This window comes from Bidens hawaiensis, unplaced genomic scaffold (genome assembly GCF_021521415.1).
Source record: "Bidens hawaiensis isolate Kalapana, Puna unplaced genomic scaffold, B.hawaiensis_p1.1 tig00001511_1, whole genome shotgun sequence".
NCBI lineage: Eukaryota > Viridiplantae > Streptophyta > Magnoliopsida > Asterales > Asteraceae > Bidens > Bidens hawaiensis.
In genome coordinates this window covers 2,427,637-2,489,709 of record NW_027491085.1, presented here as the reverse complement: position 1 = coordinate 2,489,709, position 62,073 = coordinate 2,427,637, and the positions used below count along the sequence as shown (strand labels likewise).

General features: G+C 35.0%; 6 protein-coding genes and 1 non-coding gene across 7 annotated transcripts; 6 read left to right on the top strand and 1 right to left on the bottom strand.

Annotated features, from left to right (window-relative positions):
- The first annotated feature begins 12,021 nt into the window (after nt 1–12,021).
- LOC143583618 (small nucleolar RNA snoR135) lies at nt 12,022–12,170 on the top strand. The gene has a single exon (XR_013144214.1). It is a non-coding gene; the product is annotated as a small nucleolar RNA snoR135 (small nucleolar RNA).
- A 10,718-nt stretch (nt 12,171–22,888) lies between these two features.
- Nucleotides 22,889–28,503, top strand: LOC143582955 (hexokinase-1-like). Its single transcript, XM_077065405.1, has 9 exons — nt 22,889–23,179; nt 24,257–24,404; nt 25,040–25,222; nt 25,348–25,422; nt 26,550–26,705; nt 26,804–26,902; nt 26,997–27,127; nt 27,454–27,535; nt 28,016–28,503. The coding sequence occupies exons 1-9, from the start codon at nt 22,908–22,910 to the stop codon at nt 28,346–28,348; spliced, it is 1,479 nt and encodes a 492-aa protein (XP_076921520.1). The 5' UTR covers nt 22,889–22,907; the 3' UTR covers nt 28,349–28,503.
- Nucleotides 28,504–35,048: 6,545 nt separating this feature from the next.
- LOC143580986 (putative serine/threonine-protein kinase PBL28) lies at nt 35,049–39,913 on the top strand. The gene is made up of 2 exons (XM_077063879.1): nt 35,049–36,078; nt 39,811–39,913. Exons 1-2 carry the CDS (start codon nt 35,080–35,082, stop codon nt 39,850–39,852), a joined length of 1,041 nt encoding a protein of 346 aa, XP_076919994.1. The 5' UTR covers nt 35,049–35,079; the 3' UTR covers nt 39,853–39,913.
- Nucleotides 39,909–41,375, top strand: LOC143581806 (putative receptor-like protein kinase At2g23200). Its single transcript, XM_077064503.1, has 2 exons — nt 39,909–40,633; nt 41,366–41,375. The coding sequence occupies exons 1-2, from the start codon at nt 39,909–39,911 to the stop codon at nt 41,373–41,375; spliced, it is 735 nt and encodes a 244-aa protein (XP_076920618.1).
- On the top strand, nt 41,181–42,545 carry LOC143580978 (receptor-like protein kinase HERK 1). Its single transcript, XM_077063875.1, has 2 exons — nt 41,181–42,283; nt 42,388–42,545. The coding sequence occupies exons 1-2, from the start codon at nt 41,660–41,662 to the stop codon at nt 42,451–42,453; spliced, it is 690 nt and encodes a 229-aa protein (XP_076919990.1). The 5' UTR covers nt 41,181–41,659; the 3' UTR covers nt 42,454–42,545.
- A 3,313-nt stretch (nt 42,546–45,858) lies between these two features.
- Nucleotides 45,859–46,887, top strand: LOC143580969 (uncharacterized). Its single transcript, XM_077063867.1, has 2 exons — nt 45,859–46,191; nt 46,302–46,887. The coding sequence occupies exons 1-2, from the start codon at nt 46,015–46,017 to the stop codon at nt 46,842–46,844; spliced, it is 720 nt and encodes a 239-aa protein (XP_076919982.1). The 5' UTR covers nt 45,859–46,014; the 3' UTR covers nt 46,845–46,887.
- Nucleotides 46,888–55,770: 8,883 nt separating this feature from the next.
- LOC143581795 (uncharacterized) lies at nt 55,771–57,476 on the bottom strand. Its single transcript, XM_077064494.1, has 2 exons — nt 57,020–57,476; nt 55,771–56,342 (listed from the first exon to the last, which is right to left on the bottom strand). The coding sequence occupies exons 1-2, from the start codon at nt 57,474–57,476 to the stop codon at nt 55,771–55,773; spliced, it is 1,029 nt and encodes a 342-aa protein (XP_076920609.1).
- Nucleotides 57,477–62,073: the final 4,597 nt, after the last annotated feature.

Below are 62,073 nucleotides of genomic sequence, written 5' to 3'. Positions count from 1 at the left end.
ATGGCATCCCATGTGGATGGCATGCCATCTTTACCCGTTAGGGTGCGGATGAGCTCTGGGTCATGCGCGCCCTGGATGAAGGCAGCGCGAACAAGATCTTCGCTGATATTGCCCAAACTTAGCTTCTTTGAGTTGAAGCGAGTGATGAAGTTTGGCAGAGATTCATCTTCTTCTCGTATGCATTTGAGGATTGTCCATTGCTCCTCGGTATACTTCCGTTGCTGGCTGAAGTGTTGGCCAAACTTCTGCTGGAAGTCTGCCCAGTCGTAGATGTGGTTGACCGGTAGACGATCAAACCAAGCTCTAGCAGCCCCAACAAGCGTCATTTGGAACATGTAGCACCACGTGGGTTCCGTCAAATTGCTAACGGTTGCCCCCGCTATGAACCTGTTCAAATGATCGTCTGGATCAGATATACCGTCATATGTGCCTATGTTAGGCATTTGTTTGGCACTCTTTGGGGCGATTGCTTCTGCAATGTCCCTTGCAAATTTGGACGTTCCTGCATTTGCAACGTTTGGTCTGAACGTTTTGGAGAAGTCTCGTGGACTTCCACCTGTGCTTTTTGGTTTGAAGGCTTGTCCAAAATGCCTTTTCGGTTGGGATTCCATTTCCTTACGCTTCCCTTTTGCCCTATGTCGAGGGTTCGCGTCGGAGTCGGATTCCTCCGAGTCATCCTCCCAGTATTCGAATTCGTCGGCCTGTTGTACGGAACGCAAGCGTTCGTTCAACTCGGCCTGGAATTCCTTTTGTCGTGCCTCCGCCCATGCCTTGACTTCATCGAGAGTTTGGCGGGGGAGTCTTCGTTTCTCAACCTGGGTATCCGTGGATCCCAGTAGGCGATCATTTACTGCACTTGCCCCAGCATGAGTAACTGGGGTAGTGTTCGTAAAATTTACTTCACTTGCCCCGGCTTGGGTAACCGGGGTAGTGTTTGTAAAAACTGTGTTACCGGTATTCCCCCCAGTAGCTGGGGTTGTGGTTACCGGAATTTCTCTAACCATCTTTGTAGAAGTTTGAAAAAACCGGAGAAAAATGTAGTTCTAGCTTTATGCACGGATGGCGCCAATGAAGAAACACTAACCGGACCCCGGACAGATTACTGGTAACCTGGGGGTTAGATAGATGTTTCCCACGAGGGGTTAGACCCTTGGAAGATGGTTCTTCTGATAACATGCAAAACAGACACCGTGAGCTCGTCACTGAGAAGGGGGGGTTCCTCCTTGTGACCACCCTCCGGCGTGAGAATCAGACTAGATTGCTCTTTAAATATAAAAGTATATTAAGAGATTGCTAGAGCAGATATCAGGTATAATATGATGATAATGTGATAAGATATGATAAGATGAGATGGTCATACCATTTGTGGTATTTATAGCCGAAGGTAGGTTTTCCAAGGAGGTATGGCCGGCTGCAACAGTGTTCCTGTTCCACCAACAGTAGCCTACGCACGTGCCCTGCTGGTAGTTGGTGGGTAGGTAGCGGCTGATAGCGACCAGGCCTGCTGTATACTATTCCTTTTCCACCAACTGTCAGCTACGCACGTGGTATGACAAGAGTTGGTGAGTAGGCAGCGGCTAATAGTGACATACAGTGTAGGAGCATGCTGCTCGCCATACTGTTGTCTATAAGCTGTCGTATCTTTAGTCAGATCTTTTTCCCATACCTCGTCAGGTACAGTACAGAAGATCTTCCCGTATCGTACGGACTGGCTTATTTGGGCGGGAGTATTCCCCCTCCCGCCCTTGTGCGGGATTGTTCCCGGCTTCGCTCATTCCTTCAGGTGACACTGAACGATTGAGAGCTAAGTGCCTTGTGCGTGTAGCCTTGCTGCGCGGGTGGCCTTCCCTAATGGCTTGTATCCGAGGCTGCGGGGACAGGCGGAGTCCTTCACCATTGGGAGGCATTTCCTGCGGGACCAGCTTGCGTACTGCGCGTAAGGACGTCACGTCTCTGAGCATGGTTGGTCATGCGGATCCAGTTGGTTTCTGCGCAGACGTCCCTGTTTGAGGTGAGTCTTGCGGGTCCAACTGGGCTCTGCTGGGACCTACCTCTTCACGAGTCAATATAGTACGTCTTGGAACATTAATTTGGTCTAGTCGGAGTTGAAGGGGTTGCCGGAATCATGCAATCGAAAATAGAAAAGTGAGAGCAGGGATAAGGATTGAGGGTGATGATTTCTCACTTTGCTCCCTAAAGTATAATAAAGTACACGCCCCTAAAGTATAATAAAGTACACGCTAACTAGCACATTAACTTTTATTACAAAATCATTTTCTTTTAAACAATTCTTTAGAAAAAAAAATTAAGCTTTTCATTTTAAATAGTTATCATATATAAGTTGGATGTGGCTCAATGGTAACGCATTCACTTTACTAGTGAGAGGCAGGGTGTTCAAACCTCACTATCACCAACTTATATGAGAGATATGAGGGATGACCCTGGCTTGCCAGGGTTCGAGTCCTGATCTCACCCGGTTTTACCGGCTCCTCACTGTCGTGCCATTAGGCGGGTGTGGGGGTCGGGTTTTATCCGGTGAATCCTTCAATAGGGTGGACCGCTAGGGGCTTCGTCCGTTCGAAATAGTGGCCGGCTCGGGTTACCTTTGGCCAATGGGGAGCGCGTACAAAGTACCCAGCGTTACTTAGTTGGTCGTTTAAAAAAAATAGTTATCATATAATTTGTTTTTATTTATATTTAAAAATATGATTTATGGTGCTTGAAATGAGTGACCCAACAAAGGTAAGGTTCCACTGTAGTTTGTGGGCTTATTGTTTGATGTTTTGGTTAGTCATTGTAGTTTATATTTAACCAGAATAGTACCCGTGTTACATACGGGTTGACATTAGATAAGTAAGAAAGTGTATATAAACAATCATAAGATATCATAAAATTTACAACCAAAAAAGATATCATATATCTCTCTATATTGGAGATATAGAGAATAACATTGTTTACATAAGCAGTTACTAATTTCACAAAACCTAATTTTATAACAAAAGTCATGAAAAATTAGATATTAACAGTTTTATACCAACATGATTATAGTTATTGATATTAACCGTTTTATACCATCATGATCTTCTACAATGTCGATTCAACAAAACTTTTATCTCAATGTTAATTCAAAAGATGAATTATATCTAAGACATTAATTGCACATCAATAACTATAATGTTTATTACTATAAGATAGTACCCGTGTTTATTTGCACATCAATTTAAAACATTTATTACAAACCATGTTTGAATTAAATATTATCATTTTGAAAAATATTTATCACTAACTTCATTTTCTAAATCCAAATGTGTCCTTTCTTTTATAACATTTGCAAGCTTCAAGTGATCCAAATCTCTTAAAAGAAACAGATATTTGGATTCCAATATTGATTTAGGATAGTACCCGTGTTACATACAGTGGAACATATTTAAAAATATAATATATATGTAACATCATATAAATTTAATGAAATGCAAATGTTGTATTTATAAATAAATGATACTTTTACATGAATTATAAGAGATCATAACCTATTTGAATCAAATACAAAAACATTCAAAGACTAACAAAGATAAATGAAAAGTTAAAATATTTTATAACATATATCATTAGTACAATAATAAGCAAACAAACGGAATTAGTCTCCAAATCAATAAAACAATTCTACAATGTCGATTCAACAAAAGTTTTATCTTAATGTTGAGTCAAAAGATGAACTTTATCTAAGACATTTATTACACATCAATAAATGTAATATTTATTACTCTAAGACAGTACCCGTGTTTATTTGCATATCAATTTAAATATTTATTACAAAACATGTTTGAATTAAATATTACCATCTTGAAAAACATTTATCACTAACTTCATTTTTCAAATCCAAATGTGTCATTTCTTTTATAACATTAGTAAGCCTCAAGTGATCCAAATCTCTTATAAGAAACATATAATTGGATTTCAATATTGATTTAGGATAGTACCCGTGTTACATACGGTTGAACATATTTAAAAACATAATATGTATGCAACATAATATAAATTTAATGAAATGCAAATGTTATCCTAATAAATAAATGATATTTTTACATGAATTATAAGACATTATAACTTATTTGAATCATATACAAAAACATACAAAAACTAACAAAGACTATCTAAGACATTTATTACACATCAATAACTGTAATATTTATTATTCTAAGATAGTACCCGTGTTTATTTGCACATCAATTTAAAACATTTATTACAAACCATGTTTGAATTAAATATTACCATATTGAAAAATTTATAGTTAGTAACCGACCATCTTGAAAAAAAATTAGCAAACCATGTTTGAATTAAAATGTCTAACTTTTAATTTTAAAATGTCATATTTTGACTTCAAAATGTCAACTAATATATATGCATTTTTTTAAAAATCCAAAATGTGTCCACTGTCTTTTCTTTTCCTTGAAGCAAAGTTAACACAATTAATACAAATATCATTTGATTTCGGTCAAAACATAATTAAATTCCAATTTATTATTATTGATAAATACACAATTATATGTATAAACATGCATAAATTATGCTTCACTTAAAGACCATTAAAAATTTACGGTTACTATTTTCAACATTATTAGTAACTCTTAATAACATAATATGGATTGTAAGAGAATATTAACTTGTACCAAAAATATACAAGATTAACTTATTTACTTGATGGTCAAAAAATATTCAAATCAACTTTAATATTAACTTAAATATTTTTGAATTGCTTATCATAATATAAGTCGAAACATTTAGAACTATATTTGAATTTGTTACGTTTGTTGTATTTAAAAATCATACTTGCCTGATATTATTTTTATTAACAAAAAGAATATGGTCAAAATAGTAAATGAGGAAAGTTTTGGGACCGGTTTAAAAATTTAGAAACAAAATTGAAATTGTAAAGTAAATTTTTAATAATTTCTAAATTTAACATAATCTGTGAAAATAAATTAAATATTGATAAATAAAAGGGAAAGTCAAAATAAGCATAAACATTATTTATAAATTCAAATTTAAATTAGTTAAACAATTAGTATGGACATTAATTAGGAAGTCAAATTCATTGATATGGTCAAAATAGTTCTATGTATGTCTAAATGTTATTGGATAATTAACATTTATATGGTCAAAATAGTAAATAAGGAAACAAATGAACTTAATTAGTAAAATCGGTCTATTAATTTAATAATTAAGGAAACAAATTGTGTATGAAATTTGAATGGAATAAGTTGTATTAAGCAACAAAATTAAGAAATAGTTACTTGAGAAAGTCAATGTATATAAAATGGGAATTCCGTTATGACAATAAAGTGTATTTTAATTTGTTACGTTTGTTGTATTTAAAAAATTATATTTGCCTTAACTATTGATATTATTTTTTTAACAAAAATAATATGGTCAAACAATTGATAAATAAAATGGAAAGTCAAAATAAGCTTAAACTTTAATTATAAATTCAAATTTAAATTAATCAAACAATTAGTATGGACATTAATTAGGAAGACAAATTGAAATTTAAATTATAAAGTAGGAAAGTCAATGTATATAATCATGAGAATTCTGTTATGACCATAAAGTAGGAAAGTCAAAGAAAATAATTGGAATTGATGGAATAGTTAATTGTGTAATTTATTAAGGAGCCGGAAAACAAAATATGCATCCAGGTTATAAAGTCTTGATCAATCGGGAAAGAATAATCTATACATGATTATTGACATAGGACATATAATGTACATATTATATTGAAATATTAAAATACACGATTATTCAAAAAAAAATAATCTATACGTGATAAAATAATAATAAAAAATGTTATGAAGTCTTGATCAATCGTGAAAGCCTGCATCTATGAGTCGGATAATAACCTGAAATAATAAAATCGAAAATTAATATTTGATATTAATTTTTTTGAATTATAGTTAATAACCGGAAAAACGATATTGTGACAATGACAATCGGATGTAGGATTTTTGTGTAGAATTGAAGAAATGAAGATCTGTTACTCTTGGCATTGACCTGAAACCAGAAAGTATAATATTATTTTTTATATTATTGAATATTTGATTTTTAATTTGTAACCGGAAAAATTGTTTGTCTTACCCAAAAAAAACAAATATGGTTTTTAACCATGCAATCTCAGATTCTGATACCGTCGATGGATGAATATAATTTTGATATACAACATAACATGTCAAACAAAAAACAAGAAAAATTAAAAAATACAAACAAATATAAAACAATCATTGTTATAAGTATAACATATAACCGGAAAAACCTACCGTCAATACTCACCGGAAAAAACGTAAACACGTCGAAAAATTGTAGACATCTCCTTTCTTTAGTTAAAACCTAAACTGATATTATTAGAAGAAACATAAAAAGATATGAGGAAACAATAACCGGAAGAAAATATATTATTGCCGGAAATACATAGATCAACAATCGGAATTTAATATATAATAGAAACTTACCGGAAAACGATTAATAAAGATATAGATATGGAGTGGCCGGAATATGGGAGAGGATGAAAGATGGTCCGGTTATTATTAGAGAAAGATAGAAAAACATGATTAGGGTGAAAAATTAAGAAATGTTATTGTTTAAATATATGTTAGATAATGACTTGGCATAATTATGAAAGGAATGGGTGACATGACATTGAGGTGACATTGATGTGGAGGCCCTAGAATGTTAACAAGTGGAAATTGTATCTTGCTTTAATAGTATGTATATGTTGTTTCTTAGAATTTGTAAGCAGGTTAACAAATTAACCGAACAATAGTCAATTTAATAGACATAACTGAACTGCACTAGCTAAATCGAACCAAAAGTAAAAGTTTGCAGTTTCCAAATTATTGTAACTTAATATTATAATGCACTTTCTAGGTGGGTTTTAGACATAGTTTTCTATTAGAATATAGATTTTAATTTGTTAGTATTGAGTCCATGGAGCTAGCTAAGTGTTTCAATATCTACATATAATATACTAGCTTTTAGCCCACGTGTTACGCGGGTTTGTTAGGTTTTGTTTTTAATAATTTTGATATTTTAGTTTTGCTAATAATATCGTTTAATTGTTCGCTTACCTTCGAGAACTGTTTTTAGGTTTTAAACGAACAAACATGAACACAAAATTCTGCTAGATTATATGTTCATGTTCGTGTTCTATTACTATTAAATGATCGAACATTCGAACACGAACATGATACAATTCGTGTCCGTTCGGTTCGTTTACATGCCTAATCTATGCCATAATAATTTACAAAAGATCCTATAAATTTAAAATAAACGAACCTTAAGAATTCGCTGCAAAGCTATTGTACCTAGTTGCCCCGTGTTGTACAATTGATGAAAACTTAAATTCAATTTATAAACGAATATAAGATGTAACACAAACCTTAAAGCCATTGCCGAAACCTATTATTATGTAACAACATAAAGAACATATGGGAAAATTCGTTGCAAAATATAATAAGTTTTACGATCTGATAAATCCACCACAAAAGCTTTTGCATGTTTCGGCTAATTATAACCCAAGTTTTATATCGAGTTCCAACTCACAAGCATTCGACTCGATGGCAGTTTCAAGCGCTTGTCTTTCTTTGGTTTTTCATAATGCTTTCTCTTCAACAAAGAATTTGAGTAATTAGTTGACATATGAATGGTCAATGCTTTGGTCTTTGACAATGCGGTTGACTTGAAGGTGGCCCCGCTCTAGCTCTGTGTGTAGGGCAATATAATGCGGTGGCTGATTTTGAGTAGCTCCTTTGAAGTTCTTAATGCATTGTTAAATTCTTTTAAACGTTGTTTAATTTCTGTTTGAAGAACCATTAGGAGTTTGAGCTCGAGAACAGATTTCAATCTGCGGTTTCAAGATACAAAAACACCTTCATAATTGATATTCTTTTCACAAAACCCGAACCCAAAACACAATTTGTAACCAAAATAATCAGACGGTAATAAAAAGCCTAATAAAACACAATGGTGTGACTCGATGTTTTTTGAAACCCGATTTTCCGAATCGGTTTTGCTATCAACAAAAACCAAAAAATTTATCACTGATTAGAACCAAACCAAATAAAAAAAACAAACGAAAACCGAAAAAATAGGCTGAAATGAAATTAAAAGGGCTCTCAAATAGGCCTGTAAACAAAAGAAACGTTCAGTGGACAGTTCACGTTTGACTATTTCTTTGATAAATTAACTCATGAAACCGTTATAGTTCATATTAAATTGATATATGGGCTCAAACACATGAAACCGTTTGTTAGTTTTGTTTTTAATAATTTTGTAATTTATTTTTGCTAATGAAGTTTTTTTTAATTTTTCAATGGATTTTTGTTTAGATTTAATAATTTTGGTTCATTAATTTCCTTTCAATAAAACTGGTCCACTTTTGACTTTTAGTTACTTCCTAAATTCAACATGTAACGCGCATTAACGAATGCAAATGAACGAACACGTTATCGGATATTCACAAACATAAATGTACGAACACAACCTTACCAAATTGAACGAACGAAGCCTTGTCCGTGCTCGTTCGTTAAGCTTTTATCGGACAAATGAACCATTCACGAACACATAATTGAACAAAATTCCGTGTTCGTCGGTTAAGGAAATGAACTTGTTCATGTTTGTTATTAATTTTCTAGACGAAAAAGAAAAAAAGAACTATATGTTAATCTTCTAAATTGTAGTAAGAAAAAAAAAGCTTGTAATTTTTGTGGTAAAGTTAAAAATAGATAAAAGACAATACCTTTGCTGAACTTTGTTCTTTATTTTGTTCTGGTGTACATGTTTCTCTAATATCAACAAAAACTCCATATAGTTTTCTTTTGCTATATAAAATTTATAAAAAAAGGTATGATGGATGATCTGCAACTGTCAGATAAGGATATGGGCAAACACGTCACTCCTTTGAGCACTCCTTTAAGCAGCTCTAAGCAAGTAAACTTCAACCAGCATTTGCAAATTTAGGCATTAGTCATTTATGTAGATGTTGTCATGCAGTCAAAGGTCAAAATGGTCAACTATACGTGCCTCGTCACCCGTTTTGACCTGACAAATATCAGCTATGTCCTGGATAGTAGTACCTTCTTTAAATTACCGTGTGAAGTGTAACTCTAACCAAAGACACCTTCCTACATCGGTTTCCTAGAAAACTATCTTTTTTTAGGTCATAAATATTTATTTACTTGTAAACTTGAAGAACATACTCACTCGTTACATCTTTCTGGCTTAAATATGTTTGCGGTTGCCTCGTAATACAGCCATGAAAGTCCTGTGTTTAGCTCTCCTGTACGTATAAATGTGCGTACCACCTGTTATAATAGTCAAATGTAACGTATCTAATATTTCTATAGTCTATAGATCTTAGCAACATAAATACTAATAATTAAAACACCATAACTCAAACGTTAAGTAAGAATTGACATACTTTTGAAAATTGCTCCATTCCATCTGATCAATTGTTTGGCAGTGAATGTAGTCCAATTTCGCCATCTTAAGATTATATTGCCATCCTACATGCATCCATATAAAATAATTATATAAACTTAAATTATTAAGATGATTTATAATATTTTCTGCATATATAACCTGTACAAGGTTTTCCATATCCATATGTTGTTTGCACCTCCGTGTTATTCTAAGTAATATCTCGCCTCGACTCGAGGTAAACTTGCGTACAATGGCACATCAAGTGCATATCCAATCTGTCACCATATCTTATAGTCGTTAGTTTGTTGCACTTGAACATAAGCTTATTGAAATTTAGTTTGTGTAATAAAGGAACATACATACAACCAGAAAAGGGGTCTACACTTAGAAAGGTATTAGCTTATATTTATGGTATAAAACTATAAATTATATTAAAATCCAAAAAATACTTATAAACCATAACTCAAAAACGAATTCCAATAGTTGTTGATAAATCAAAACTAACCTGCAAGTTCATAGCCTTCTTGTTGCCTCATTCATATCTATAACCACCACCATGCCCGTTCAATCAACCTAATGAGTCCAGAAAAACAATTCAATAATCTTTGCAACCAATAACGATTTAAAGAACATAATTGTCAATACTAACAGCTAGTTTATCAGATTGGACAACAATATATCAGTAAACATATATTGCTATGAAGACCGTCCCAATTGATCAAGAACGAACTTAACCGAAGTTTATTGACGATCAAGAACAGGCCCAATTGAAGACCAACAGAGCAGTCGAACAATAATCTTGTCAGTGTAAATCCAAATCGAGCAGACTACAGATGAAGAATAGCTAGGGTTAGGAAAACGAAGTTTGGTGTTTAGTTTTAGGAGAGGGGAAAGGGTTAAGGAGGTATTATAACCCGTAAGGCTATCCGGGTCAAACCGGGCAAAATTAATGAGAATTCACCATTTAGAAATCAAGTAATTTTATGGCTTGAGAGGGGGTGATGAGCGATGTGAGAGCGACACGCAGGATTTTTTGGTAGACAATTATTAGGATAGTTAGATTGTAAGACACTTTATTCAGTAATAATCAATCCTCTATTTACCATTGTCTATTGTCTAGCATTGTATCAAAGACTTAGGGTCTTGATTAACTTATTTTTCAGCGTCACGTCACCACAAAAATACATATACTAATAGTCACCATTGAATATTTGTTCATATCATTCAATTGCTTGTGCCCTGGTGGTAGAAGATTTGGGTTCTAAAAAGGAGACTTAAGTGTGAATATCGCTTGTGTCACTTTGGATGGATCAGGGGCGAAGGATATCAAGGGCCAGGGGTGGCCCCGCCCCCCTCCCCGTTTTTTCGCGCATTTGTGTAAATTTAGTTGTTTTTTGCCTGGAAATTTTGATACGTAGTGTAATTTTACCTGTTTTTGGCCAAAGTTTGAGCTCGACACCCATCGTTTATGATTTTTATAACACATTTTGAGTCCCCCCTCCAACATTCATGCCCAAGCTTCGCCACTGGGATGGATATTTGACAATGAAAATTTTGAGTTAGGCTCTGTGCAAATGTTGTTAGTTTGAACCTCGAGCCCTCACCGGTTTTCGTCCCATCGTGTGTGGGGCGACGGGGCGGTTCAAACTTGAGTAATGCGGTAGCCTAAATACAAGAAAATCGTTGTTTTAAAAATAAAATAAGGAATGGTAATGATTTTGTATTAATGTGTTTCATCTTTTTTAATACAGACAATGTTGAGCATGCATTTCACTATCATGTGTTGAAGCATGGCATACCATAACAACGGTGTTACGCTATAGTTGTCAATTCAACGGTTGACGGACAACCACACATAGATTAAGTGTGGTAGAGGTTTCACATCGCATGATTTTCATCATTCGCTGTTACATGGTGGAGTTCTCAAGATTAACCTTTCGAGTCAACCCCGAAAACACCCCAAAATCTGGTTCGTAGTATAATTAGTTAATGAATTTAACTTTGATTTATATTTAGCCGTGAGTACTTGATTGTTTACACATAAATCGGTTTGAGTTTTATAGAGATCAACATAATATTACATTTTATTTTAATTTGTACTAACTTTGACTCCACAAGCAGAAGCCTTTTACAAGCCAAACTTAGAGCTAAAATTTACCCATTAAATACACACCAGTTGAACAAGCTGACTTAGTTAAGCTAGCTCAACTCAATTCGCTAGTCAAGGAGCCCTTAATCCCCATAATGAAACTAAATAAATGTAGCAAGATAATTTAGAATAGTCACTTAGTTGGGCCAGCTTTAAAACATCTTCAGCCCATTAACATTTGGAAAACACGAAACCCTAATCCAAATTTCTATATATTCCATTCATTCTCCTACACCCACCGTATCACTCATATATATGTATGTAACCAACGGCGATAATCAATCAATCGTTTTTATTATTTATTATAATTATAATTATTATTCTCCCATTTGTTTTTTCTTTCTCTATTGTATCTATGATTCATTTTGTTTGTTAATGAAATTGAAATTGAAATTGAAATTGAAGCAGAGATAGTGTGTATCGGCTATGTGCTAAATAAGTGCACTTTGGTCGAAAGAGTTCTCTGCAATAACAATTTGACAGGGTGAAGGTGGGCAGTTGTGTTCTAATTTTTCCATTGGAATCTTCAACAATCATCTTCTCCACATTCTTTTTTAAATTATATTCATATTTATATATTATATTTTTTATAATGAACGTTTTTTGTTTAAAATCTCGAAAATGTTTTCTTCTAGCTAATTCAGCGTTTTTATTGAATATGATTTCAGTTTATAAACTAAAAAACATGCTTTGTTGATTGCAACATTCTTGATTTCATAAATGCTCAAAAAGTAAAGAGCAAGAAAGATGTAATTTTGTTTCTCTTACTGCTTAATTGACCATAACAGGATTAAAATGGTTTCGCAATGTTTAATCTAGGCTCCTAGCATTGTTTTATGGCTTTAGTCGGTATTAGTAACTGAGAAATTGTTTGGACATGTTTAATATTGAAGAACACACGTGACAGAATAGACACTCTTAACCGACCAAGAAATAGTACTTTAGACCTACGTTTATGATCATAAAATTTGTGCAAAAAAATGAAATTTCAATAATGAGGAGTATTAAAAGCTCACGAGAACTCTATTGTTTAAAAGCAAACGAAGGTCTTCAATGTTTATTATGAAATCAGTGGGGGTTTTTTGTCTAATTTACAACTATTGTTTTAAATATATTGTTATATTAGGTGCTGCTCATTAGCTTGGTAATTTTACCGTCCGCTACATTTTCACTTTTGAAATTTTGTTAAATAGTTTTTAGTTTGAACATTGAACTATCGGAATTACTCCTGCTATGTAGCCTAATGTTAAATTTTAGGTTTAAAATTAGTTATATTTGTTGCCACTTACTGCCCCGTTTCATTATAGCCCATTATATTGGCCGAATGTTTTATAATTTGGATATACTCTTGTACCGTATTTAGTTCAAAGGTTTATAGTGGTAATAAACCACATACCTCAAGATTTTAAGTTTTAAACTTGTGGCCTTTGATCATTTTATCATTTTCCTTAGATCAATTTATTTAAAATATAAATTGCTCTCAAAATTGCCATTGGGAAATTTTTAGATTATTGTGTTTGGATTATCTTTGAGTTAAATTGTATTTTATTAATATATAAGGTTAACTAGTCAACTTGGTTAAATCACCGATGCATCCCGGTACAATATGTTTTACCATATTTTATTTTTAAACCCAGCAGAATTTGGTTTTTAGAACATTGTGTTAAATGAAGATTTTCATTGAACAAATCCTCTTCTGACTTGTAAAAATGGACCCAAGATTTCTGGAACCCCAAACTAGTGATTATCTTTTAATATATAAAGGTTCAATAGACCAAAGATGTCAATATATATTCGACAAATCACAAATGCAACATGTGATTGTCAAGTCACATGATTGACAACTGTCACAATTCATAATGTGTAAATCACACTTGAAAAACTTTTTTGTTATACAATATTCTATAACCGGACATTGTTGCACACGTTTAAATTCTAGTTCGTAGTACACGATTTATCTCACTAAAGTTTTTGTTAATAATAAATTCTTGTAGTCATGTAAGTAAATTTTCTTGGACTTTATCATTTTAATTGTTTGGAGTTATCTAGTTATGTTAGTAATATATTTGAGAGAAGTATTTGAGTATCAATCAATCAATCAATCATACCCAGTAAAATCCCACCGACAGCAAAGCTATAGGTAGGGTCTGGGGAGGGTGGGATGTAGGCACACCGTACCTCTATCCAAAGGAATAAAGAGGTGGCTTCCAGAGAGACCCTCGGCTCTAAGTACATGTGTATGAAGCAAAATAAAGGAAATCAAAGTTTAACAGTTATATAAAAACTACTACTAATTATAATAATATTAATAATAAGGTCACAGTTTAACAGCAATATAAAAGCTAATAATAATAATAATAATAATAATAATATATGTAAGGGAAATACCATTATGGTATGTGACCTAAATAAGTTAAGTCTAAGCCCTAAGTTATTCAATTCTCTCTAAAAATCCTTAACTTTAATTCTACTTCTCCACGAATTCCTATCCTCAACCATGTCCTCGGAGAGGTTTAGGTCTATCAAATCATGCCTAATCCTCTCATCCCAAGTCAATTTAGGTCGTCAGAGAAGTATTTGAGTATGATTAATAAATTTGATAGACCAACACAAAACAAAACCAATATTTTGTAGTAACTCATCACGACTCTTATTAAAAACGACAATTACAATTACTTTATACCCTCTATTTATACTTAAATAAATTATATTAATCATACTCAAATAGTTCTCCCAAATATTGAAATATATTACTAACATAACTAGATAGTTAAATTGATAATTAATTAAACTGAACTTGTAGTTTGCCCCTTCAACTCTTTTTTTTTAACTCGTTTCTAAATTAATTTTCAACAAATTTAATATGCACACAACATGATTATAAAATATCATTTCACAAATTTTCATGACCTAAGTTTTCTACTCGATACTCAATTCCGTTGTCAAGCACCCATTAAGCAAGTTATATTGAAATATTATACATATACAACCCCATGAAATTTCAGCTCACTATATACAAAAATATTAAAAACTTAGGATGATAATTGTAAGTGGTATTTAATATTCACTACGAAATTAAGAATAAATGCGAGTATCAAGAATAACTAAGATATTTAAGTTTTAAATAAAAAGTAGTACCTATCAAAGTTAATTGTGAGTACCAAGAACATATTTTCAAATGTAGTCAAATATTCGAAATCAATTTTTGGGCATCGAGTCCCCCATCCGAGAATCTTGGATGCGTGCCCAAACTAACGACACCTTGCCGATATTCTCGATAAAATATCACTTGGAGGTAAATTCCCATAGCTGAGATTCCTAGCTAAAAATTTCTAACACAAAAGCCTATATCTAGTATGCTACACACTACACACTAATCAAGCACATAAGCTTATTTAATTATGAGCTAAGCGTAGATTGCACTTCTATGATCAACACCATTTTGCAAGACTATGGTGACATTTTAGCATTTTGTGCACTTGTATCATGCATGTCGACACAATAAAATCTACCGTTAAGTCAAATATTAGGTTGTGAGGTACAATCTAACTCCTTTTTCTTTACATAGACGACATCACCCATATTTCTCTCTTTCACTTCATATTTCTCAAAGGAAACAGTTTAACCCCTTTAAGTACATCTCACCCGTATATTGGTTGTGGCTCAATGGTAGAGCACTCACTTTATCAGTGAGAGGTAGGGGGTTCAAACTTCACTATCACCAATTTATATGGGAGATATGAGGGATGACCCTGGCTTGCCAGGGTTCGAGTTCTGATCTCACCCGGTTTTACCGGCTCCTCGTTGTCGTGCTATTTGGCGGGCGTGGGGGTCGGGTTTTATCCGGTGAATCCCTCAATAGGTGGACCGCTAGGGGCTCCGTCCGTCCGGACTAGTGGCCGGCTCGGGCTACCTTTAGCCAATGAGGGCCGCGTACGGAGTATCCAGCGTTACTTAGTTGGTCGTTCAAAAAAAAAGTACATCTCACCCATTTTAAAAAAAAAATAATTTTAATATTAAATATTAGTTTCAACACAAGATCAAATAATAGTATTAATCTTTCATTAATTTCTTAGTTAGAATAAACATTCAACTAGCATTATGTGAGCGCAGAGGCAGCGGTTTAGTGCAACTTGTGGTTGTAGAAAAGCTTGGATTGCAGCTACAACCGTTTGAAAGGAAACCTCGTTCGTGGTGCCAGAGTCAGTGATGAAGATGTTAAAGATTAAGAAGACATTTTTTAAAAAGTAATGATGATGATGATGATGATGATGATGATGATGATGGTGGTTGTTGTTTTGGAATGAAAAATAATAATAAAATGATTGGTTGTACTAGCTTTTGAACCCGTGTAATGTCAAATAATCAAAATTTAGGTATTTAATCATACGTAATTTAAGGATTGTGTTTTGAATTTATAGATTAATAATTAAATATTATCACACACACTTCAAATGTTACATATTTTAGTTTTACATTTTCTTAAGATTGAAATAATGTTTTAAGATAACGTGAAATCAATTATTGGTACCTAAATATATTAAAGATGTTTTGTATATTCAATACGAATGTTAGTTAAATAGTGTTTTACAAATTGTAAGACTATAACGAAATTTGAAGTACACACATAACTAAATATTTGTTATAAACAAACGTCACTAATTGTTATACGATAATGGTTCGTAAATCATTATTTACCTAATTTAATAACTCATTGTTTGATTTTTAAATTATTAATCTTTTTAATGGTTTATATGTTTCTTTTTTAAATTATGGTCAAACTTACTATATCTAATACTAAAATTAGATGTAATGAGTTAGTAAAAGTTATTATGATTTAAATACATTTTTTTTTCATATGGGTTACAACTAATGGACCATATCAATTAAACTCATGACCCATGAGTAGCATGAATTAAGGAGAGTGAAGATTAGAAAATAGAAAAGAAATTAAAGTAAATATTGAATGTGGTTATGATGTCCATGGCTTTATAGCCTAATGGCATCTTGGTGGTGGGATAAGTCTTAGGGACCATATGGTCCTGGGTTCGAATCTCACAAGGGGGTTTTCTCAAGATTTATTGAGTTTCCTCCTGAATTGGTGGTTAGGCATTATTGCCTAGTGGAGATGGATATGATCGCGTGGTTCTGCTGGTGACACGATGATACTCCAGTGGTCCGTGAGTGATCCTAATTTGCCGTTCAAAAAAAGTATAGGTAGATAGTAGTGGTGTTTGGATTAGAAAAGAAAACTTAAAAAGCGCTTTAAATAGTTCTAATACATAAGGGGAGTGGTATTTAACGTACTTAACTTGTCCACGTCATCTTTATGTAATGGGGACACCGGTGGGCCTTACTTGCCCTTATTTTTTAGAATAGTGAACTTTTTTTTTATCATTGTTGTTTATAAGATTGAACCCAAAATCTCTTATTCCTTCTAAACTTAGGTGTTTAAAAGTTTTGTCTTTGTCAATGGACTACCATCCCATTGGTTATAAAAAAAATATGGCTATAGAATACTTTATTTTATTTATCGGCAGATAACCTAGTTAGCTCCAACGCTCAAATGATAAAATGGTTTAAAACATTTTTTTATGTGATGTGAACAGTATTGGTAAGAAGACCAGCATGCGCCGAATCAAAAAGGTATATCATCGAAAACACAAGGTTAAGTAAGCCACACCTATTATTCTGCAAGTGCTAGCCTCACCCGCCAAAGAGGGAACGTCTTATTTACAACCAAGAAAGAAGATAAACAACACACCCAATTTAGCATATGAGATATCTGCCAAGTCCAACTTGAGTGGGAAGCTTCGACTATAAGACCATCCTCTATGGTGGAGGGCATCGAAGCCCCTCCACAACACCACGTCAGCGCCACATAAGCATTTTGGGTATCGAAGCCCCAACCAATAATGTCACGCAATTGTTTAAAGTCCTAAGGATGCCCATTTTTTTATATATATAGGGGGGATCTTTTGAGAACTTGATAGTTGTAAGAACTTTAAAAACTAAATATGAACCACACAATTAATTAAATGAGTATTAAATATGAGGCTGAGAATAAATCAAATTAAAAAATTAATCAGAAGAGAGAATAAAATTTTTTGATAATTACACAAGTTTAAATGTTAGTTACACATGTGTAATAAGTCGATTCGGTGTATAAAAAAATACTGTAATTTTTTTACGTTACTTACACGTACGTAGAGGTGTTCAAAAAAACCGGTTACGGAACCGGTTTGGCCGGTTCAACCGGAAACCGGTTTTTTAAAAACCGGTTTTTTTAAAAACCGGTTTGACCGGTTTACGTAACCGGTTTACGTATCGGTTATACGTTTTGGAGCCAAAACCGGGTTTATAACCGGTTTTTTTTATAACCGGTTTTTTTTAATAACCGGTTATTAAAAAACCGGTTAACCGGTTTTTAAAATAACCGGTTTATTACCGTTATAAAAAAAACCGGTTAACCGGTTTTTTAATAACCGGTTAACCGGTTAAACCGGTTTTCGAACGTTACCAAACGGCTTTATAGCCGTTTTTTTTTTTTTTTTGACCGTTTTTTAGCCGTTTTTTTTTTGTTTTTTTACCATTTTACCCCCACAAACATCTATATATAGTTTAGGTTGGGTATTGGTTAGATCACACTTGATTATACAACTCCAAACGCTCTAAACGTTTATTTCATACGCGATTATACAACTCCAAACGCTCTTCTTTCGTAGTCGTTTATTTCATACTCGAGTATACCACTCTTAATTCGTAGTCGATTATCATGGCCTCCCAAAGTGCTGCTTCATCGGTCAACATGGGTGCCTCGAACACGGGAGAAACCGTCGTTCGGGTCATCCCCACGAAACGAAACCAAGATATTTGGCAACATTTCGACCTATGCGAAATGTCTAACGGAACCCAAAAAGCTAGATGCAAACATTGTTTGAAGTTTTATAACAAAGAAGCAAACTCCAGTTTAAGAGCTCATGTAGAAAAGCCCTCTTGCAAGGTCTTGAAGGACGAATCCGGAAGTAGTTCGCAGCCGGAGATGACGAATCAAGGAACGGTGTTTACGTACGACCTTGAAGCGGTACGTCAACAGTTTGGCAACTTTGTGATTCAACAATCACTTCCTTTCAACCACTTCGACAACCCTCAATTCACGGAGATGATGCAAAAGTATGTTCAACCACGCTACCAACACGTAAGTCGTTCGACCCTTAGAAGAGATTGTCTTAAAGCATGGAAAAACGCTAAATCCGAACTAATTTCATACTTTTCAAACTTACAAACTGGTGTGAACTTAACAACGGATGTGTGGTCGGTACCTAATGGTTCGCCCGACTCATACATTTGTGTGACGGCTCATTGGGTTGACCCCCGGTCGTGGCAAATGATGAAACGAACCGTTGCGTTTCAATTGTTTGATTACCCGCACACGGGTAGAAATATTTTTAAACTCTTGGATAAAGTCATTCGACAATACAAGATTGAAGATAAAATCTTTTCAATATCGTTTGATAACGCGTCCAACAATACGGCCGCGGTTGGCCATTTAAAATTAAAGTATAAACCTATCTGTGATGGAGCGTTTTTTCATAGCCGATGCATTGCACATATTATCAACTTGGCCGTGCAAGATGGGTTAAACGTGATCGAAACGCAAAGAAACAATTTTAAAAGAATGTTACGAGATGTTTTTAGCAACAATTCAACATTTTCAAGATACAAAAAATTTTGTGAAGAAGCTAACTGTCAATGGTTGGGGCCTAATTGGGATTGTCCAACAAGATGGAACTCGACTTGTGAAATGTTTGAGAAAGCCATCCAACAAAAACAATCGTTAATTGCGTTTCATCAAATTTTGTCAAATAGGGGTAAATGTGCACCGTACGATCCTAGAAACTGGTTATTGATTGAGATCGTTACGGAGGTTCTTCAAATTTTTAAATCTTGCACAACTAGTTTATCCGGGGTTTACTATCCAACAAGCCCCATTGCTTTACCAAAAATTGCTGTCATGTGCACAAAGTTGACTGAAATTCATTGTAGGGGTGCACCTTATTTTGATATGGGTGCAAAAATGAAAGAAAAATTTAGAAAATATTTTCAACAACTACCCGCTGTTTTGACCTGTGCGGCTGCGTTAAACCCTTGCATCAATGTTGGTGGTGTTGAAGCTTTAATAGAAAAAATTTGTGATGAGCTAGAGTTAAACGACGATCAAAACCCCCATTATAACCAAACTTTAAAGAATGCTTTCAACACCACCTTGGCAAACATGTATGATGTTTACCTTACAAAACACGGGTCGTCTTCCCAAATTCATGACTCGTTAAGAGCTGTTGCCCAATCCCAATCCCAAACCGACCTTGAAATGGGGATGTACTACATGATTTGGGAAGACGCCGGTAAACGTCAAAGGGTAAACACCCCAAGCAGTGAACTTGGAAGGTATGGTGGTACCAACTTTGTGAAACACATGACTCCGGATGAATTTAGAAGTCTTGATATGCTGGCTTGGTGGAGAGGTAAGGAGGATGAGTTTCCGATCCTCGCCGCCATGGCCAAAGATTTACTAACGGTCCAAGCTTCCACGGTAGCTTCGGAGTCTGCTTTTTCTGTTTCTGGCAGGGTTATATCGATTAGGAGGACTCGACTCACTCCACCAGCTGTAGAGATGTCGATTTGCTACAAGGATTACTTGGACTCTTTAGATAGGGCACAACATCAACGCTCACTCGAGGGGGAAATGGAGTATGAGGCGGCCTTGTATGAAGACGAGGTCAATCAAGGACACACTCAACCAATGACCGATGAAGAAGCCGCGTACGACGATTACCTAAGGAATAGCTCGGGATCGGGTAGCGAAGAAAATGAGTAACAAACATCAACTTGTTAATGTAATCGTGTCTAAGCATTCTTTAATGTTTGTATTTTTGAGTTACGAATATGCGATAACGATTTAATGTTTGTATTTTTAATGTAAAAGCTATAAATGAAAGTTATGTGTTTTTAATCTTCCAAGCAAAGAATGCTAACAACGAAACCCTAAACCCTAAACCCTAAAGCAAAAAAAAAAAAAAAAAAAAAAAAAAAAAACCGGTTAACCGGTTAGACCGGTTATTAAAAACCGGTTGTAAAAAAACCGGTTTAATAACCGGTTCTAACCGGTTTCTAAACCGGTCCAAACCGGTTTGGCCGGTTTGAGTTTTCATTGACAAAAACCGGTTAATAACCGGTCCGGTTATTAACCGAACCGGTTTTTTTCTGGATAAAAAAAACCGGTCCGGTTAATAACCGAACCGGTTTTTTCAAAAAAACCGATTTGTGCACCTCTACACGTACGTATTACATGTGTGTAAATTTTTTTTTAAAAAAATATTGTTACGTTGAATTCTTTCGAGTTCTTAAAACTCAAAGTGGTTCTCAAAGGAAATCAATCATATATATATATATATATATATATATATATATATATATATATATATATATATATATATATAGGGAGAGGATCATGAGAGAACTCCATTTTATGGAGAGAACTAGAGAACTAATGATTAAGTATTTTTAATTTAATTAAAAAAGTATTTTTAAATTTTTTTTCTTTCATCCTTCTTATATGTTGTTATTCTTCACCACAAAAAATATAAAAAAAAATAAAAAAATAACGAGTAATACATATATGCAATACACCGTTTTTTTTATAATGCATATGTGCAATAGTGTGCATTTTGATATTTGAAATTGTGTTGAATAGCATATATATAGTTGTTTGTATTGTTTATTTGCAATAGTGTTATATTATATACAAAAATTAAAAAAAAAATCGATATAGTGCATATGTGCATTAGTGTTGTATTACATATATGCGGTAATGTGTTTTGCATACAATTATTAGTGTCGTATTTGCATATATTCAATAGTGTGTATTGGATAATGCAATTGTGTCGTATTATATGCAATAAAACACTATTGTATATATGCAATAGGCATTTGTACACATATGCACTAGAGTACTACACCGACAAGGTTTTTTTTTTTAGTATCAATATCATCTTATTAGAAGGAGGAAAGAAAAAAATCACAAAATAAATTTTTTTAAATAGTTAAAAATAATTCTTTACTAGTTCTCTCTTTAAGAGGAATTCTCTCTAGATCCCATATATATATATATATGCATAAGTATGTATGTGTGTGTGGGAGAGAGCTGTTGAGAGGGGGGCCCACATTCACACACAAAGGTGCCGATCTTTGGGACGCCTCTTGGCTCCGGGCCCCACCACCAAGGGCACCCCTTGGTGTGTTCCGTGCCTAAGGGCGCCCATTAAAGCCATCAAAGACGCCCCATAGGGGGTGGTCTAATAGGATGGCCTTAGGCATCCTAAGTATTCAATTCCGTTTCCAACTCTTTCACTTACATTTCCACTTTTTTTATCTTTGATTACCACTCTTAAAGAATAGCTAACTCTTAAAGAATAGCTAACGTATTCTTATACCGTATGGTAATTGCATAAGACCCCAACATAAGTGAGCTCACGATTTGTTGATATTTACATGGCCGTTCAAGGTTTTAAGCCTAGAAGCCATCTCATTGTCTCAAACATCCCCTCACCATTATTTGTTGTAGCAACATATCTCAAACTAAGAAACCCGTCTTTCATAAGAAAAAGTATACCAACATTACTAACATGTTATACGTCTTGCACAACTTTTTCTATATACTTATACCAAATATATAATTTCAAATGTATGGTATGGTAGTTGGTTATACTGCTCCATACAAAACTAAAACAATTTTATATAAGCGAGATGTTTATGAATCGTTTAACCGAAATCAATCGTATAATATTAATCTATATATGCTATACGCCTCCTGTAATTCTCACAGAATGTTGTGTAACATACTCACATCACCTTTAAAAATCCTACATCTAAAGTCAGCTGTAAAATCAAGTTAATTTTGACTTTTATGTTTATAAAAAACAACAAGAAAAGCATCTGAATTACAGGTGTTTAGCATCTGACGGTTGGTATTGTTAGATAGATAATAATAATGATAATAATAATCATAATGGCCCCACAAGAAAACAAAACAAAACAAAACAAACTAAACTGTAGTAAGTGAGTAAGATGCAAGCAAGTACCAAAGCCACGTGGACACGTGGTTCGGTAGAATCTGGCCTAACAAGTAACAACCAACCAACCCCTAGGGTTTCATTCATTCATATTCATTATTATTATTATTATTATTATTATTATTATTATTCACATCAATCCAATTTATTCAATCATGGGGAAGGTTACTGTGGGAGTGGCGGTGATCGGTGGCGCTGCGATTTGCGCTGCGGCGGCGTTGATTGTGCGCCACCGGATGCGGAACGTGAACCGGAGTGTGAGATCGGGTGATATATTGAAGGAATTGGAGGAGAAATGCGCTACGCCTTCGGTGAAATTGAGGCAGATTGCTGACGCCATGACTGTTGAGATGCACGCTGGACTTGCGTCAGAAGGTGGTAGTAAGCTTAAGATGCTTATTAGCTATGTCGATAATCTTCCCACCGGGTAATTATTAGCTTATTTTTATTGTTATTTAAGTGTGAATTGTGTTTGTCTGTTTTGATGGATCTAAGATCTAATTTTTATGTTTTGAGGTATTCGATTTGGTGTTAAGTCTTGTATTGGAATGCGTATTCGGTTGTTTAGGAATCATGAGTGATTAGATGTGTTTAAAAAGCTCGTGGCCTGCTCGAATCGGCTCAATTGAAAACGAGTCGAGCTCGAGCTAAGGTCGGCTTGGTCTGTAAACCAGAGTCGAGATCGAGCCAGGGTTGACTCGATCTGAAAACGAGCCGGGCTAGAGCCAGGGTTGGGTCGGTCTGAAAACCAGCTCGGCTCGTGGTTTGCTTGTTAGGTTGATTTGTTGGCTTGCTTAAATTTTATATATGTGAAATCCAAGATTTTAAGTTCATATACGTAAATGATACCGTTTTAACACATATGGACTGAACTTGAATTATAAAATATGTAGTTTATAAATTCTGCATTATATGTATGTTAAAAATCTTATTTTTTTGTTTTTTATATCAATGCATAAAAAGTTCAAAAATAGACGAGCTCACTCGAGCTCAACACAACACGCTGAGCCAGGTTCCGAGCCGAGGCCCAACATAGCTTGTCTCTGTTCGTTTATAGCGTTAGGAACTTAGGAGTGAAGTCATATCAACTTATGAAAATCATATGAAAATAATTTCAAATTCTTGTTATTATGAATATTATATAAACCAATGGGAAAGAGTTAAAAGAGTGATGGGGCCACACAGATGTTAACAGGTGAGGTCCCCTTTCCCTCTTTCAGATGATACTTAATAAAGTCCTTTTAAGATATCAGTATAAAATCATGAATTAAACAGTTTATTTCCTCAAATAAGAAAATTGTAACCATTTTGTAAATTTCACACCCCCTTGGCAGGTTGTCTGGTGCACTTCTGGAAATAGTTTACTGGTTAAAATAGAAAATTTAATATTTAATAATATTTGTTCTAGATGAAGTCATAATTATCTTGCATTGTTGTTTTTCTTTGAATTTGAATCTGAATCTGTTTTTTTTTTTTTTTTTTTTTTTTTTTTTTTTTACTTTAGTGATGAGCAAGGAGTGTATTATGCGTTGGATCTTGGGGGAACAAATTTTAGGGTATTACGGGTGCAGTTGGCCGGGAAGTCAGGTATTGAATTTCAAGAGTTTGCTGAGGTGTCAATCCCTCCTCAATTGATGGTTGGAACTCCAGATGTAAGAGCTCTGAATAAATAATATAGTTCAGTCTATTATTATCATAATATCATGTAGAGTTAATTGCACAGGGACCATTAGTGCAACTAACTTTTATCATATACTGCATTCATATTTCAGACCTCCATAAGAGGCTTCAGTGGGTAATTTTACTACGGGTCAGAACTGTCCATTTCTGGCTGGGTTGACCAAAAATTACTAATGGTTTACTTGTGATTATGAAAACGTATTTATATAGTTATTGATTCTAAATAGTTAAATAAAAATATTTTGTAGGCTGCATGCCTTAAGAATGGGCTTTGAGTGACTTTAGACTGATCCCTTCCATTTTTAGCTAAATTTTAACTAGTTAAATAGATGGAAAATCAATTCTAGTTTATTTTTTTAAATAGAACATTTAGTTATGATTATGAGAACAACTTCAATAAAATAATAGCATGAATATTTGAATAAACTATTTATTTAACCCGTTTAACATGCTATCTTTTTAGCTGATTTTTTTGAATTTTGATTTTAACAATATGATCCATTTGACATAAAATTCAATCCATATCGACCCATACACAAGTAAACGGGTCAACCGTCACATCTATTTTCCATAATTTTTTTTTAAGATTTGAATATATGTTCTACAGGCACTTTTTGACTACATTGCTGCAGAACTTGCTAAATTTGTTGCTGACGAAAGTGAAAAGTTTCGGCTTCCTGAAGGCAGACAACGTGAGTTAGGTTTCACCTTCTCGTTTCCTGTGTTGCAATTATCTATTGATTCGGGGACTCTTATTAGGTGGACAAAAGGATTTTCTATTAAGGAAATGGTAATTACATATTACATATATTCTATAGTATAATGTAATTACTTTGATTAATTAAACATATTTTAGAACCTCATGGGAAGCAGTAGTAATAAAGTTGATATTTGTTTCCAATTTTTAATTGCTAGGTTGGTAAAGATGTGGTGGCAGAATTGACAAAAGCAATGGAAAGGCAAGGTGTTGACCTGCGTGTCTCGGCACTGGTGAGTTGGTTTGGTTCCTAATCTTATTTGAAAAATATTCTAAATTCTAATATCTATAATTGTATATTAGCAAATATTAACTCAGTTGCATTGCAAAATACAAACCATAGCAATATGTGTGTGTGAGAGTGCGCGCACGCGCAGTTTTAAGTACATAATATTACAAGCTTACAACAATAAACCTTTTATACCAAACCAGTTGGGATGGGCAAAGTTTGACCTTACATATAAAGCAAGTTATTATCATAGATGACTAATTTCATAAACATATTTACCTTCTAATATCTAGGAGTGTAAATGTCTAAACGAGCCAAGTGTGAGCTCAACTAAGCTCGAGTTTGGCCCGTGAGTAGTTTTTCAAGGTCGGCCTCAAGAGCGGCTTGTTTATTATTTATTAATAATTAATAATTAATTTATATACATTTGTAACTATTTGTATATTTTTATATATAATTTATATTACTTCGTTATTTTAATAATAATTTTATACATAATAATAATTATTATTATGTAAATATATATTTAATACATTGAATAAAATCTGTATAAATAAGAGGCTCGTTTAGGCTTGCAAGCTTACTCGAGCTAGATAAGTGAAGCTCCGGCTCGTTTATTACAAGCTTATTTTAAGCTTGAGCTGTTCAAGTTCGAGTTTGCTTAAGCTCAGCTTGATCCGACCTTTTAATGAGCCAATCTTGAGTAGTTCACGAGCGACTTGCCTTTTTACACCCCTACTATCTATGAGCCTACAACCTAAAGCCACCCAAATATTTAGAAGTTTATACTGCCACTCATAGAATAAAATAACTTTAGAGGTCACCCAAGTGTCAATTTAGTTACCATTTGTCAATTTCGGGAAAAAAGAAAAGAAAAGGTTACCTACTAGAAGTTTCTATAAGGAAATTTTCATCATCAGGCGTGTGTTTGGCAAAAATTGGTATAACCAAAACCGAGTACGTACTTAGGTGACCTATAAAGTAGTTCCAATATACGAGCAGGCTTAATGAAAAAGGCTGAACAAATGGGTGTTCTCCACATACATTATCTCAAGCTTTTTTAGGTAATTGTTAGTAGTATTATTCTTCAAATGCTTTATAGTCTTGATATTGTTTTTCATTTGAATATAGGTAAATGATACAGTTGGAACATTAGCTGGAGGGAGATATGATAACAAAGATGTTTTTATAGCCGTGATTTTGGGTACCGGAACTAATGCCGCTTATGTGGAACGGGCTCAAACTATACCAAAATGGCATGGCCCACATCCTAAATCAGGAGAGATGGTCAGCAATTGTTTTAACTGTTTTCTGTCAAAATATTATAATAGCATATTTTAATACTTTAATTTAATATTAGTGATCACACTTCATTTGTTGTATAGGTCATCAACATGGAATGGGGTAACTTCAGATCATCGCATCTTCCTTTAACAGAGTATGATAACACACTAGATGCTGAAAGTTTGAACCCTGGGGAACAGGTAAATGTGATAGTACAAAATTTAGAAAGATATATATGAAGTTTTGAACTTTTAGAACGACGTATATGTAATTTAGTACTAATTTACTTGACAGATATTTGAGAAAATGATTTCTGGGATGTATTTGGGAGAACTTGTTCGTAGAGTTCTATATAGGATGGCTGATGAAGCTGCCCTTTTTGGTGACACAGTTCCTCCCAAATTAAAAACTCAATTTATATTAAGGTATTCTTCAAATCCATGATTTTCTATATGAAAGTTATTAGTATAGAAAGTTTGAGGACTTGAACCTTATGTTTTATAATTGTTTAACCAAGAACAAACTAAAAGGGACTAATAAATGTACATAACCACCCTTTCTATGAATGTATACAGCCATATAGGGTGTTTTAAACAATAACCCTTTTTTTTAACTCTCACCTGTTCATTTGTATATCTAATATAAACTTACAAGAAAATGTCTTTTTGTGGGGTTTATTTTATCTATTTGTGCGTCCATCTATTTAATCACGTGGAGCATAATCTTACGTTGTTTGTTGTATAATTCATAGGACACCTGAAATGTCTGCAATGCATCATGATACGTCACTTGATCTCAAGGTGGTAGGGAGCATATTGAAAGATGTATTAGAGGTAATTACTTATCATAGTTAAGTTTATTTTCTGTTCTTCAGTATCTTTATTTCGGTAATAGTTTCCGTAATCATATTTAATAATATATAAGTTCCTTATATATTATAAAAGAAGAGCGAAAAGTATTGGTGGATCAACGCGACTCTTCCAAACCCACTCGCAAAATGAACAAGTTAAGTGGGTTGACTAACGGGTCATAGGTTTGACAAAACGTAATCTGTATTTTCTAGGAACCAAGCCACAGTTTTGAAAATAAATTGTTTGAAATATGATTAAACAATTATATAATTATAATGATATTTAGAATTTTGGAATAAGATGATTTAGAGGTTATTGCATTGTGAATTAAGTTTTTTTTGGTGACTTTCATTATGTTTGACATACAAGTGTAAACTCATAGCAGAGTTATTTAGTAGGGTGTGATGGTGCCAAACTTAACTGTTTTCATTTATGTATTCTCAATCATCACTAAATTTGCAGGTACCCAACACACCGCTCCCAACAAGAAAGATAGTGGTCGAGGTATGCAATGTCATCGCCACACGAGGGGCCCGCCTTGCCGCTGCTGGAATTTTAGGAATTCTGAAGAAAACCGGACGAGACATCGTTAAAGACAGTGAGATCCCCAAGACAGTCATCGCCATGGACGGAGGATTATACGAACACTACAAGGAATACCGACACTGTGTCAAGAGCACTTTAAACGAATTAGTCGGTGACGAACTTGCGAAACACATTAAACTTATACACTCCAATGACGGGTCTGGAATCGGTGCTGCTCTTCTTGCAGCCTCTCATTCCCAGTACATTTAGGAGTTTTGGTCTCTAAGAAGGTTAATGAATTGCGTATGATGTTGTCATTTACGTACGATATATTCTGGCCGAGAGGCCCGAGATGTTAATCTGTCTACTCGGGCGCGGGTATTGTGATTGGAAATTGTTGTTGAAATTGAAACTCCCTTCAAATCTCTTAGCTTAGTTGAGATCTGGTGGGAAATTGTTTTTAAGTTATGTTGAAGATGTATGAATTTATTTAGGATGTGAAAGTCACATTGTTTATGCTACAAGTTTTGTGATTCTTGGAGCTCATCAATGGGTAAGTAATAAAATCTGGGAGATTTGAAACAGTATTTGTGGTGTTCATCTTCGTGTGTGTTGTATTTAAACATATGAAAAACACATATTTTAGTAAAAAGTTTAATAGAAAAAAAAATGATTTGAAAAATTTTGAAGAAAATGCACGTGTATGTTTTGTAGAATTTCGCATTTTACTTGGATAGTCATCTGAATCGTGTTTGGAATTCACTTTTAGATTAAAGTATTTTGCGTCTAACAAAGTCCATAATTGAATAAGATGAAAAGGAATTTCCAAAGAACACATTCTCTTTCTTGAAATTCAAAGTTTTGAAAGCTGACTAGATGATCCATTTATATAGATTACAACGGTTGGGTGAATCATTGCTACATTTCAAATACAATTTTGGTAGTTGGGGTGTGACCGCTGGAGTTATATCGCTACCAGGAACTCTATTTGGTAGCAAACTTAGTATCTCGCTGAATGGTTATGGCAGTTGATATGGATACTCAAGACGATACGATTTTGGAGGGAAGTGATAGTGATATACTGATATCATCTCAACATGACATGGTTTTTGCAAGAAAGTACCTCTATGTGGTACATTTCATTTAGCTTGTTGAGACACGATATGATGGGATCAAACATATAATGTGGTATCGTCTAACATCATAAGTTAATACCAAGCTGGATCCCGACCCAGATCCGATCCAGAGCCCGATTAAAGTTTATCATTTTGGAAGTTCTCCAAAACCTTTCTCTGTTGTAGGTTTAGCGACCAATGACATCCATCGGTATCACAAGTGTTCCAGTGGAAGAATTTTGACATTGAAGCTAAGTATAAGAGAAGTAGAAGTGATCTAGCAGAAACATCAACAAATTCTTCTATATAACTTAACGATTGAGCGCGATTGGATGTCTTCTTTAAGGGTCTCCTTAAAGCTAATATGACACGTACTTATATTTGTAACATGATCTGTATGTTAAATTCACAAAGTGAATCATAAATAATGACATCAAATAACATGAGTACATGACCAAGTTGTGCGTAATATATAGATAAAAACTTACAGTCACAAGAAAATTGAGAGTGAGATATATAACTGTATCCAACATACTCTTTAGAATACTTCTCCACTATGGAGTCAAACAATATTAATGTCGTGATATGATAAAGAGGGTGATTTGTGCACAACAACCAATTTTCATAGACAACTTTACCCCTTCATCTTAAACATTCTTATAACGTGAGGCAAATCAAAATTGCACATCATATCAAACTTCAAACTTCTTTTTTATAAAAATTTGTTAGCTACGTACTACTAGTTTGTCCAAAAACCATTAACTTATATTCATGTACATTATATTTAACTTCAAACATGGTTCTTATAGAACTTAAATTTTAAACGGAAAAAAGAAATGAGTAATGCCGGAAACTTCCTCGACACCGATCCAAAATTGATCACTTAGTTTTGGCTCGGTTTGTAAACGAGGCTCGGCTCGGCTCAGTTAGTAAACAACAAATATATCACCTCATTGAACAAGAAAAAGTTGAATAAAAAATCCTTTCTCTTTCTCTGTTTTTTTTCTTCTAAATCTACTATTCTTCACATAACTATACCATTGTTACTTGTCTTTAGTTTTATCATCTAAATTTTGTTACAACTATGCTTCTCCTATTTAGTATTTCATGAAAAAGATTTTACAAGATATCTGAAGTAGCCATGATGCGGTCTGCTCCTTTTTAATTTTAATACATTAGGTGCCATATTTATGTATGTTTTATATTCGAATATTAGGTGGATACAGCGAAAAAGGAGAAAGTGATGATTATAAAAAATGATTTGTTTATTTATTATAATATCTGATTGACCCGTCACAGTAGACTTACCTGTAGTCCAGTATCGTCTCTCTCTCTCTCTCTCTCTCTCTGTCACTTACCAAAGCTCCGGGTCATTTGACTTCTCTCAGATTCTATTCGTTTTGGGTTAAGGGTACAGGTCCTTATTGGTTTAACCTGGGGGGTTTTAGCATTGCAGAAATGGAAGAAATCCTTTCGTCCGACAAATTTATCGTCCAGAACATGCGTACCAAAAGACCGGTAATCTATACATATATAATAGATCCGTATTGTTTCTCACTTCTTAAATATATGATGATGATGATGATGATGATTCATATATCTGTAGCTATCCGTTAAATTAATATTTTCTTTACTTTACAAATTAAGCGTTATTCATTTATTCATTATGATCCGTAATATTCGTATTCGTTGATTAAATTAGTCTTAAAAAAATCAATAAATAAACAGAAAGGCAAGACTGGCCGGTGGCCAACAACCCCAAGCTTTCTTTCTTTCTAATTGTTTCCTTGAAAGTTTGAAGGGATAAAATTCTAAAATAACTATTCATTATTTAGAAATGGACTGTGAGGACGTTTTACTATTAGTCCACTATTTTTTGTCTGTAGTATAATTTCGGTTGTATATCAAATACCAACACTGTTAACCGAGTTTCATTTAAGGAGAGAAAAAAAAAGAAGGAGAATTAAAAGAGAAAAGAAAGAGAGAGGGAGAAAAATGTGTCACTTTATTTCGTGTTCCCGAGTTTAATGAAAATGGAAGGAAGGGGAAAGAAAATATAGGAGTTAATAGACAATTAATGATACAAACACATTTTCTCTCTTAATCTCTCCAATTTGAAAAGATGATTATATACTTAAATTTTCTAGTATTTTCTCTCCATTCCCCTCCCCTCTCATCCTTCAAAAATCTCTTAAACATGATTTTCACATTTTCTTCTCCTTTCATTTCCCTCCCCACTTTATTTCCTTCCCCTCCCCTAGGAGTAGGAGTATTAGTATAAGTAACTAATGACCCTTATAGTTTACTTTTAATTTTAATAAACCATACACGTTATAAATTTATTTAACTATATACTATTAGTATTACTATTACAGTTATTATATACTGACCGTGTTGCGAGTTAACATGCTGTAACACGTGTTATGTGGTTCAACGTCCTTGGAATAACGCGTGAGTTTACATAGAAGATTTTGTTTTTACAAAAAAAAAAAGCTTTCAAGATGTTAAACTTTTCCGCCTTTTAATGCGTGAAATATATATATTTGTTTTTAGTGGATCCGTCACAATCCCAAATATCAGTTTGTAATTTATAAACTGGTTAATTATATGCTATATAAAACAATAATTGTATGTGAAGATATGCCTAAATTATTCCTAAAACACTATTTGCTTTCGCAGGATAGAGAGGCAGCACTCAGTTTTCCCCAGAACCCCAAGGTAGTGGTGTAGTTCTTGATTTTTTTTTATTTAATAAATCTTGTAAGATAACTTGTAAATCATCTTACACTTGACATGAGACCATAAGGGTGTAGGCCCTTTTCTAGTTCTCATGGGTTCATGTCAAGTGAAAGAAGAAGGTTTTCAATGGGATATATATGTTTACCATTCTAATTCTGGTTTTACCTGGGCATACCCAAACCAATCCGAACAAGACACATGTTAGATGGGTTGACCGGTTTAGACCAACTCTAAGTTGTACCTGGAATTGCCACCTCCACATTTTAGTTGTTTGAATAAATACTTTCAAAATGATTTTTTTTAATATTTATTTTCATACACACATTTTTGCATCAACTATTACATATGTTTTCCCTCTCAGTTATATGTAACCCTCTTTTTAATTTTTTAATTTTTCTTTTTCTTAGACAGGCACAGAAACTGATAAAAAAGTTCGACTTCAGGAGATATTATCCGCCACCAACCACTTTTCGCATGACAATCTCATCAAGGAAGGTGGATTAGGAAAGCTTTACAAAGGAATACTCCATCGTTCGGGGATGCTAATGGATATTGTTGCTCGAAGATTAAATCGTAAATATGGCAAGGTGACGTTGAATTCCAGACTGAGATTTCTGTCCTTTCTAGTCTCGAGGATAAAAATATCATCTCTATTGTTGGGTTCGTCGACGAGAAAGATGAAAAGATCATCATTTACAGCAAACATTTTACGGAACACTAGACCAACATATAAGTGATCCAAGTCTCAAATGGTCACAAAGACTCCAAATATGTTTAGGTGTTGCAAATGCACTGAATCATATACATTATGATGTCATACATTGTGACATCAATAGCTCTAAGATATTTTTGGATAAAGACTGGGAACCTAAGATATTTGGTTTTGAATTTTCCACAAAATATCCTCAAAGTTGGAGGCATAGTCTTCTCTACTCTCGCTACTTAAACACTACAAATATAACACCCAAATTTGATGTTTATTGTTTTGGTGTCTTGATGCTTGAAATCCTTTGTGGAAGGAAACCATTGATTAGAGAAGATGTTGTAAAGGAAATAGTGGGTGACATCATAGATCCTAGTTTAAGGAAACAAATGGACACACTATCGTTGATCAGTTTCTTAAAAACTGCTAAAGCCTGCTTGAAAACCACGTCCAACTATGGATCAAATTGTCAAAGAACTTGGAGAGGCATTGGAACTTCAGTCGAAGTGTCAAAATCTTGTAAGACTATCCTTTTGTTTTGTTATCTATCATCCTTCTGTTTTTCTTATTTTTATTATTATTGTGATAATTTGTATTAAAGGAACATTCAGCAGACGCAGATGAAGATGCATCAGCCAAGCGCCTGAAGGTACTTATTATTTTTTAACTAGTTTGAGGTGATTATGGTAAATGAAATTTAGTCTCACCATAATGAAGGCATGGCATTTACCTACAAATCGATTTTCTTTTAGTTTGTTTAAAGTTCTTCGAATATAAACTTTCACAATTGAAGCAATCAAGGTATTATTCTCCACACTTTCATCATTTCAAAGGGCCAATTTCATATGAACTCGTAAAACTTGCATCATATCATGTATATACCCAATCCAAAAAAATTCAAATGGAATTTACCCATTCTAGCATTTTAGATTTCATATTTACCCATTTCATAATCATCAGATACAATTTGTATTATGACTACTATACACTTCTTTTTCTCTTTGCACCCCGAAAACTCATATCCTATAGTATTGCAAGTTTTAAGGAAGCGCATTAATTTGAAAATTTGTATATTAGATATTATGATTTTTATTGGGTAAATAAGATATTATACCAAGTTTTCAGGACATATAAAGTTCCCGTTTCAAAAAATGTATGGTGCTTTCTTTCTCAAATTGCAAAATAAAAGGTAATTAAACTGAATCACTTGTCAATTTAGAACAAATATAAGATATTCATTGAAGAAAAAATAGATTTTTTTTTTCTAATCAAAGAAACATTGTCATTCAAACTCGTTAAACGAATTCATATGCATTTAAAAATTCAAGTTCATGTCTTAATTCGAAAGTCTAGAAAGATTATGTTCTGTCATATCTTAAATATATATAAACGAAACCTTTAAAAGTTATCTGATTACTTTCCACCCCCTCTCAAGCCATAAGATTGCTTCATTTGTAAATGGAGGCTTCTAGTACATTTGACCCGAATTCACGCGTATGAGTCTCAATAAACCCATATGACCATTAAACGGGTTATAACATCTCATTAAACTAAATAATCTCACCAAAAATTTGATATGCAAATCCTATACAATAAAGATATACTAAAAATTAATATCAGAGTATTAAAAAAAAGATATTCTTTATAATTTAAAAACACATTTATAGTAAAATAAAAACGGGTCATGTCAAACCCAGATAGCTTTTAAACGGGTTATAACATTTAATTTATTTGTGCAACATTTTCATCATCAAACCCTAAAAGTATATTATTAACTATCTTACAAAAAATAAAATTAAAATCCTAAAATTATATTCACAATATAAGAAACGACAAATGTAAAACAACTCCGTAATACGGGGGATAAAAACTAGTTTCTAATAATATGAACTAAATGTCTTTAAAGAAAATTCTTTGGTTCCATCAACCCATAAATAAATTTTATATGTAATATTTTGGGCAAAAGGCGAGAGAAAAATTGGGCTTTAAGTAAGGGGGGGGGGGGGGGGGGGTTGTTGGGTTGAAACATTTTCATTTTTAAATGGACTTACTTGGTTATGATTTGAGTTGCGTAAAAAAAATTTTATATAAAAATATGCTTAAACATGTCTAAAGCGAGTCTAGAACCGACAACCTTTTGGTTGGGAGTCTTTACCTTTTTGCCACCAGATCAAACTAGTGGTTATGTAATTGAGTTTAAACATTAAATATATATATATATACATATTTTTTTCGTAAAAATATATATAATATTTTTTTTAAAAAATCCCACACCTAACGGGGTGTCGGGCCGGGGTCCGTCGACCAATCTGACCTCCTTGAGTGCCGCCCCTGAAAATAGTATTAAAATAGTCTAAAAGGGACAAGTTTCATATCAATATGATTATCATCATTGCTAGTATGTACAAGCTGTAACACTCCTGATTGAACATATGATTTTGTAGATGGATATTTTGAAGATTCCATTAAGTGAAATAAAGTCGGCCACAAAAATTTTTAATGAAGCCTTTATAATAGGGTTCGGTGGGTATGGTGAAGTGTACAACGCAGAACTTGATGTTTTTGATATCCAAAACATGTCATCAATGGAAGGGAAGAGTAAAGATGAACTACCCAAAATAAGGAAAAATGTAGCTATAAAACGCATCAAGCAAGATGAACAAGGTAAGGAAGGGCAAGGTAAAGAAGGGTTTTTAGCGGAAAGTGAATTGCTTACTTGTTGTAAGCATCCAAACATAGTCTCCCTTCTCGGGTATTCTGAAGAAAGAGGTGAAATGATTCTTGTCTATGAGTACATCTTCAATGGAAGCCTAAATGATTATATGGAAAAGACAAAGACTAATCTTACTTGGGTTGAAAGATTACAAATTTCCCTTGATATTGCAAATGGAATTAATTACCTTCATACTGACATGGAGGGAAAACCAAGGATATTACATCGCGATATAAAGAGCCAAAACATTTTGTTAGATGAGAATCTGAATGCAAAGGTTGCTGACTTTGGGCTTTCCAAATTCCATCCCAAAGGGCAACAAGCGAGCACTATGTATACAAAACATATTGCAGGCACACAAGTGTACCTGGATCCAGCGTATATGGCTACAGGCAAGTATAAAAAGGAATCAGATGTTTACTCTTTTGGAGTAGTGTTATTCGAGATTTTGACAGGGAGATCTGCCTATGATACAACTTACACGATGGAAAATGAATTAGGGCTTGGTCCTATTGCACGACGACGATTCAATGAGAAAACGCTAAAGGAATTGATAGATCCTAACATTGTAGAAGATGACGAAAACAGTTTTATTCTAAATAGAGGACCCAATCAAGGCTCTTTTGATGTTTTCTCAAAAATTGCGTATCAATGTTTGATAGAAACTCAAGCCAAACGCCCAACAATGGAATCGGTCATCAAGGAACTTAAACATGCATTAAAGTTGCACGTAAGTCAAATTTTCTTTTGCAAAGTTCGCATTCCTTTTTTGTTTTAATATGTTGATCTCTTTTAGTAACTAGTGTACTCATTTGTTATCATTATAGAAGAATGGTACCATTTTTTTTCCAGTTTAGTTTTTAATACACAAAGCACAAACTTGAATTTCGTCAGAGCTGGCCTAGACCCATACGGAGCTCGGCCGCCGTCTAGGGCACGGTCTTGACAAGGGGGCACGGAATTATTAAAGTATATACATGGTTGAAATAGTACTGTTTTGCATACTTAAATATGCAAAACCAAACAAAACAATAGTATTGTTTTAGTGCAACCGGTTGAAATAGGCTTTTCAAAGTTAGTTTGTTGCTGCCCATTTTGACGCGAGTTCGAATCCTTTACTCCTCATTTTTTTTATTTGTAAATCAAAAGCTGTCTTAATGAACTTGTGTTTTCTTTATTTTTATTTTTTTGAATAAGACTGAAATCCAGTCATGTGTTCGCTTTATTGCAACATAATTAGTTAATTTAGTCTTGAATGAACGAATGCTATTTTTGAATTTTGATTATTGAGTTTGAGCGCTACTTTTGCTTTGAGATGTTAGGACGTGATCCGTTAACTACCTAAAATAGGTCATTTTGGTAAAAAAAAATGATCTTGTTTTAAATGTGGCCGATTTTTTAGTACCTGTTTAGGGCACTCAAAATCTTGGAGACGGCCCTGAATTTCGTATGTACAATGGTACACCAAATATATAAGCCTGTCACTCATGCCATTAAACCACAAACTTATGGATTTATAGAGTTCTTAATCTATGACAACTAGGAAAATTACATTAATATTTCATTGCATAAACATGTAAATATAAGTGGTAGGTTTGAAATTCTAGAGATAATGTTTTGGGTATTGTGAGAATTTTTTTTCAAAATAGGATAAAATAAAGAGGTGAAATGGTTTCTAGGAGAGAGAAAGCATGTATTAGGAAAGTAGGAGATCCGTCATTTAAAATTGCGGATCTTAGACAAAACATGGGATCTGTCAGATCTTGTCTGGTGATGTGGACAACAACCAGGAGATCCGTCATTTCAAATGGCAGAACACGAATAAAATATTCGTGTTCTGTCATTTGAAATGACGGATGTCAACTTTGGTGATCCGTCAGTTTGACTGTCATGTCACATATTCCAAAGTAGCCTACCCCTATGTGTGAAAGTGAATATTGGTGGACATCCGCCATTTGAAATGACGGATGTCAAGATGAAATCCGCCACTTCAAATGGCGGATGTGAATTGCGATTTTGACTGATCTGATATTGTACCAGTCCCTTTTTCCTGTATATTATTTACCTTTCTTAAACAACCTTATTTAACAAATAAAAATAGTGTATTAAACAAATAACGGTTTTTAAAAATATGTTTTGTCTCTTTATTATTTATTAGTTTTCTAAATGTCATTATTTAAAAAAATACAAAATTTAATATTAAAATTTTATTTTTTTTAATAAAAAACACCATGTTTTACTGATCTGACATTGTACCAGTCACTTTTTCCTTTATATTATTTACTATTTTCATGTATATTATTTACCTTTTTTAAACAACCTTATTTAACAAATAAAAAAAGTGTATTAAACAAATAACGTTTTTTTTAAAATATGTTTTGTCTCTTTATTATTTATTATTTTTCTAAATGTCATTATTTAAAAAAATACAAAATTTAATATTAAAATTTTAATTTCTTTTAATAAAAAACACCATGTTTTACTGATCTGACATTGTACCAGTCACTTTTTCCTTTATATTATTTACTTTTTTCCTTTATATTATTTACCTTTTTTAAACAACCATATTTAACAAATAAAAAAAATGTATTAAACAAATAACGTTTTTTTAAAATATGTTTTGTCTCTTTATTATTTATTAGTTTTTTAAATGTCATTATTTAAAAAAACACAAAATTTAATATTAAAATTTTATTTTTTTAATAAAAAACACCATGTTTTACTTATCTGACATTGTACTAGTCACTTTTTCCTTTATATTATTTACCTTTTTCCTTTATATTATTTACCTTTTTTAAACAACCTTATTTAACAAATAAAAAAAGTGTATTAAACAAATAACGTTTTTTAAAAATATGTTTTTTCTCTTTATTATTTATTAGTTTTCTAAATGTCATTATTTAAAAAAATACAAAATTTAATATTAAAATTTTAATTTTTTTTAATAAAAAACACTATGTTTTACTGATCTGACATTGTACCAGTCCCTTTTTCATTTATATCATTTATTTTTTTCCTTTATATTATTTACCTCTTTTAAACAACCTTATTTAACAAATAAAAAAAGTGTATTAAACAAATAACGTTTTTTAAAAATATGTTTTGTCTCTTTATTATTTATTAGTTTTCTAAATGTCATTATTTAAAAAAATACAAAATTTAATATTAAAATTTTAATTTTTTTAATAAAAAAACACCATGTTTTACTGATCTGACATTGTACCAGTCCCTTTTTCCTTTATATTATTTACTTTTTTCCTTTATATTATTTACCTTTTTTTAAACAACCTTATTTAACAAATAAAAAAAGTATATTAAACAAATAACGTTTTTAAAAAATATGTTTTGTCTCTTTATTATTTATTAGTTCTCTAAATGTCATTATTTAAAAAAATGCAAAATTTAATATTAAAATTTTAATTTTTTTAATAAATTAAAAAAATTTAACATGGTGTTTTTTTAATAAATTTTAAAAAAATACTTTTTTCATTAAATTTTGTATTTTTTTAAATAATGACATTTAGAAAACTAATAAATAATAAAGAAAATTTTAATATTTATTAAAAAAATTTAATTTACTATAAAATTTAAAATTTTAATATTAAATTTTGTATTTTTTTAAATAATGACATTTAGAAATTAATAAATAATAATAGACAAAACATATTTTTAAAAAACGTTATTTGTTTAATACACTTTTTTTATTTGTTAAATAAGGTTGTTTAAAAAGGTAAATAATATAAAGGAAAAAAATAAATAATATAAAGGAAAAAGGGACTGGTAGAATGTCACATCAGTCAAAATCACTATTAACATCCGTCATTTGAAATGACGGATGTCAAGATGACATCCGCCATTTCAAATGGCGGATGCCCACCAATATTCACTTTCACACATAGGGGTATGCTACTTTGGAATATGTGACATGCCAGTCAAACTAGCGGATCACCAAAATTGACATCCGTCATTTCAAACGGCGGAACACGAATAAAATATTCGTGATCTGCCATTTGAAGGATCTCCTGGTTGTTGTCCACATCACCAGACAAGATCTGACAGATCCCATGTTTTGTCTGAGATCCGCCATTTCAAATGACGGATCTCCTACTTTCCTAATACATGTTTTCTCTCTCCTAGAAACCATTTCACCTCTTTGTTTTATCCTATTTTGAAAAATTTTCGTATTGCTATGATAAGACTTTGTGAAATTGAGTTTCTGAGAGAGGAAAGATTCAATTCAATATCCAGATGCTATTTTCATTCAGTTCCCAGCTTACCTACAGTGTTAGCAATCTACATAATGACCTCTTTACCTACATTTATTTATTACAAATGACATGTAACATGTATTTTGTGAGTTCCTACGAAGCAATATTTTAAAGATTTAGTCTTATCCTAACCAACATATGTATATATAGCTTGCAGCGTTCTATTTTTTTAACACACGATTTTAATATTGCAGGGGGAAACCATTGTACTCTCTAATTTCGGCTCCTTGATATAAAGTCTGCCACTAAGACCTTTTCTGAAACATACTGCATAGGATTGTATGCATATGGTATGGTGTACATAGCAAAACTTCATTTTGACAACAAAGGTTCTCAAATAGCTATAAAACGCGCCTCTAGTAGAGCAAGTGGGCAAGGAGAACAGAGGTTTTTTTCGGAAATTGAAATGCATGCTACTCATAATCATCCCAATGTAGTCTCTCTTCTTGGTTATTGTGATGACCATGATGAGATGATTCTTCTTTTTGAGCATGCTTCTAACAACAGCCTTGATGACTATTTGAAAAGTATTGATAACACTAACAATCTTACATGGACGCAACGCCTACAAATGTGCCTTGATATTGCAAAGGGACTCAATCACATTCACACCAAGATGGATCGTCAACAACACGGTGACATAAGGAGTGCCAACATTCTGTTAGGTAAGAATGGGGAGGCGAAGATTGCTTATTATGGGATCTCAAATTTACACCCAGCTAATCAAGAGGTAGACACAAAAGTATATCGGGATCCAGAATATGAAAAGGCGGGTAAATTAGAAAAAGAATCAGATATATACTCACTTGGAGTGGTTATGTTTGAAATCTTTTTTGGGAGGTTGGCATATGATCTGGTTTACATAGGCGAAAATGAGAAAGGGCTCGCACACATTGCTCGACGATGCTTTAATGATAGAACAATAACGGAAATGATAGATCCTAAGCTAATAGAAGAAAATATTGTTGAAGACATTTTCACTTCAATCAAAAGGCCCAATCAAGATTCATTGGGCACGTTTTTTGAAATTGCAAATAAATGTTTGGGAGAAACTCAAGCCGGTCGTCCAACCTTGAAAATTGTCATCACAGAACTTGAAAAAGCATTGAACTTTAAATGGACACGAACACAAACATTTAATCGACCAAATATTTGTGTTCATGTTCGTTTATATAAAAAACAAACATGTTCGTGCTCGTTTATGTTCGTTTGTTTAAAATCTAAACAAACAGTTCACGAATATAAACAAACATAAATGGACAAAAATACACGAGCATAATTGAACATATATGAACAAACGTCATTGAACGCAAACAAACATAAATGCACACACTCAAATGAACACAAACGGACAAATATACAATTCTTAACTAGATGACTCATACAGATAATAACTAATTATTTATAATTAATATGTAAATGAACTTAAACGAACGAAAGATGTGTTCATGTTCGGTCGTTTAATTAAATGAACACAAATTTGTGTTCATGTTAGTTCGTTTCCCGCCGAACGTTTCACGAAAAGTTCACAGAACGTTCGGTTCGTTTACAAGCTTATTTAGGTGCCAAAATATGAACAGTATCTTATAATGGGACATGGGTTATTCTATATAGTATATATGTTTGAGAGTTATTGAATAATATCATCCATCCCTCATAGTGTGTACACATTGCTAGTTTTTTACAATTTTACTTCATTTTTACATTGTTTTGAATCATGAAGTTAATTGATTGCCTCTTGGTTTACAGGATATCCTGAAAAAACACCGAATTCCACTCAAAGATATCCAATCAGCAACACACAACTTCAAACAAAAGAATTGTGTTGTAAATGGAAGATATTGGAAGACATATATAGGAGAACTTTCATCTACACAAGATAACGTGAACGATAATGGGAGAACCAGACCCAGAACCAGAATTGCTGCAAAGCGGTGGGATACCGAGTCTGGTCAAGGATATCCTCAGTTTTGCACAGAATTTGAAATTCTTTTCAAGCATAAGCATGAAAATATCATTGGTCTTGTAGGTTTTTGTAACGAGATGAATGAGAAAATCATTGTTTATGAGCATACGTTTAAGGGAAGTCTTGATAAATCATTAAAAGATGCTACTTTAACATGGACGAAAAGACTCAAGATATGCATTGATGTTGCAAGTGGTTTAGAATTCCTTCATGAAGGTGATGAAACCCTAAAGAAGGTTGTGCATAGTGACATAAAAAGCCCTAACATTGTACTAACCGATGACTGGGAGGCAAAAATTTATAATTTGGAGTGTTCATCATTACATCATGACATGGAACTAGTCAGCGGCAATGCTTACGGCACATCCGGTTACCTTGACCCACATTACAAGCATGATATTTTAGCCGAAAAATCAGATATATATTCGTTTGGTGTGGTTTTGTTTGAGGTCTTGTGTGGAAGAATGGCATGGGATGAGGGATGTAAGGATCACTCTCAGTCTTTAGGCCCTTTGGCTAAAAGGCACTACGAAGAAAAAAAACTAGATGAAATGGTGTTTAAGGGTACAGAAGTACAAATTGGTCCGGACCCATTGACTCTATTTGCAGCTATTGCCTATCGGTGTTTACATGACGAGAGAGAAGCACGGCCAACGGCACGTGAAGTGAAGACTCAGTTAGATACGGCATTGCGTGCGCAGGTAATTAATTTTTTTTTTATATAATTTCTCAAAGTAGAAAGTGGACATGTCATGAAGAAAATGAGCTTACTTAGCATAACGTTTTATGTTTTATCTATTTATAGGAAGCTTATGCGACATTGGAGGCCGTCAAGACTTTCCAGAATGAATCAACATGTCAGAATCCCTGAGATCTTCTGTATGGCAAAGAGAAATGTAAATTCTATGTAGCTTGCATGAACGTCTGTAAGTAGGGTTAGCATCGTTCAGAACTACAAGAATTGAAGTTAATTGGACTTTGACATTGTTGAAGTCAGTGCTCCCTAATTTGAGATTCTCTTTTAATCCTTCCGAAATGAGAAAACAAAAGGGGGGTTTCGGAAAATCATTTGCCAAACAAGACGCCTTTAATGCTGAATTGTGGAGAAAAGCATTTATTGATGTGAGTAATATTGCTGGATGGGAGATCAAGAACATTGTGGAGGGGTAATTTCATTACTTTTATTTGAAGTCTATGCATGATTAACGTGCTTTTACAACTCAATTAAGTTTTCAGTGATATCCATTACATTAACTTGTGTCTTTTATGGATTGTGCTCGAATTTAATCTTGGTTCATTTCGAGGCTTTTATTGTGACTGATTTTACTTGATTGAGGTTGGCTTGGGCTTGGGCTCAGCTAGCTCCTGATGCCATGAAGGATTGAGCTCGTTCATCTTCTGGAACATCGTTGATGAGCTAGTTAGTCAAAATTTCATTCAAACAAAGAAAAACTTACCATTGTACAGCTAGCTTTTCTATTTCTTGAATCCATCAAATTTTTTATTTTATTTACTGGTGCATTAAATTAGGGTGATATGATTCATTGCTTACTTCAGCTCATAAAAGTCTAATTTCAGTCTCATGTATTTGCATGTGTATGGTCATTCAATTCCATCATGTTTCACGTTTGTTATTTGAATTTAAAATAATTCAATAATGGTCATAACAATTATTTCTGTTAATGAGTACTGACGTGAGTCAGGTGTAGTTCTGTTTCAATTAAAGATATCATTCCTCTTATATGGTGAATTAAGTTGCCTCTTTGTGAATTAATGCGAGTATATGTTATTGATCAATATGTATCCAAATTGCAGGCATGAAGCACAATTCATCAAAAACATCGTTGATACAATTTTGGATAAACTCCCCCCCTTAAATTCAAGGATTGATGAATGTCTTGTTGGAATGAAGGGTCGCTTGCAAGAATTGGAATCATTATTAGACATTGGGTCAGGTGGTGTGCGCATGGTTGGGGTATGGGGGATGGGGGGTATTGGTAAGACTACTCTTGCACAGTATCTGTATGGAGAAATTTATAAACAATTTGATAGTTACTGCTTCGTTGAGCATGTTAGAGAGCAGTCAAACAGGTATGGCTTAGTGAATTTGCAAAAGATAGCTTTATTAGCTATTTTAAAACAATAAGTGCGAGTAGGAAGTATTTTGGAAGGAAAAAACATGATGAAAAGAAGGTTATGTCATAGAAAAGTGTTGGTAGTTCTTGATGATGTCGATGACCATGACCAACTAGAGGCGTTAGCCGGAGATCATGGATGGTTTGGTGATGGGAGCGGAATTATAATCACAAGTAGAGACGAACATGTACTAAGAGCCCATAGCGTAGAGTGTGTCTATCCTGTCACATTATTATCAGATGATGAGGCTATCCAGCTCTTTAAAACATATGCATATAGTGAAGAAGACCCTGAAGAAGATTATGAGACACTTTCATTACGTGTGGTTTCTTATGCCGGTAGGCTCCCATTGGCACTAAAAATCTTAGGCTCTTTTCTACATGGCAGAACTATGGAAGAGTGGTTAAGTACCTTGAATAAACTGGAAGTTATTCCAGAAATAAAAATTGTGGAGAGGCTCAAAATTACCTATGACGGACTTGACTTTTACGAGAAAGGGGCGTTCTTGGACATTGCATGTTTCTTCAATGGGTGGAATGTAGATGATGCAATGGAGATACTTGAAGCTTGTCACTTTTACATTCCAATAACGATTAAGGTGTTGATACAAAAATCTCTCTTAAGTATTGTGGATGGTAGGTTTAATATGCATGATAATATTCAAGAAATGGGCCGATACATTGTTAAAATGGAGTATCCTAATAATCCTGAAAAACGCAGCAGAGTTTGGAAACATGAAGATATCAGAGACATGCGGTTTGGGGATGAAACAGTGGTAAGTTAAGCTATATATTGCATTATATGTGAACTAGATGACACTAAACCGGCCCATACATTGTTTCCTTTGTTGCAGGTCAAGTACAAGATTGAAGCGCTAAGATATGACGGTTATTCAAGTGATCATGATCATTCATCACACTTTTGCAAGATTGTTTCAAAAATGAAGAAACTAAGATTGCTTTTTAAGACGGTGTGCAGTGACAGTGATGCTGATGCCGACGGGCCTAGTTTTCTCTCAAATGAGTCGCAGTGTATTCATTGGGAGTTATATCCTGCAAGTCCATTCCCAGAAAGTTTCAAGCTAATGAAGCTTGTTGTTCTAAACCTATGGGGAAGCATGCAAAAAGAAATTTGGAAGGGTTTCAAGGTAATTTAGTCGTTCATTCAGTTATACACATGAAAGCAGTGGATTAAATAAAAACTGTTTGTTTGGATTACTTTTTGTCATCTTCATAAAATTATTAATTAAATGATATATTGGTTTTAAATAATCATAACTATCACCTTTTGGTCGTTGTCCGTCCCAACTAACGAAATGGTTGGTGACAGTCCCACCTTTTAACATGTCTGTTTCCAACGATCTACGACTAATGGAAGTGTAACTCTGTTAGTCTCCGGCTGCCGGAAAACGTTTTTTGCCGGAAAACTCCATTTTCGCTGTAAAACTCAACCTAAATACCACCACCACCATTTGAACACCACCACTGACAACCATCACATGAACACCACCGACTTTCCACCTGAAAAAGGAGTTTTCTGGCCGAAAACGTTTTTTCCGGCGACCACCACCTAGGGTTCCGGCAACCTCAATAATTGGGGTTTTTGCTAAAAAAAAGGGTTTCTACAGGTCCGATGTAAGGTTTCAAAGGGGTTTGGGACGAAAAGGTTGAGTTTTCCGGCCGAAAGTGTTTTTCTGGTGGCCGGAGACTAACGGAGTTACGCTTCCGTTAGTCGTGGGAAGCAAATATGTTAAGAGATGGGACTGTCACTAGCCATTTCGTTGGTTAGGATCGACAACAGCCAAAAGGCGATATTCGGGATTATATAAAATCAATATACCTTATTAAATTACTAAATTTACGTGTATCATACTAATTGTCTTAACTTTATATATTAACTTGTGTATGTATACTTTATAGCATCTACCATGTTTGAAAGTTCTTCAACTCAAATGCATGTGGGAGCTAGTCAGCACACCAGATCTTAACGGACTCCCATGTCTTCAAAAGTTTACACTTTCTTCTTGTAAAGAGTTAACAGAGGTTCACCCATCACTTGTAAAGCATACATATCTTGAATACCTAAGTATATCAGAATGTCCCAAGCTTAGATTGTTTCCACCATTTGTCCCCATGAAGTAAAGGATTGCTTTTTGGGAGACGGAGAAATCCCCTCTGGTATTGGTGACTTATTCAACTTGCAAGAGCTAAATCTAACGGGTAACGATTTTTCACGATTAGATTTCAGCCTCTCACAACTTACTCAGCTCAAACTCCTTGACCTGTCGTACTGTGTAATGCTTCTTAAATTACCTAAGCTCCCCTCAAATTCAGCTATTCTCAAAGCAGATTATTGCAGCTCACTTACAACAGTTGGAGATTGTCACAGTAACTGTGAACGGCTATGTCAAGTCTCGCTTATGGGAGGGGGTATCATAAATGATGGTGACAGATTACTACAATCCATGCTTGAGGTATGTATGAATCTCTCTGTGTTTTTTTTAATATCTATTATTGCTATTTATATAAAGACAATGTTATTGAAAACTAAAATCTAAGTAAAATTTGTTAATTAATTAATTAGGGAAAGACTACTGAGAATGGCTCTATGCTTCTCCGGCTTAAAGGCCTTGGCGTTGCAAAGGGATTTACGCCTGCTATGTTTAGAGGGAGAAGATGCCGATTGCAACTTCCAGACAACTTGCTCAGTGACTCTTGTGGTTTCTTAATATGTGCTGTTTTGCCAAATTACTTCCACTGGAGTGATCCTGCAAAGATGGTAATAAGTCATGTGACTGGTGATATGGTTTCTGAAGATGATGTGGTTTGGGAGGAGAGTGATGGTGATAGTGATAAGCATACATTTGTGTGGTATATTTCATTTGGTTCATTGAGGGACACTAAATGGTGGGATCAAACTCACAAAGCTGTTGAGTTTATGATTGAAGATTACAGGTGCTGTGGTTTTGGAGTTAGGCTTGTTCCCAAGAAAAGTAGTAGTGATCTGACGGAAACATCAACTTATTCTTCAAATTATACACCTCGCTTAGAGATTGGAGATGACTTGGAGTCTGCTTTAACAATCGCCTTAAGCTTTTATGCTCCGAAACCAAAATTTGCAACATAAGTTATATGTTGAAATTCAGAAAATTGATAAAAAATGTATATCCAGCTGTAACACTTCATTTATTCGCCCTTTTTGAATTTTTAAAAATAGTGTGTAATTGCTGAGTGAACTTCTGCTTTGTTTACATAAATTATCCTTGTAATTGCTTCTCTAATTATGTGAAAGAAAGACATAGTGGTGTAAAAGTATTTCACAAAACAATTGTAGATGTATACTTGTACATGTTTTAATTTCAACCCATTGTTAACAGGTGAAATGGGTCAAAAGTCACTAAACATGTATGCAATACATTAATTTCGATCCCCACAAACATTTGGTACCGTTCCCAATCCCGAGAAGACCGGTTTAGTATATGTTCGGCACCGGTTTTTCGGTATGTACCAAATTGGTACCAAATTCGTCACATATACAAAGTAAACCATTTGACATAGCGGTATCGGTTCGGTGCCCTTTTTTCGGTATGGTACCGAATTCATCACAGGCTTCCAAGCACGAGCCATATTCCCATAGCACTCAGCAAATTTTCTATCAATCCCAGAGCTTCTTCATTTTTGGAAATGCACAAATCAAGCTAATGCAACTTAAAAATAAAACATAGAGTTATGCCAAATGCCAATGCCTAAATGCAGAGACTAATAATACAGTTACAAAGTCAACCATTTGACACGTTACCGGGCCTAGATACTTGATACATTGCTGAAGAAGCTTTGTTCTTGGACATCTTTCAAGATTCACCTCCTTCCCTTCCCCTATGTCAAGCCTGAGATAATAATAATATCATCCAATACGTATATAGACACTTGGCATAATAAAATTGATGATTATGACCATATCGATGTCGAGGATCGATCTGTTTGTATAAAAAAGAATAAACCATTAAATAATCGTAAACGCTTGATTTTGATCGATTCGTTTATGATAACAAAGTAGTGTGAATACTTTCTGCCTCGAGCCAATGTTGTAAGGCAAGTTTATGAGCCTTTTCCTTTTTTGGCAAACCTTTCCCCACCTGCCATTTCAGAAAGAAACATTAAAAAATGGGGAACAAGTGTACCAAAAGTGACATGTTTTAACCCGTTGCCTGACCCGCCCATTCTGTCCATCTAAGTGCGATATGGGTCTACTTATTAAAGATATGTGTACCTTAGCAGCTCGGGTTTTTGCTCTTGACCAACGTGAAACCGGTTTCTATATCACATGCATCCCAAAATCCGAGAACTTTGCGAGTTTGCGTTACAATTCTGCAATAAAACGAACCAGCAGCCACAAACACTAGTATTCATTGATCCATATAGCAAACACATAAATATTTAAACAAGCAGATACATAAAATTTATATGGTTTGTACCAAAATCCATAATCAAACTTTGGCCCGTTTGACAATAACGAGTGTGGAACCTACTTGTGGAACATGAGTTGACTGGTCTCTGGTCAACACTTTAAATTACTTGGAATCACCCAACCAAATGTTGAACGTTTACACCACAGTGCACATAGCAGTTGACCTGAAAAAAGTCAACTGAAATAAGTGTTTAATATTTAAAAATGAGATAAATTAATGAAGTGGCAATGCTGCATATGATATGATCATTCAAAGCATTACTTACTGTTGATAACAAAATTCCAGGGAGTTTAAAGTTTGCAATAACATTTGATTTCAATATCAAAATTGGCAAACAGTTGACCTGAAAAAAGTCAGCACAACAATGCACATAGCCTCAATTTCAACAAGACATTATTATTGCTAAATTCTACTTTCCAAGCTCCACAAACAGAAAGGTGATATCAAGAACATGAATTTGTGAGCTTGTCATTCAATATCGATCATACTATCATAGCACGTTCATTGGCCTGTTGGTCGCGTACAAGCTTTGAAACAGGGTCCTCTTAATGGGCTCAAAAGAAATTGTCTTCATTGTCATCCACTTTCAATCAATCACAAAAATCCTTCAACCGTCCATTAGTGAGGAAGTTTAGAAACGTTTTTTTTTTTTTTTTTTTTGGGGGGGGGGGGGGGTTGGTATTTAATTTTATAGAGAATTTTATACTTGTGATGTAAAATTAAGTTAAAAGGAATTGATGCGGTAGCCCATATTCCAAACAACTTTTAAGGTCTTGGTCATCTTAGGGATTTTGAAGCATCATTGGAACACATATACATCAACTTGCATTGTAACGTTGAATCAAGTTTGCATAGGCTGATTTACAATTCTAATATATTTTGAAGGTTTATTGGATTTTAATAATCTCTATCGACTGGTATTTGCCGATAATAATCCGTATTCATTTTATCAACACTAACGGTCCCAACTTTCAAAAAATTGGCCCCCAATAGTTCTTCCGTTAAAAAGGACTTAACGGCGCTATACTTTTTTCTAAATTTCAAACTAATTTTTTAGGGCTTTTGATTGAAAGGATGATATGGATCGATTGATGTAAAACTTAACTCGAAACGGTGATCCAAACGACTTGATTTATTGCTTCAATTATTGTGTTTGAACTTCCAATTAACAAAAATCAAGTCGTTTGGATCACAGTTTCGAGTTAACTTTTACATCAATCAATTCGTATTCTCCTTCCTATCAAAAGCCCTAAAAATTAAGTTTGAAATTCGAAAAAAGTATACCGTCGTTAAGTCATTTTTAACAAGGGACTACTGGGGGCCAACTTTTTGAAATTTGGGACCGCCAATTGCGATAAAATAAGTATGGATTATTATCGGCTAATACCAATCAATAGAGATTATTAAAATTTAATAAACCTATTTTGAATCACACGTTTAAAATAGTGAACGAATCCTTTTAAAAATAATCTCCTCACACTAGAGTTGTTCACAAGCCGAGCCGAACCTAGCGAGGGCTTGCTCATTGCTTGGCTCGTTTCAAATCGAATCGAGTCGAGCGGCTCAAAATCGAACCAAGCCAAGATCTAACCGAGCTAATCATAGAGAAGTCATAACTCCATATAAAAATGAATTAAGGGTACCACGCTAGAAGAAGTCATTAGCCCCATTTGGTCCAAGGCTTTCACAGGAATAGTTGAACCATATTTCTATTTATATTTAAAGCAAAAGACAAAACAATAAGAACATGATTCTTCATATGCATAATTAATCTACGTTATACATACGTTTTTAACTAATTGCTATCTATTAATATAGTTTTATCATCAAATTAATTAATCTTCACCACTTCATTTGATACATTGGCCAAGTTTTTTTGTTACTAACTTAAATCGAAATTCTTTTTTACCGTAACTATCTCCAATACATACGCACGTCACACATGTACAACTACATTTCTTAATCGGGTGTAGTTGTATCAAACATGTTGGGTACCATTGACATCACGGATCTGTTGTATTATTGCATCGATCAAACGTTTCAATATCTTTATTATGTCACCATCACAAATTCCTCTTCTTCCAAGATTAGAAAATAAAACGAGAGCCGTATCATTGGGCAACTTGATTGATATATATTCATCATGTGTTACCGTATAATCTGTGTTATCATTGTAACGGACCACAAAAGTCAAAGTATTTACGTGTGATACGCCAAACACATGTTCAATTGGTATCATTGTCTACTAATTAGAGCAATAAAAGCAAGTGTATATTTTATTTCCATATTTAGAAATAAATTGCAAGCCAGAGATTGGGTCAATTACACAACAGAACTTTCTAAAATTAGCATATAAACACAACTGATTCCCAAACAAATAACCTTATCAATCATGACAATACCAAGACAATTGTCATATTTCATCATGGGAATTGAATATCACTAATTTTATTAGTTTTTATATAGCTTATATATGTGTTTTATATCAAGGTAGTTATTAACTTATTACACCTGGAAATTTGATAATTTTAGAGCATAAATGTTTGTAATATTGTAACTTTGATATCTTAGAGTGGACAAAATATGTAGATTCAATACGTTTGTTCACGAGTTATAACATATAACTTATTGAGCTATTGTTTCATTTTTAAACTTTTATTATAAGTATATGAAACTCTTTTTTTAAACGTCCAACAAATAAAGCGTGGCTACCTGGGGTAACCCAATGGCAAATGAACACCCCAAAAGCCCGCAATCGCAGACAACACTAGATAGTCCAAGTCCACTGTCTCCTGTTATAGGGAAAACCCGCTACACGAAGGCCAGCTGTGGTAAAACACGATTGGAATTGGATTCGAACTTGAGACCTTACGAGTTGCAACCTGTAGCAATTCACTTCTTTCTAACGCCAGTTGAGCTGAAGCTCAGTGAAACTAATACACTTTTTGCGATTAACAGTTCGTAATCAAAATTCTTTAACTAACCAAACCAAAAATCGAAAATATTCCATGTTAATGGGAAACACCCTTATTTAGAAGAAAATCAAATTTAATTTGTTCAGCAAACCGTTGTCTAAAAATTATCATATTGTATATTTTTTTATTTTTAAATTTTTTTTATATAAAATGACATTATACACTAGTAAAAAAAACACTTTAGAAGCGGGTTTGGAGACATTTTGAAGCGGTTTTTAAGCTACTCTTAAAGCTAGTGCTTTAAAAATGGGGGCATTTTTAGGAGTGGTTTTGGATATAGCTCCTAATGTTAATAACCACTCAAATATGAGTTTTGATTAGGCTACAAAGATGGCTAAACGGATATAAATGAGTTCTAGTATTGTCATAAGCATCTTTTTATGTTTTTTGAAAATGTAAATATAAGCAATAATGGTTAGGTTAAAGTGGAGCCTCATCATTAGCGTCTGGGCACCAATGGTTAGGCATGAATAGTGAGCTCCACCTTAGCCCATGCATGGACGCTGAGATTTCACCTTAAACTAACCATTTTAACACAAAGACTGTCTTTTCCCAGAAACATAAAAGAAGCGTATGACAACTATATATTTATTCATCGCCTTTTAGGCACCTATGTAGCTTGATAGCCCATTGAATCACTATTTTGAAAATAATTTGGGATAACATGTCTATTTTGTTATTTTTTCTATAGCTAGAATATATATTTGAGCCCAAATTTATTTTCAAAAAGTAGAAACGAGTTCGTATGTTAAGAAAGGGAGAGATGTTGCAAGAAGATGGTGTGTGAAGGTGGATTTTGGATGAAAATGAGGAGAAGGTGATGTAGAACATGGCGGTCGTATGTGGATTTTGCGGTCCAGTAAAAACAAAGTGAAGTAATGTACAACCAACAATGTAAAAAACCCATTTGAAGCACATGTTACAACAACCCAAAGCACAAACTCGCATGAAATTGTAAATATATAAATAAATAGTTGACCAAAGTGAGCACATGTATATCAATCATATACTATATATAATGTATGAGTGATGGGCAAATTAAGACAGTTGAGTTTTAAGTAATTTATTACTTAATTAACAAATTGTACAACTTAAATAGCATGTTGAGGAGGGACAAAATAGTCTATTAGACAATATGGTGCAGGTTAAACTTTATTTCCTTAAACATGTTACAATCTTAACCCCTCAATTTTAATTAGTTTTTGTAAATTTTAGTATTAGTTACAACTTAGCCCTTTAACTTTTAACTATATATTCTTTTTAATTTCACATTTAACCCAACTTCCACCCACCACTTTTAAACGGTTATAATTTTTTCATACGCTATTATTTTTTTAAAAATCTGGCACCATAAAAACGAGAATTTTATTCTCTTTAATTTGAGTATTATATTGCTTTAGTTTTTTTTTTAGTTTTAAAAAAATAACATTTAAGTAGCGGTATTTGCGATATGGTTTTGATGGTTTTTAAAATAAACCATTAGTAACGGTTTTTGGTTATCGAAAACCAAAACAGAATCGTTAAAAATTGAAACCAAACCATTATCAACATCAACGGTATGTGTTTCCGCTGCATCGCGCGGGCACCCGTCTAGTAAACCTTATATGAGGTGATGAAATTGGTGATGGTATAAAAAACAGGGGATGATTAAGGAATAAGATGAACTTGTTTAGAGAGAACAAGATTTCAATCTTATGTAATAATTGATTTTCTTCTATTGATCAACCAAACATTATATATTTTTATTATACCATTGAATATTGAATAAGTCATTTCATTCTCTTATTCATTACTCATATCAAACACTACCTTAATATATATTTTTTTAACATCAATGGTTTCAATGCATATAAGTTTCATTAGAATATTTAAGTGCTTCGACAGAAGTTGTTTCTATTTTGATATATTATACATAATAATTAATAGTGCGATGTTGAAAATGAGGATTTGAGAATACATAAAATAAAATAAGACATGTGGTGGGCATATTAGGATATCAAAGGAACTTAGGAAGAGGTCAAAACAGAGGGATGATTTTCGAGGGGCACGCCTTGGATTGAATCAAGGAGACAGGACCGACTCACCGGCACATGTCCTCACCAATAATATATCTTTCAATATTTTGCCTTTTAATCTAAACATAATTATTTCTATATATTTTATATTTATTATTTAAAATATTAAAAAAAAGTTTAGCTTCTTTTTTCAACGGCTAATTTGGATCACTGACAGACCAATAATCCACCAGTTGATCTCCATTCTTAAAGACCGGAGATCACCCTCATAACGAAACCCACCACAGATAAGAAAATTATCCTCAGACGTAACAAGAAACCTTTACTTTCTTTTTTGTTTGTCCAGGCGAGACTTAAATTTAAAACCTTCTATTTTTAATTGAAGTGTTTGGATGTCTCATAATAACCACTTAAACTAAGAATCATTGGGCTAAAGAAGTTTAGCTACAAATTTATAATTCCAAATGATTATTAGATAAATTATAAATCATCTATGTAATTTCTTAATCATATATAATAGAGGATATTATTGCGAAATTATCACACTCAACAGTTTAAAGAAGAAATAATCACCAACGAATTAAATTATAATTCTTTGTTAATAGCTTTTCTAGTTTTTATTTAATTTTCGATTTACATCTAACTTTAAAACACAATTCATATCGCACAAGACATCTCATATTTTACATGTAGCTTTACGTACCTGTGGATCCAGATGAATGACAATGAAGTTAATCGACGAAAACAAGCTAGGAGAGCGAGACATCGATAATTCCTTGCTTGATTTGTGTCGACTTAGTCCTCGATGATGGCAAGCTAGAGGTCCATTGTGAAGCTTTACAGCCACCATAAATTAATGGTGAGGCATTCAATTTTCAGATTTGATGCCCAATCTGAATTAGATGTTTGTTTGACTTCTTAAATAACTAGATGATTGTGTTCTTATGTGTGTATTATCCCAATTTTATTTTGGTTTTGGATTAAATTCGAAGAACATGTGATTCTGGAAACGAAACACATCGAAGATTGATTTTCTTGATTTAGCGTTATTTTAGACATGGGTCTTCATTAACATGTTAGGCATGCATTTGAGTATAGTCTTAGCCATACATTTGACAAAACAAATCAACTATTTCAAAAACCCAAATAAGTTGTGCGTGATTTTGTATGTGTAGTTGAGATAGACTGTGTAATTATCATATAAGTTGCGTAATTATGTATGTATGTGATTATAAATTATTGTATGTTGCTTAATAGTTTATACAAGTTAAGTGCTTGTTTATGGGTGCATATACCCATGCCCACGTGCCACGTGTTGCGCTTTGATACCTTCGTATCTTTCTTACAATTGATCAATTCCCTTTGTACAATAACTCACCCGGTCTAACATTTAGCCTTTAGATTTTGAGAAAACATATATGTTATTAATGTAAGAGAATGTTTAGCCAACTAAAATAATGGTATATTTATTCTCTATGCCTATAATTACACTTAAATCTCAGTTTAAGCACAATAGTCGTTTTGTCATAAATTTTATATCATTATTTTGCTAACAGGACAAAACCGACGGGTTAAATATATGTGTTAGCAGATCAAACATACATTCAAAACCACAAATGGTCTACCTCCTCTCTTACTGGCTAATCGGCGAACTTGTAAACTGCTGGGAATTATAGTTCTTAAGACCCTTCGCTATGGGGCGCCGTGGAGGGCGACCTTAGTGCGCGGAGGGCGCGAAATACCATAGCAGGGCGCAGTTTGGTCGTGGGCGCGGTGCTGCCCAGCGTTGCAACGGCCGGCGCGCTTGGGATTGTTTTGGTGGGCCCCCCTTCAACAACTACATTCCCTTCTTCATCAATCTCCAACCACCATGTTCCGACCAATTTCCGGCATTGCCTTAGGGTCGAACACGAGGGTGGCAACGCCAGCGATAACCATGAGCTCCGGCACACCTTAATATATTTGGTGGTGGATTAAGATTATTTGAAGCTGGTGGTGGATTAAGATTATTTGGGTGTTGCGACCATGAGTTCTGGCGATAACCATGTTCCGACCAATTTGAAGGTGGTGGCGTACCTGGTGGATTAAGATTATTTGGGTGTTGAAGAAGGAAGATATGTTGGGTGTTGGATAATGGTGAATGTTGGTGGGTCCCACTCCTTAATTTATAAAAAAAAAATTAAGGGGCTTCGAAGCCTCTCACCATAGAGGGACATCTTTGGGGTGGGGCTTTGAAGCCCTCAGTGCCCACATGGTGCTGACGTGGCACCGGAGAGGGGCTTCGAAGCCCCCACTATTGAGGATGGTCTAATATTCTAAAATGAGTTATAATTTAGAACACGTGTAGTTATATTATATAGAGGTAATTCACTACATCATGAGTGAATCATTTACCTTCACAACAATTTGAAATACAAATGATGAGGGCAATTATCACCAAATTATTAAAATTAACAAAAAAAAGGTGTTCTGAATTTTGAATCTTTGATCATTCACATGATTTGATTATCATTAGCATGCATGTTTCTTGAGTTTGCTAATTAACTAGCTAGCTAGGGTTTTTTATTACTTTTAACCTCTATGCATACAATAAATTACAAGTTTTCATGCATAAAAAAAGAATTGTGAGTAAAAGGTACAACCATTGAAGCATGAGTGTCCTCTTTTGTGCTCTTTACACTTGCACCACTTGCTTCCATTGTTGTACTATTCTGAAACTGAAAATAGGGCTGCATGGAAAACCTAGGTACAACCAATGATACATGAGGCATTACTGAACTTGTACCACCTGCATTGATTTTTGTACTATTCTGCCCTAAATGCTCCAATGCCTTCACTTGTGACCTCAAGAATTTAAGATAATTTGCAGCTTCATCAAGCATTGATGCAGTGTCCATCTTGTTGCCACCAGGAACAAGCTTCTGTAAAACCCTAATTCTTTCGCTGATCCTTTCGCGGCGTTGTCGTGCCGCCACAGTTTGAGGGTCACTTGATATCCTCACATTCTTTCTTTTAGGCTTTTCCACCACTGTCTCTGCTGCGAAACTCACCGGCCGAAAAGCGGCTTCTCTGTATATAATCTCCTTCATTTGTGCAATCGCTTCGGTGTCGGTTTCTGATGAGTTACCGGGTAGCTGGAAGTTGATATTTGATGAAGCTGGTCTACCTGTATTCGGGTTTCAAACTGATTAAATAAAAAAACCGAACCAAACCGAAACTGTTAAAATATGACCTAATTAAATATTTGGTTTTAGACCAAAACCGGCCTATTTATAAGGTTTTCGGTTTAAAGGATATGAATTTGGTTAAAATCGAATAACCAAACAAGCTGAACCGGACTAAAACCGTCGAAAACCGAACCGAATTAAATATTCGGCTTCTAGTTTGGTATTAAACCGAAACCTAATAAGGTTTTCAGTTTAAAAAGTCGGAAATTATGATCAAACAAATAACTAAACGGATTGAAACGAACTAAAATCGTTTAAAATCGAACCAAATTAAATATCTGGTTTCCTATTTGGCATTAAACAAAAACCTGATTATGATTTCAGTTTAAAAACTCTGAATCTTGTTCAATATTCCAATTCCAAATAACCAAACAAACCAAATTGAACCAAACTAAAACTGTTTTAAATAATGAACCGAATCATATATTTGCTTTTCGGTTCAATTTTTTGACAAAGGCAAAGGCTTTAAAATACCAAGGAGTTAGAAACTATTGGGTTCAAGTCGCTCAGATGACAACAGAAATCATCGTTCAAAAAAATAAATTAAAAAAAAAAGTTGTTTTTAAGTTAAGAAAAATCCGAATTTGGTTAAAACCAAACCGATGAACACCCCTACCTGTATTCGATCTGGATCTTTTCGGTCTATGAAGCACCTCGTTGTCCCAACCCCCAACACCGGTGATCGGCCGCTTCCCGGACGAGCATTGAGAAGCATTACCGTCTTCAGTCAACGAATTGCCGGATATCGAAATAACATTATTATTATTTCCGGCTACGGAGAAACCGACGGAAACTTTATCCGATATGTCATCCGTGCTGCTATATGTACCGGAAAGTAAACATTCCGGCGAGGTGTGGGTGGCGTTGATGGTGGGTTCTGTAGCTGCATGATCTTTAATCTCTGGATAAGGATTACTGCAAATCATATCAGCTGCTGCAATGGCTTGATCAGCCCAATTGGCAGGTGATAACTGGTGGATTGGATTCAAGAACATGTTTTCTGAATCAAACTGATTAAAGGTTTGTTGTTCTTGATCATAGAGGTTGTACCATGAATATTGCAAATCATCCATGGTTGCTTACACACAAACTAATAATAATAATTGGAAGGTTGATGATCAAGAAGAGAAGAAACTATTCTGTTGCCAACTTTGACAAAATAGTGCAGACAATGTCTATTCTAGCATATTCATATGATATTGTTTCTTATATATATGAGAAAGAGAAAGAGGTGCCCACTAGATTTCGTGGGAAAACAGACACCGGTAATTACTTAACATGTTATTTTTTTTAATTGGAAAAATCATATACTATCACATGACTTAAATTAAAAAGAATAAGATATTCATTTTTATGGTGTAGTTTTTTTTTAAATATGTACACTAATGTTTGAAAAAGTTATTTGACATTTAATATCGTATAGGGAAGTTTGTTTAAAAGAATTGGATTACATTTGTAAAAATTAAAATTTGTAATTACTTAAGCTCATATATAGAGTAAAATTACTTTTTCCACATTTATGTTGTAATATAATATTGAAGAAACACTAAGTGACCCCGGGCAGATTATAGGTAATCTGGGGGCTAAGTAATGTTTCCCACGAAGGTTAGGTCCAGCAGAGTAAGTTGTACTTCAGGGAACCTGCAAAACAGACACCGTAAGCTCGTCACTGAGAAGGGGGGGGTTCCTCCTTGTGACCACCCTCCGGCGTGAGAATCAGTCTATATTGCTCTTTGAATATATAAAAGTATATGAATACTATTAGAGCAGTTATCAAGTAAGTTATACGAGATAGTAGATGATGAAATGATAATACCATTTGCTGTCTTTTATAGCCGAAGGTGGGTTTCCAAGGGGTTTAGCCGGCCCAACACGCTACCAACTGTAACCTATGCACGTGCCCTACCTGTGAGTGGTGGATAGGTAGCGGCTGACACAGAGCAGGCGTGCCGTGCACTCTTCGTCTTCTACCAACTGCAGGCTAGGCACGTGGTCTGGCAGGAGTTGGTGGGCAGGCGGCGGCTATTGGTCACAGTGCTGTGGCGTGCTGTCTGCCACGCTGCTGTCAGTGAGCTGTCGCATTCTTGGTCAGATCTTTTGTCTTTACCTCGTCAGGTATCACGCAAAAGATCCTCCATCATACGGACTGGCCCATTTTGGCGGGAGTTTTCCCCCTCCCGCCTTTGCTCATTCTTTCAGGTGACACTGAATATTTGTAAGTGTTAAGCCTTATGCGTGTAGCTATGCTGTGCGGGTAGCCTTCCCTGATGGCTTGTATCCGCAACTGCGGGAACAGGCGGGTTACTTTACCATTGGGAGGCTTTTCCCTGCGTATGCAGCTTGCATACTGCGCGTAGGCTTCTCTGAGCATGGTGGGTCCTGCGGGAGTAGATGGTCTTTGCGCAGACATCCCTGTTCAAGGTGAGTCATGCGGGACCAACTGAGCCCTGCTGGGACCTACCTCTTCAAGTCCCCCCAGTCCAATGTTCTTCTCACGAATGTCTAATAAAGTGAGGTGAATTTTTGGACTTAAGCAAAGGGTTTTGAAAAGGGGTTTTTGTAAGGTTTTCCATGGGGGTTCTTCCCGCGGAAGTCCTTGTCACTTGCAGAAATTCCCGAGTTTCCTGCTTGGTCTTTGGGTATGATGCGGGTAGGTCTGTAACCTCCTCGCAAGTCAGGAGCATTGAGTCTTAGTTGTGCGGATTCTCCCTGTGGTTCTGGTAGTTTTTGAACATAGTGATCAATTATGTTTAAACCACCAATTCCATCTTGGAGCCTCAAACAACGTAGTACTCGATGTTCCCGCAATGCGGGGATATTATTTCCGTTTCACAAGCATTGCCCAGAAGATCCTTCCTGGTTTCAATTCTCAGCGGGTGCTAGGTATGTGAAGGGTTTTGCCTTTACACTGTACCTGCGTCCGTCTTACGGTTACTTTACTTCCAAGGTATTCCTGGCGTCCATTCCCTGCGGGTGCTAGGTATGTGAAGGGTTTTGCCTTTACACTGTACCCGCACCCGTCTTATGGTTACTTGGTTGCCAAATATTTTGGCTTCAATTCCCTGCGGGTGTTAGGTATGTGAAGGGTTTTGCCTTTACACTGTACCCACACCCGGCTTATGGTTACTTGTTTGCCAAGGTAAGGGGTATTTTCCCGCTTACTTTTTTGAACCTTAGTCTTCAAATTTTTAAATTTTGAAATTTGAAGAGTTGGATGGATAACAACCCAATACCTCAAACGTCGTGCGACGGTTTCTTCTGACTGTGTCAGGACGTGCCAGAAGTTATGGCGACATGACATTATGTGGTCATTCCAGTTGCTTTTTCAGGCGCGTGGGCACGGGATTTCGGGCGCGTAGCCGCGAAATCTCTGGCACACGTCCTTTTTGACAGCTGTTGCCAGTTTGCTTTTGCCACGCGTCATAGTTTCATTGCACCTTTGATTTCTCTCTCTTCCGTATTAAATTCATCGCATTAATTGCGATTGCTATATAAAGGGGGAGAAGGTTATTTGCAATTCACACTTTCCACTTTCATCTCTTCTTCTCCAGTAATTTCCGGCGAATTTCTCTTTTTCAGTAAAGTATTGCTCTGAAATCTCTTCTTTCTTCCACCATGTCTTCTCACGATGCTGATGATCAGAAGACTGCTGGCGAATGCCAGTGTTATCTTCCTGTCGAGCTGTACCAGTATATCGTCAGGAAGTTCATGCTCGAGTCTCTCGAGCATGAGTTTCCTGAGCCCCACCATACTGTGTACGATGCCCCTAGTGGCAAGATCGGGGTTTATGCTGCATTCTTTGTCTACGGGAACCTTAGGTTTCCGTTGACAAAGTTTGTGTACCGTGTCCTAGAGAGGCACGGTGTGCACCTGACAGAGGTGCACCCCATGGCCATTGCCAAGGTCCGGCACTTTGAGTGGGTGTGCCGGATACTGGGCCTTGAGCCCCTTGTTGACCGCCTGATGACCTTCTATACTTGGAGGTGCATCCAAGGGTGGTACACTCTTACAACCCGTATCAAGGGTTTAAAGATTTGTACCACCGAGCGGAGTCTTCGCTCATGGAGAAGAGAGTTCTTCTTTATATCCGCTCGAGCCATCCCCATTGCCATGAAGTTCAAGAATGGCCAGCCGCTTCCGAACCTTCCCGCCATCAACTACGAGGAGGCGGAATGGTTCGCGAAGATATCCCGGGTCCAGTCCCCGGTTTTCCGTTTTCCGGAGTCGGCGATGGTGATGCTGGGGATGAGCCGGGTGTGGAAGGCGGCGAATGCGGATAAGGTTCCGATCGTCCTTGAATATGGTTCGAACTCTACCCCTTATGGTATGTCTTGTTTCTTTTTTGCTGACTACGATTTTTTCTAACTTTCTTGTTGATTTCAGAGGGTAACGATCTTCAGTCGCTCCTGAATCCGCGGGAGGAAGATGGTCCTGCGCGGATGGGTACTCGTGCTCTGGACGAGAACGAGTTGCCCATCTTAGAGCAGACTGCGGGTCGGTTCGTGGAGGTTTACCCGCCAGGCCAAGAGATCCTGAGCCACCGACGGCCAGGTAAGCCTATCTTCTACCCTGAACCTCTCAATGCTGTGCCTGCTGCTGGAGTTCATGACATTTCTTCTTCTGAGGAATCCGCAGAAGGTCCTCCACTGGTGCGGAAGAAAAAGGCTGCCGTCGGGAAAGGCAAGGAGAAGGTGGCCTCTACGGCCGACCCGGTAGTCCTATCTGACTCGGAGTCAGATAATGCAGAGGTGGCGGGGAAGCCCGGTGGTGAGGAGACCACCGCTCCGGAGGCTGCAGGTGTTACCTCCGGGGAGGCAGCGACGACGACGGTTACCGGTGTCAAGAGGCCGGCTCCATCGGGTTCGCCCCCGCTCGTCCGTGCGTTCAAGCTCAAGAAACCCCGTAAGTACCCCCATAATTCTTGTCTAGATTTGTTGTTTCAAATAAATTTTTCTAACACTTTTGCTTGTGCAGGTGTGGATGTTGACGCATTCCAGGGTGGAGTTGGAGTAAGTATTCCCCCGCCAATGACGGTAGGCTCGGTCAGCCTTCCCGAGGCGTCGACCCAGGCGTCTACGCTTGCTTCCGCTGATTCTAGCCTTCCTGAGGCTGTTCCAGCTGAGAAGGTGTCTCCGCCGGCCGTGAGTGCAATTTTTACAGCATCTTTCACGGAGCCGGCGGTTACTGTTGCTGAGGAGACGGCGCCAACAATGGCTACCACGGCGGCTGCCACTATACCTGCGCCACCGGCACCGACGGCCGGACCATCAGGTACGCGCCGGGCTTCCCGCCGATCTACGCCACCTTCCCGTCTGCCTGACCTGTTGGATGGATTTCCTTTAGGTTCAGGTGATGGGTTTGGCGGCTATCGGCCTGTTATTGACCCTACAGGTACGTAGGGTTCTTTTTTCTTTGTATATTTTTGTCATCTTTTCCTAACTGCCTTTGTTTCTTTTGCAGTGTCGGATTCCAATGAAGTGTATGTTCCAAGATGGAACATACGCCGAGGAACAACCCTTCGCACCCCTGTGGAGTGCGTGGACTGGGCTCGCCATGCTGCTCCTCATGGTGCGTTGGGGGAAGCCATGGCTAGCTACCAAGAGGGTAGGCTAACCAATGAGCTTCGGGTTCTCCAGGCCCGAACGCAGCCCCGCGTCGAGCTGCTTTGTC

What these genes read in the sequence shown, in the direction of transcription:
- LOC143582955 (XM_077065405.1), top strand. Translation starts at nt 22,908, where the DNA reads ATGGGGAAGGTTACTGTGGGAGTGGCGGTGATCGGTGGCGCTGCGATT. An exon ending in GTCGATAATCTTCCCACCGG is followed by an intron (nt 23,180 to 24,256) that starts GTAATTATTAGC and finishes TTTTTACTTTAG; the next exon opens with TGATGAGCAAGGAGTGTATT. An exon ending in TATTGAAAGATGTATTAGAG is followed by an intron (nt 27,536 to 28,015) that starts GTAATTACTTAT and finishes CTAAATTTGCAG; the next exon opens with GTACCCAACACACCGCTCCC.
- LOC143580986 (XM_077063879.1), top strand. Translation starts at nt 35,080, where the DNA reads ATGGATATTTTGAAGATTCCATTAAGTGAAATAAAGTCGGCCACAAAA. An exon ending in AACATGCATTAAAGTTGCAC is followed by an intron (nt 36,079 to 39,810) that starts GTAAGTCAAATT and finishes TTAATATTGCAG; the next exon opens with GGGGAAACCATTGTACTCTC.
- LOC143581806 (XM_077064503.1), top strand. Translation starts at nt 39,909, where the DNA reads ATGGTGTACATAGCAAAACTTCATTTTGACAACAAAGGTTCTCAAATA.
- LOC143580978 (XM_077063875.1), top strand. Translation starts at nt 41,660, where the DNA reads ATGAATGAGAAAATCATTGTTTATGAGCATACGTTTAAGGGAAGTCTT. An exon ending in ATACGGCATTGCGTGCGCAG is followed by an intron (nt 42,284 to 42,387) that starts GTAATTAATTTT and finishes ATCTATTTATAG; the next exon opens with GAAGCTTATGCGACATTGGA.
- LOC143580969 (XM_077063867.1), top strand. Translation starts at nt 46,015, where the DNA reads ATGCTTCTTAAATTACCTAAGCTCCCCTCAAATTCAGCTATTCTCAAA. An exon ending in TACTACAATCCATGCTTGAG is followed by an intron (nt 46,192 to 46,301) that starts GTATGTATGAAT and finishes TTAATTAATTAG; the next exon opens with GGAAAGACTACTGAGAATGG.
- LOC143581795 (XM_077064494.1), bottom strand. Translation starts at nt 57,476, where the DNA reads ATGGATGATTTGCAATATTCATGGTACAACCTCTATGATCAAGAACAA. An exon ending in AAGATCCAGATCGAATACAG is followed by an intron (nt 56,343 to 57,019) that starts GTAGGGGTGTTC and finishes ACCCGAATACAG; the next exon opens with GTAGACCAGCTTCATCAAAT.